This window comes from Anomaloglossus baeobatrachus, chromosome 2 (assembly GCF_048569485.1).
Source record: "Anomaloglossus baeobatrachus isolate aAnoBae1 chromosome 2, aAnoBae1.hap1, whole genome shotgun sequence".
Classification (NCBI taxonomy): Eukaryota; Metazoa; Chordata; class Amphibia; order Anura; family Aromobatidae; genus Anomaloglossus; species Anomaloglossus baeobatrachus.
In genome coordinates, this window is record NC_134354.1 from 697,124,922 (window position 1) to 697,197,010 (window position 72,089).

At 46.1% G+C, this 72,089-nt stretch overlaps 1 protein-coding gene across 1 annotated transcript; it reads left to right on the forward strand.

The window, feature by feature from the left end:
* Positions 1-29,098: 29,098 nt before the first annotated feature.
* Positions 29,099-53,648, forward strand: LOC142290587 (aquaporin-5-like). Its single transcript, XM_075334549.1, has 4 exons — positions 29,099-29,461; positions 40,900-41,064; positions 50,344-50,424; positions 53,155-53,648. The coding sequence occupies exons 1-4, from the start codon at positions 29,099-29,101 to the stop codon at positions 53,356-53,358; spliced, it is 813 nt and encodes a 270-aa protein (XP_075190664.1). The 3' UTR covers positions 53,359-53,648.
* Positions 53,649-72,089: the final 18,441 nt, after the last annotated feature.

A 72,089-nucleotide genomic window follows, 5' to 3' on the forward strand; every position in this document is an offset into this window, starting at 1 on the left:
GGAACATATATAGCAGGAAGGGGACAAATAAACCAGGATGGGGACAAATATACCAGAAGGGGCCAAGGATGGGGACATATATACCAGAAGGGGGACATATATATCCAATATATATATATATATATATATATATATATATATCAGGTGGGGGTCATATATATACCAGGAGGGGCACAGGAGCCATACAAATACACCAGGACGGGGAGATGGGGACATATATACCTGGAGAAGGTATTATAGACCAGGAGAGGGACAGATATACCAGGATGGGCCCAGGAAGGGGACATATATACCAGGATAGGAACAAGGAGGATCCCAGGATGGGGATATATACCGGGATAAGGGGATATATACCAGGATAAGAACATATATACCAAGGGGGGTCCAGGATGGGGACATATATACCAGGATGGGGCCTAGGAAGGGGGACATATATACTAAGATGGGTCATTGGATGGGGAACATACCATAAATTCCAGATGGGGAATATTTACCAGGATGGGAACATATACATAATTGCCCTAAAATGTTAAAAGAAATTAATGTCTGGGGCTGAGTATGTAGTTTACATTTACAATCCAGCATTGTCTGCATGTCAGGCTACATTGTTTTATGTTTGCTGTGAGCTGAGGACTATGGATAAATAGAGATCAGCACTTCTGCTCACAGGTAAACCTTTAATACGCTTGTGAAGTTGCTAGAGAGATTAAACAACAAGTTTAAAAAATGTCTTCAATCTTGAAAAGAAATATTCCATCAACATGTAATTATCATAATAACACTCAGAGACAATCATTCTTGAGCATCAATGATCCATAAAGCCTCGGTGATTACTGAATCATAAACTGGTGAGAGCTCTTACGGATTATTACAATTTCTTGGCAAATTTTATTACCTTTCTCCAGTTTATGCAGCACGTATAAAATGACATGTTTATAAAAAAAAACAACAACCTTCATTCACAGTCAAAGCTACTGCATTTAAATAAATAGAAAAAGTCAATTCAAAAGCTTTCTCCGGAATTGCAGAAGCTAAGCTTTGCTGGTGCCCAGTGCAAAAAAAATATTTACATCAGTAGGATCACTTGGTGTATAGTAAAGGTGGAATTGGAAAAGAGGTCTCATTGAAAAGACCACTCCTTTGAAGAATTACTTTTTATCTAGAACAGATTTTTGGTAAAGGATTTTCAGTTCCTTCATGTTCTACATAAACAATGCAGTGTTGTCAATCTTCACTAAAAATCTCAAAGATCCGCAAACATGCCCAGGCTGCTAGTGATGGACGAGGGCTGCACTTCGCTTGCCCTGACATGCTACAGAAAATTGGGTTGAGTGATTGGAGGTGTGTGATTGCTGCATTGGTACCTCTGGGCCCGTGATCTTCGCCTTCTCCGAGATTGCACATTGTATGGGACCATTTTCCCTTCATCCTCGCAATAAAGAACACAGCAAAGGTCTTAAAAACAACGTCTCTTATATTCGGGTACATTCACACACATGGAATAACAAGTAATAGAATCACCAACTTGTGTCTCTCCATATACCTGGTCCTTTTGCAACAATATGAATTAGTTCTTAGGCGGGCTTTGCACACTACGACATCGCAGGTGCGATATCGGTGGGGTCAAATCGAAAGTGACGCACATCCGGCGTCACTTGCGATGTCGTAGTGTGTAAATCCTAGATGATACGATGAACGAGCGCAAAATCGTCGTCATCGTATCATCGCTGCAGCCTCCGACATTTCCATAATGCCGGGGGAGCGACAGGTACGATGTAGTTCTTCGTTCCTGCGGCCGCACACATCGCTGTGTGTGAAGCCGCAGGAGCGAGGAACTTCACCTTACCTGCCTCCCGGCTGCAATGAGAAGGATGGAGGTGGGCGGGATGTTTACATCCTGCTCATCTCCGCCTCTCCACTTCAATTGGCCGCCTGCCGTGTGACGTCACTGTGACGCCGCACGACCCGCCCCCTAAGGAAGGAGGCAGGTCGCCGGCCAGAGGGACGTCGCACGGCAGGTATGTGCGTGTAAAGCTGCCGTAGCGATAATAATCGCTATGGCAGCTTTCACTATATATCGAACGTGCGACGGGGGCGGGACTATCGCTGCAGCGTCGGTAACACATTGTTACCGATTTTGCAACGTGCAAAGCCCGCCTTAGACCAAGGACAACAAACAAGTTGCAGGGCACAGTTGTGGCATATGCACACTTCACTAATATAAAACCACACTTTTTCCAGAGCAGCTCCTGGAGCCGATGTCCTGTGCCAGTGTCCTTCAACCCGGCACCCCTTCTCTCTCAAGGTCCCCACTATCAGCTGGCCAACACTGTGTCCAGACTTTTCCCAAGCTTGCTTATAGGGGTTCACCCACTATCTAAAGTCCTTTGCCGCCTCTGTATTGTTACAGCTTCCCCTTTAGCTGTATTCCTCTCCACCGCTATTCCAATCCTTTCACTTTTGGTTTCACTACTCAACTGCATTACAACCAGGAGATCCCTCACTATCTCTAACACTCCTCCACTAGTGGGCTAATCCCAGCATTCACTCTGTCTGCCCCTGCAGCCTGTTGCTAGGTAAACTTAACTTTTCACCTACATTTATTTCTACACAGCTTCCATTACTTTCCTAGATAAACATTCCGGTGCACTATAATACCGTACCTTATATATTACCAACACTGCTACAGCTATGCATTACACTAAACCTTATTATACCTGAAAACAATACCATACATTATACCTAACATTAGCAGTGCTTATCCTACATAGCATTCCTATATATTTTATTTTATCTCCTACATATCAATCCTATACCTTATCGCTATGCAAGAAACAATGCACATCACAGTCTGTCCACCTCCTTACAAATGTATATACGATCAAAACTTTTTTCATGCTCAGCAGTTAGAGTTCCACAAGAGAAAGCACCACTCCAGATTCTTGGTTTCTTTCACCAATAGAGTGATGCACAAATGTAAGTCCCCTGCCCCTGTCTTATACTCCCCTTCCACCGTCTTCATCTATTATTGCCGCAACTCCGGTTGGTCTAGGGCAGTTTGTCATGTTCCGGCTTCTCTGTTTTATGGAGCATGCAGGAGATCACAACTCAATACAAGTCTATGAGAGCTTCATTTTGGCCTCTTTCTGGCTCTCATAGACTAAAGGCCCCGTCACACACAGAGATAAATCTTTGGCAGTTCTGTGGTTGCAGTGAAATCCATTTGTACACAGCCACAAACCTGGCACTGATTGTCCACAATTTCACTGCAACCACAGATCTGCCGCAGATTTATGTCTGTGTGTGACAGGGCCTTTACAGTAAGATCTTGTTACGTTACTTTTGACTTTTGGCCGGCCACAAGATGGCGCTGCCAGACCGGAGCTGTGCCTGTAAAGGTGAAGATACTGGATGGCTAGTATAAGACAGGGGTCAGGGACCTTAGGATAAAAGCACCACTCCAGCAACAAGAAAAAAAAAAAGCTGGATTGGTGCTTTATCTGAATAACCTGGGATTTAGGATGGTTTACCTAAGAGCATTTGTGGGGGCGCATGTTACCCAAAATCCAACAATGGAGATTGATTTATAATAGTAACATAATAACAGCAGACACTAAAAAGAGGTTTTGTGGAATTAAAAATGAATGGAAATTTCTGGGTTGTGTCATTAATATTAGGGGTACTTTGCACGTTGCGACATCACTACTGCGATCTCGTTGGGGTCAAATTAAAAGTGACGCAAATCCGGCGCCGGTAACGACGTCGCAACGTGTAAAGCCTAGAAGCACCGATACACGATCGCAAAAGCGCCGAAAATCGGTGATCTGTGTAGTGTCGGTCATTTCCATAATTTTGCTGCAGTGACAGGTACGATGTTGTTCCTCGTTCCTGCGGCAGCACACATCGCTGTGTATGAAGCCGCAGGAGCAAGGAACATTTCCTTACCTGCGTTCCACCTGCAATGAGGAACGAAGGAGGTGGGCAGGATGTTTATGCTTCTGTTGGCCGCCTGCCGTGTGACGTCGCTGAGACGCTACACGACCTGCCCCATTAGGAAGGAGGCAGGTCGCCGGCCAGAGCGACGTCGCAGGGCAGATATGTGCGTGTGAAGCTGCCGTAGCGATAATGTTCGCTACGGCAGCTATCACAAAATATCGCATCTGCGACGAGGGTGGGGACTATCGCGCTCGGCATCGCTACAATCGGCTAGCGATGTCGCAGCGTGCAAAGTATCCCTTAGTCTTGACTCTCCTTCAATCGCAAAAATGAATTTGGCTGGTTACAACAAAAACCCCGCCTATGGATGTACAGTACATACTGTATATAAGCACATATGGCCCCTTTATTCTTTTGACCGGTGTAGCTCACAGGGACCACACACTACAATTACTTGTACATAGCTATCATGACAACTCCTCTCCAGACCTCTTACAAAAGACCCAATTGCAAAGAGAAAAAAAAAAGAAAAAAACATACATATATATAAATATATATATATATATATATATATATATATATATATATATATACATATATATATATACGGTATTTATATATATATCTCAAACAGAAGCAGTTTCTGCATCAAACCGTGCTCTACCTTATAACCGGATTAACATGTCAGCTTAAATCCTTCTTATGGAAACAGAAGTGATGGGTGCACGGGGCATAGGAAAAGGAAATCCAGACCAATGTCCAAGGAGTAGAAGGCCACGGCATACACCATCCAGTATTCCAAAGTGCTTTATTTTACGGTAAAGTGCAGATAAAAGTAGCGGGGAGAGAGCTAAGTGCAGGCCACCTAAAGACGGACGACGGTCGTTTCGCACCTCTTAGTGCTTCAACGTGGACCCGTTGAAGCACTAAGAGGTGCGAAACGGCCGTCGTCCATCTTTAGGGGGCCTGCACTTATCTCTCATCCCGCTACTTTTATCTGCACTTTACCATGAAATAAAGCACTTTGGAATACTGGATGGTGTATGCCGTGGCCTTCTATTCCTTGGACATATATATACAGTCAGGGCCAGAAATATTTGGACAGTGACACAAGTTTTGTTATTTTAGCTGTTTACAAAAACATGTTCAGAAATACAATTATATATATAATATGGGCTGAAAGTGCACACTCCCAGCTGCAATATGAGAGTTTTCACATCCAAATCGGAGAAAGGGTTTAGGAATCATAGCTCTGTAATGAATAGCCTCCTCTTTTTCAAGGGACCAAAAGTAATTGGACAAGGGACTCTAAGGGCTGCAATTAACTCTGAAGGCGTCTCCCTCGTTAACCTGTAATCAATGAAGTAGTTAAAAGGTCTGGGGTTGATTACAGGTGTGTGGTTTTGCATTTGGAAGCTGTTGCTGTGACCAGACAACATGCGGTCTAAGGAACTCTCAATTGAGGTGAAGCAGAACATCCTGAGGCTGAAAAAAAAGAAAAAATCCATCAGAGAGATAGCAGACATGCTTGGAGTAGCAAAATCAACAGTCGGGTACATTCTGAGAAAAAAGGAATTGACTGGTGAGCTTGGGAACTCAAAAAGGCCTGGGCGTCCACGGATGACAACAGTGGTGGATGATCGCCGCATACTTTCTTTGGTGAAGAAGAACCCGTTCACAACATCAACTGAAGTCCAGAACACTCTCAGTGAAGTAGGTGTATCTGTCTCTAAGTCAACAGTAAAGAGAAGACTCCATGAAAGTAAATACAAAGGGTTCACATCTAGATGCAAACCATTCATCAATTCCAAAAATAGACAGGCCAGAGTTAAATTTCCTGAAAAACACCTCATAAAGCCAGCTCAGTTCTGGAAAAGTATTCTATGGACAGATGAGACAAAGATCAACCTGTACCAGAATGATGGGAAGAAAAAAGTTTGGAGAAGAAAGGGAACGGCACATGATCCAAGGCACACCACATCCTCTGTAAAACATGGTGGAGGCAACGTGATGGCATGGGCATGCATGGCTTTCAATGGCACTGGGTCACTTGTGTTTATTGATGACATAACAGCAGACAAGAGTAGCCGGATGAATTCTGAAGTGTACCGGGATATACTTTCAGCCCAGATTCAGCCAAATGCCGCAAAGTTGATCGGACGGCGCTTCATAGTACAGATGGACAATGACCCCAAGCAGACAGCCAAAGCTACCCAGGAGTTCATGAGTGCAAAAAAGTGGAACATTCTGCAATGGCCAAGTCAATCACCAGATCTTAACCCAATTGAGCATGCATTTCACTTGCTCAAATCCAGACTTAAGACGGAAAGACCCACAAACAAGCAAGACCTGAAGGCTGCGGCTATAAAGGCCTGGCAAAGCATTAAGAAGGAGGAAACCCAGCGTTTGGTGATGTCCATGGGTTCCAGACTTAAGGCAGTGATTGCCTCCAAAGGATTCGCAACAAAATATTGAAAAAAAAAATATTTTGTTTGAGTTTCGTTTATTTGTCCAATTACTTTTGACCTCCTAAAATGTGGAGTGTTTGTAAAGAAATGTGTACAATTCCTACAATTTCTATCAGATATTTTTGTTCAAACCTTCAAATTAAACGTTACAATCTGCAGTTGAATTCTGTTGTAGAGGTTTCATTTCAAATCCAATGTGGTGGCATGCAGAGCCCAACTCGCGAAAATTGTGTCACTGTCCAAATATTTCTGGACCTAACTGTATATATATATATATATATATATATATATATATATACTGTATATATATATACTGTATATACAGTACAGACTAAAAGTTTGGACACACCTTCTCATCTCTAGAGCAAGTATTAAGAGACTTTGTGCAGCAGGCCTTCGTGGTAAAATAGCTGCTAGGAAACCACTGCTAAGGACAGGCAACAAGCAGAACAGACTTGTTTGGGCTAAAGAACACAAGGAATGGACATTAGACCAGTGGAAATCTGTGCTTTGCTCTGATGAGTCCAAATTTGAGATCTTTCGATCCAACCACCATGTCTTTGTAGAAAAGGTGAACGGATGGACTCTACATGGCTGGTTCCCACCGTGAAGCATGGAGGAGGAGGTGTGATGGTGTGTGGGTGCTTTGCTGGTGACACTGTTGGGGATTTATTCAAAATTGAAGGCATACAGAACCAGCATGGCTACCACAGCCTCTTGTAGCGGTGTGCTATTCCATCCGGTTTGCGTTTAATTGGACCAGCATTTATTTTTCAACAGGACAATGACCCCAAACACACCTCCAGGCTGTGTAAGGGCTATTTCACTAAGAAGGAGAGTGATGGGATGCTACGCCAGATGACCTGGCCTCCACAGTCACCAGACCTGAACCCAATCGAGATGGTTTGGGGTGAGCTGGACCGCAGAGTGAAGGCAAAAGGGCCAACAAGTGCTAAGCATTTCTGGGAACTCCTTCAAGACTGTTGGAAGACCATTTCCAGTGACAACCTCTTGAAGCTCATCAAGAGAATGCCAAGAGTGTGCAAAGCAGTAATCAAAGCAAAAGGTGGCTACTTTGAAGAACCTACAATATAAGACATATTTACAGTTGTTTCACACTTTTTTAAGTATTTCATTCCACATATTTTCATTCATAGTTTTGATGTCTTCAATGTGAATCTACAATTTTTAGAGTCATGAAAATAAAGAAAACTCTTTAAATGAGAAGGTGTGTCCAAACTTTTGGTGTATATATATATATATATATATATATATATATATATATACCCCATAAATATAGAAAAAGAGATGGGACATACAGTGCCTACAAGTAGTATTCAACCCCCTGCAGATTTAGCAGGTTTGATAAGATGCAAATAAGTTAGAGCCTGCAAACTTCAAACAAGAGCAGGATTTATTAACAGATGCATAAATCTTACAAACCAACAAGTTATGTTGCTCAGTTAAATTTTAACAAATTTTCAACATAAAAGTGTGGGTCAATTATCATTCAACCCCTAGGTTTAATATTTTGTGGAATAACCCTTGTTTGCAATTACAGCTAATAATCGTCTTTTATAAGACCTGATCAGGCCGGCACAGGTCTCTGGAGTTATCTTGGCCCACTCCTCCATGCAGATCTTCTCCAAGTTATCTAGGTTCTTTGGGTGTCTCATGTGGACTTTAATCTTGAGCTCCTTCCACAAGTTTTCAATTGGGTTAAGGTCAGGAGACTGACTAGGCCACTGCAACACCTTGATTTTTTCCCTCTTGAACCAGGCCTTGGTTTTCTTGGCTGTGTGCTTTGGGTCGTTGTCTTGTTGGAAGATGAAATGACGACCCATCTTAAGATCCTTGATGGAGGAGCGGAGGTTCTTGGCCAAAATCTCCAGGTAGGCCGTGCTATCCATCTTCCCATGGATGCGGACCAGATGGCCAGGCCCCTTGGCTGAGAAACAGCCCCACAGCATGATGCTGCCACCACCATGCTTGACTGTAGGGATGGTATTCTTGGGGTCGTATGCAGTGCCATCCAGTCTCCAAACGTCACGTGTGTGGTTGGCACCAAAGATCTCGATCTTGGTCTCATCAGACCAGAGAACCTTGAACCAGTCTGTCTCAGAGTCCTCCAAGTGATCATGAGCAAACTGTAGATGAGCCTTGACATGACGCTTTGAAAGTAAAGGTACCTTACGGGCTCATCTGGAACGGAGACCATTGCGGTGGAGTACGTTACTTATGGTATTGACTGAAACCAATGTCCCCACTCCCATGAGATCTTCCCGGAGCTCCTTCCTTGTTGTCCTTGGGTTAGCCTTGACTCTTCGGACAAGCCTGGCCTCGGCACGGGAGGAAACTTTCAAAGGCTGTCCAGGCCGTGGAAGGCTAACAGTAGTTCCATAAGCCTTCCACTTCCGGATGATGCTCCCAACAGTGGAGACAGGTAGGCCCAACTCCTTGGAAAGGGTTTTGTACCCCTTGCCAGCCTTGTGACCCTCCACGATCTTGTCTCTGATGGCCTTGGAATGCTCCTTTGTCTTTCCCATGTTGACCAAGTATGAGTGCTGTTCACAAGTTTGGGGAGGGTCTTAATTAGTCAGAAAAGGCTGGAAAAAGAGATAATTAATCCAAACATGTGAAGCTCATTGTTCTTTGTGCCTGAAATACTTCTTAATACTTTAGGGGAACCAAACAGAATTCTGGTGGTTTTAGGCGTTGAATAATAAATGACCCTCTGAATAAACTTTTCACAATTTAAAAAAAAAAATAAAAAAAGAAATAACATTCTTTTTTGCTGCAGTGCATTTCACACTTCCAGGCTGATCTACAGTCCAAATGTCACAATGCCAAGTTAATTCCGAATGTATAAACCTGCTAAATCTGCAGGGGGTTGAATACTACTTGTAGGCACTGTATATCCAGAGTGTATATATTGATCTGTAGCAGGTATGTAAAAATTTGTAAAACTGAGAGGTTTACCAGAGGTTTTTAGCCTCACTTTCTGAACTTCATGCAATCTGATCAGAATGTGAACAGAGAACTTTGTGTTCAGTTTTGTAAATTTTTTTCTCATCTACAATAGATCAATGTATGAGTTTTGGATTTGCAGTCCATGTGTTTGTTCTACAGAAAAAAAAAATGCATTATCAGATGTGCACTAATAGTGGCGACCAGTGGCCATTTTCTACTCATGGCCACCAAGATCTAGAAGTGTTGGAGGCACGTACATTGGCAATACCTGAAACCATAGATTAAATAAATAAATCTTTATTTTTATACAGCGCTAACATATTCTGCAGCACTTTACATACATCAGTAAAACTGTCCCAATGGGGCCCACAATCTAAATTCCTTATCTGTATGTCTTTGGAGTGTGGGAGGAAAATGGAGGAAAATCAGAGAACATACAAGCTCCTTGAAGATGTTCTTGGTGGGATTCAAACCGAGGACCCCAGTGCTGCAAGACTGCAGTGCTAACCACTGAGCCACCATGCCACTAGATTAAGAACACAAGTATCAAATTTTTAACCTTGGTTTATTTTTAATATGGAGCAGATTTTAGATAGGATAAAAATATGTATAGGAAATCTAATCGATACTTTTTATAACTGGAATCTATTTTATTTATATAGAACTGACCTCAACTTGGTGGACACATAATAGTATTCCTAAAAGACCATGGGTTTACATTGGTAAATCAATATCTCGGATCACCTTTCATCAGCATTTTATTGTCACTTAGATTGATTTTTTTATCATTTGCAAACCTCAAAAGTGGCATAATCACATTGTGTGCATTAGGAGAAGCTGTTAATTTGTACTGGTGAGGGAGACTATCCTCCAGACTCAAAGTAATATGGTTGAATTGTTGTCCTTCTATATAGCCATGAGATTATAACTCACACAGAAAATAATGTCAGTTTCCATCAATTTTTTAATGGTGTTTGGGACTGGTTGTAATAGGCACAAATACGTAGCATGGGCATGGTCTCCTTGCTACATCTCGTTACCCTCATCCCTCACTATCAGTCTAATATGATTAGGAATAGTCCAGATTCTCATGCATTGTAACTTGCCACCACTCTTTTTGAGTGGATGGTTACATTTCATCAGCATCCTTCCTGCACCATATGCGCTGGAACTTCCCACCATGAATTTCAAATGCAATTGTTCAGTGTCTTGCTTATCCCAAAATTACACTTAGTAGAGATTTTTTTTATTGGGGGGAGTGGGAATTTTTGTAAACAGACATTCTGTGCTTTTTATATGCTATAAAATAATATCTGTAGCAGTTGTAGCTCTGCATGGTGCCTTACGGTATGCCAAAGGCCATTTACCAACATGAAAACATACCTATACTATAAATTGCACATAGTTTAATGGCCTTGTTATTGTGACGGCTGTCACGGACAGATTGGGCGCAAGCCGCCCACAAGCAGCATCCTGAGGTACCCTGAAACCTTTTAACCCCTATACACGGATCTGGATTTATTACAAGGTCTAGGAGATCGTTGCCTGTGAAAAGGCTGTAGTCCAAGGATGGGCATAGTCGCTAGGCAGGGTCAAAACCAAGATGTCTGCAAATCAGCAGGCATATGAAACGTCAGGAAAACAGGCCAAGTTCAAAACTGGTACTGACTCCCCCTCTATCATGGCCACCTCCTACAATGGGAATGTGGCGGCACCTGATGGTCAGAGCAGAAGTTGCAGGAGCCATTTCCGGAGGAGTACTGACTCCTCCTCTACCACCCACAGTGCCCACCGTGAGAACAAAGCGACGCAGATGTCACAGCTGCAGACTCTGGTGGAGACGTGACAATTATAGATTTTTGATTGGATATGCATAACATTCATTTATGTCTCAACACCCCACAGCAATACATTGGATTGCTCTTTCATCTTCTTTTAACGGTCTTCAGCTCCATCTCGAGCCATGGCGACTTGGTGGATGAACGCTCTGTAGGAATATCAATCTTGTGCAGCCTAGATAGGTCCACCAGGGACTTCTCTGCCGTTTTCTTGATAGGATTAAGCCATCAGGTTGCTGGTCTTCCTCTTCGCCTTGTTCCTTCTATTTTTCAGACCACAATGTCCTTCTCCAGTGATTGCTCTGTTCACCTGATGTGTCCAAAGTAGCTTAGTGTTACTCCACCATTAATTCCTTTCTTCCTTCTCTGACAAGATGTTACAAAAACAGAAAAAAAACACAGAAAGGTGGGATGGGCAAGATCTCGGAGAGAAGAGCACAACCAGGGTGGCTGGCAGGTTTATTAAGACACCCAGTTTGAACACAGGTTGCAAAACACGTGTCTGATAAAATACTCTACGAAAAGTAATAATTTCATCAATGTCAAGCTTGTCATTAAATGATTATAAAACTATCATGAAACAAGTCCACTTCCACTCATTTAACCTTGCAATTAATAAAGAAAGAAAGATACTTTCTGGAGGTAACTAAGCTCAGCTGATCGTGCCTCACATATTGCAGCATGGTGTATTTTAATGAAATATTCAGGATTATTAACCACACTTTTCTTGCAATCTGTAATGGGTTCAAACAGCTCTTTATTTAGGTCTTCCTTGTGAACTAATAGAATTTCTGCAAACTTTGAGAGATGCTTTATGGAGAAGAAGTTGATGGGAAGGTACTGAATACCCATGCCCCTTTCCAAGAGGCACTTTTCCATCCACCCCCTATGGGTAGCCAACTTGACTATTAATTTTTTCCTGGACAGCTTATCAAAAAATCATGGACAGACAAAAAAATGTACAGACACATTGTAAAATCATAATAAATAATTATGATTATATGTAGCGATAGGTGGACCCAGACTATACAATTCCGGATCCATGCGGAACCGTAGCACTGACCCCAGACCTGGAGTTCGCATGGAACTCCGAGTAACAATCTGGGTCCTGCCACCCAGGTAATAAAAGAAAAAAAAAACAAAAAAAAATAAAACAGGCACTTGATACTTACGGGTCTCCACACGGCTGTACACTGTATCCAGGAGGCCACTTACTCTACTTCCGGGGCCGCTCATTAACTTCAGGCATATGCACTGCTTCCCCGCCCACCAGCAGTCCCCGCATCTCTGATTAGTTAAAGTTAGACATCGCCCCCAGTCTGTGTCACAGCATGTCTGACTGCAACCAATTAGAGGCATCTGCATCTAGATTGATGTAAAAATAAATAAATAGGTATAAGGTCCCCCCATATTATGATACGCGGCACAGATAAAGCATATGGCTACAGGCTGCAGCCCCCAGCCGTGCATTTATCTTGGCTGTGTATCAAAATAATAATTAAACAATAATAATTTTAAAAAAGCGGTTCACATGCACCTTTTTTTTAATTATTTAAATAAATAATTTTAAAAAAGGTGTGCGGTTCCCCCCAATTATGATACCCAGCCATGATAAAGCTGACCGATTGAGGCTGGTATTCTCAGGCTGGGGAAGCCCATGCTTATTGGGCCCCCCCCCCCCAGTCTAAAATAGCAGCTTGCAGCCGTCCAGGATTGTTGCATCCATTAGATGTGACAATCCTAGGTTTTTATCTGTATTGGTTTTATTTTTCTATGTATATATTTTTTCAGATATTTTTGCTATATGCTGTTATAAAATCATTTGTCTCTCAGAATGAAATCTGTGAAAGTCGTGACGTCCTCTTCAAAAAAATCTTCAAAAAAATCTCATAATGCCAATATCTGTTTGTAATATGTTTTTTGTAATCACAGTTTGTAAACTAGTTTATATGCTCGCATTTTATTACTGCATGTGTATGATGACCATATATATATCATATTTTCTAAATGTCTTTCTAATATACCTGCAGTTTTCCTTTAAATTAACTATATTTCTTGCCACCTTGATAAATGCTTGCTTTTAGCTAGTTCCATACTTAGATATTCATTGATTTATCATTACATATGTCGATATCTAATTAGCACTATTTGAGATCCATTGTGAGTGAGGAGCGCATCCCCTTGAGCCTGTCCTCTGGGAAGGGCCTTTGCTTCGGCATAATAGGAGCGGGTGCGTCTGCCTGGTCGCTAGGTGACGGGAAACGCTTCCCTCCGTCAGTCCGAAGCTTGGCACTTCACTACACGGAGCACGGCTCAACGCGCATGCGCCGTAAAACTCCCTCACATGATCGTCTAGTACCGCTACTGATATACCACGTGTGCGCTCCACTCACTAACGGGGTGGAACGCAAGGTTTATCCGCTAATAGGCTGGAAAGCTGTATCATTAGATATACTAACGTCACGCTGACACATTGTTCCAGCTGCTATGTTTATGAATGCAGCTGATTACATAGACACATGATCTAATCGCATGACAATGAGTGGCTGGTTGCCCTTTATAAACCTCACATGTTAGAACTGAGACCACACCTCCTGACGAAGATACCATTTTTGAAACATATGTTGAGGTGATCAGACGTGGTGGAAGTACTCCTTTTGTAAGTAAAGTAGTCTCTATCTTGGATATTTGCTATCTATGTGCTCAAATTATAATATATTTCTAGTCCTGCTGTGCAGTTTGCACAATGCGTGTTTGCACATTTACAGCAGATTAAAACTTCATTGCATTATATACTATTTAATCTGTGCACATAGTTTTTGAATATAGCTACACATATTCTCTGTTTGTAGCTTGCACAATATATGACTGTTATGTGCAACTGATAATAATTGAAAGGTACAAACTTGCATTTTATCCAATATGTATACGTTGTTGTAGGCTACAACTACACATATATATATAAATATAATCTTAACATTTCAATGTACATACTGAGGCCTCTGCCACACTCACGTGCCTCCGGTACGTGTGTGCCTTTATTTCATGTACCGGAGACACGGGCCCACGTGGTCCTACGTATTGTTATTGTTTTGGACACACGTAAGTATTCAGGAACGGAACGTGTGTCCGTTCCGTACTTACGTGTGTCCGTTTTTTAAAAACGCTGACATGTCCGTGTTGCTCCGGCAGCACGGGTGTTACACGGCCCGCACCCGTACCACGCGGATGCAGTGTGGATGCGGGTCCGTGTGACACGTGCCGGAGAAAGACACGCGTCAGTGTAAAAATAATAAAAACACATACTCACCTCCACCATACCTGCAGTCTCTGCTGCGGCTGTCCCCTGCATCCGTCCCCCAGTGAATTTGAACAACGCTTCTTCTTCACTGGGGGCCGGAAGCAGCGTCAGCGGGGCGTGGCTTTAACCGGACGCTGTCATTCAGCACCACAGACAGCGCCGAATGATGCAGGTAAGGCGAAGCTTTCCGTTCTCCATGTGTTATTACTTATAACACACGGAAAACACGTACGTGCCATAAACACGGCACACAGGGACCAAACCACCCCTTTAACACGTACGTGACAAAAACGTTACGTTTTGTCACGTAAGTGTGGCAGAGGCCTGATTCTATGACTAGATCATGCTAATAATAATGAGATGTATTTATTATATTAAATAATCTACCACAGTACTGGTACTAGCAGCTTTTGCATTTGAATTTTATATTGTCTATTTCTATGTTTGTATGTTAATTAACTATTTGTTTAATAAAGTAAACACTTTTTAGCCAAATACTTTGAAAAATTTTTCTTTTTGATTTAATCCTGGAACTTTGCCCGGCTCATTTCAATTGCCCTGGTGCGGTGGCAATCAGGGTAATGAGGGGTTAATAGCAGCTAATAGCTGCCAGTAAGTCTTAGATTAGTAATGGGAGGCGTCTATGTGACCCCCTCTATTAGTAATCAGTAAGTGAAAAGAAATAAACTCAAACACCAAAAAAATTCTTTATTTGAAATAAAATACAAAAAACCCTCTTTCACCAATTTATTAATCCCAAAATACCCAGGTCCAATATAATTCACAATAATAACATCAAAAATAATTCTTATAATACTAGAGGTATCAGAGTAAGACCAAAGACAAAACCTCTAAAACCAATGATTCTTTATTGTATGAAGCTAAAATCCTAAGCAAACAGACCAGGCAAACAACACAGAAACAGTGGTGTGTATAGTCTACACCAGGGTAACTTGTGGGGCATAATGCGGTAGGTGTAAGAGAAAGTGATGACTCTAAAAGGTCAGGGCATGGGTAGCCCAATACTTTAAGGAGGACATGGGCTTTGCCCTAGACTTATCCCCTGCCTGACAATGGAGGCATTATCACCCTAATTTGTACGGTGCCGCCGTTCCTCGGAAGCTGTCCCTGTTACTCCCTACCCTGCCACTAAATATATACCCTCCACCAAACCTCATAAAGTGCAAGTGCAAAATCAATCATGTAGACACATTCAAGGCTAGGAATAAACATAGATATATCTGCCACTAATACCTGTGTGCCATGCTTTACAAATTACAAACTTCCCACCACATCAATTGATCAGGAAATCCTAATCATGTGATGGATAGTGATAGGAAAAGTGACCCTTTTTTGGGGGACCTGTCGCTGTTAATCAGTAGTCAGCTTAGTATCCCTAGAGAAATGTTCTCGGGCCAGAAAATATCACCACAGTTGGTTAATCAACCCACAATCATACCAGGAATTCCCAGGCAATGGTTAGTCAATAGGTAGGAATTAAATGTCCCTTTTCAGGGGATACTTAGTGTGTAGTTGATAGTTCAAGGAGAATATCTACCAAACCAAAAGGATCCCCACTGTCAGTAGAAAATCTCGATGCTTTTCCCCCCTCCTTCAGGGTTCATCAGAGGTCGTGAGACTAATATAGTCCCACAAGAGGGGCCACCTAGGAAAAAGCTTTATCTTTAGCTTCATACAATAAAGAGTCATTGGTTTTAGTTGTCTTTGGTCTAAAGGCCACTTTACACACAGCGACATCGATGTCGCTGGTGAAACCACCCGCCCCCGTCAGTTGTGCGTCACGGGGAAATCGCTGCCCGTAGCACACAACATCGCTAGGACCCGTCACACATACTTACCTGCCTAGCGATGTTGCTGTGGCCAGCGAACCGCCTCCTTTCTAAGGGGGAGGTTCGTTTGGCGTCACAGCGGCGTCATTAAGCATCCGACCAATAGAAGCGGAGGGGAGGAGATGAGCAGTCGGAATATCCCACCTCTTTCCTCATTACTGGCGGCCGAAGGTACGATGTTGTTCCTCGTTCCTGTGGTACCACACATAGCGATGTGTGCTGCCGCAGGAATGGCGAACAACCTGCATCCTGCAGCAGCAACGATATTTGAGATTAGAACGACGTGTCAACGATCAACAATATGGTGAGTATTTTTGATCGTTAGCGGTCGTTCGTATGTGTCACACGCAACAATGTCGCTAACGAGGCCTGATGTGCGTCACCAATTCCATGACCCCAATGACATCTTGTTAGCAATGTCGTTGCGTGTAAAGTGGCCTTTACTCCAGCATAATCCATAGAAAGGTCCCACGACAACTTCAGCTGTATTACATCTGAAGTGACAGCGCGCGGTCATAGAACATGACCGCAGGCTGTGAGTTTCAGGCAGAGAATGAGCCACAGTGGTGAGTGATGACTTCACTCAGGTTATTTACTGTTACAGCTGGAGGTTACCATGGTTCTCCACCTGTGATGGCAGGTATCCTGACCTCAGGTGACCTTATTATAATATCTGTGGAGAACTTAGGAAGCTTCATTCTGTGTGGGGGCACTGTATGACACCATACTGTGATGAGGGCATTACATGCTATGAAAGCCATGGAAGGATATTGAAGTGGGTAAGAACACTAATGGCTTCAATAAGGGCAGACTTACAGTGCATGTGCCACCATACATGTTCCTCTCCCTGTATTTAAAAGCTATTATAAACAATGGCTTCTGTTACTGCACCTACAAACGATGACCCCGCTTGTCCACTACATTTTTTTGGGCATGGGTTTAGGAGAGGAGGCTCAATTAGGACTTTTGCTATGAAACCCATCATTTCTATGTGTGCCCAGGCCAGCCAGACATTTTCTAGGAGATTTGCTAACTTTTCTTGGAAGTACAGAAGTCTCCCTTTTTTCCAGAAAGCCTCCCAGAGTTTCCAGTACATTTAAGACCTAACAAGTGTGAACAGTGAAAACTTACAACACAGATTGGAGGCAATAGGACGGATGCTGGCAGGAAGAATTACCTACACAGTGTCTACTACTACATAACTGAATTGAAAATCAGAATAAAATTCTGTGAGTTTAAAAATCTACAACTCGGCTAAAATCCAAAGCACATTTTTCTATGTGAATACAGTTTCATAAAATCAGATTTATTATGTACTTCGTTATATTGTATTGTTATAAATGTATAAAACAAACGTCCTATAAATGCTTTAGGGTTCAAGCACAAAGGTCTTCTCACTGCAACAGTAAATCAGTTCCCTTCTTCTGAATGGGGTTGGTTTGGTGACAACTACATGAATTATTCACATCCTAATCAGATAATTTGGACAGTTGCAGAAAAATCTTGAATAAATATTCCATGTGTAATAATATTTCCATAAAGCTATCAGATTAAAGTCAATTGAACCCACCAGTTTCAGCAGTCATCCACTATGTATGGGGACAACCTATCTTCCCTAACTGATGATGTTGTGGAAGAAAAGGCATTTTATGAGGGGTTTTTTTTTAGAAACTTTTTAATATCTTCTGAGAGAAATTGGCTTCTTTCTCCTACTGGACTGATCATTCACCCTCAATTTATAGGTAAAATCTATAACATCTTTAGTGAACACAGATTTTCCCATTATTCCCACATGACTGCTGCTGCTCATAAATCTCTATGGAGAGCTGGGACCTGCACAGATATTCTGCTCCTTCTTTCCCCTCCATTCTCCATAGACTCTTATGGGCAACAGCAGTCATCTCCTGTCAAAGTAATGTGATAATGTGTGTGTCACGCTTGCACTGGCGTGACAGATGCACACAGATTAATGACTGATTCAAGACGAAATATACGGGTATCAACAGGGATGGTAAAGGAGTGGAGGACGCTGATGATAGGGAGCGTGTGATAGGCCACCTCCGGATAGTAACTTGTGTCTGGTCCCTGAGCTGCCCTAACGTCCCTATACGAGTACTTCCCCTCATCACTTCAATTGCCTAGTCCCTTACTGTCCCTCCACTTACCCTAGATAATGACAAGGCAGGTGAGTACACTAGACATCACCACTATAGTAAAAACACACATGGGAAGGAGGACAAACAAAGGGCCATAGACAAAAGGATAAACAAACTTCACTGCAGCAGCTAGACACCAAGGCTGCAGGCAACTAGGCTCCAAAATGTGGCACTGCAAAAGCTAAACTCCAACAGCATAATGCCAACAGGTCCAAGAGAGGATCCTCCATCCCTCCACGATGGTCATAAACAGAATTAGATTCTATTGCAAGCATCAGGTGATGGTTCATGTGACTATTTAAGGGAAATTTGAGTGGTCACAAACCGGCTGCACCTGAGGTGATCTAACCAGAAGCTACTAGAAAATGTCATGAACCCTTGCTGCTCCAACAGAAAGCAAAACACATTTAAAATCTCAGAGCAATATGAAGCGTCAGTATCAGAGTTGTCACAAGTCTCAAGCACGAGAAACACTTGTGATAGTGTGTTCACTAAAGACAGATTTTACTCATGAATTGAGAGTTTTGAGAATGCTCAGTCCAGGAGGAGAAATAAACAGATTTCACTAATAAGATATATTACAAAGTTTCTTATTTCTTATGTGTGCTATTGATTTATGGGGGAGGGGGGAATTTAAATGATGGTTACTCTTTAAACACACAATCCTTTTGGGTTTCAGACACATTAACCACTACCACTTAAAGGGGTTATCTGGGTTATTTTACTTATATTTTATTTCACTATTGGGCTACATTGGGGCCCTGCTGTCAGCTCCTCTCCCCCAGCTCAGAGCAATCATGTGATCTCTCCTGCCAGGATTTTGCTGCTTCCTATGATGTCACAGCCACAGGGGCAGGAGCTTATGCTTGCCTTGTAGACAGGCATCACAGGAGACATCATGTTGCCACCCTGCTGGGCAGGTACAGTGCGCCGGAGTCCCCGCCCACCCTCCCCCTGCTCCCTGTGCCCTGCTATCTGTGCCCTGCTATCTGTGCCCTGCTATCTGTGCGCTGTATGTGCCCGGGTCCTGGACAAACAGGGTTGCCCTCTCTGTCTAGGACACCGTCAGCGCTGTTTGCCACAGCTTATTGTGATGTATGGGGCCCGGGTAGCTGTGTCCCCCCTCCTCCTGTATGCTGTCTCTCTCCTCACACTGTGAAGAATGCAGCCAGGAGCAGAGAGCAGGGACATCACCTGACACCAGCGAACAACATCACTGAGCTCTGCATCATCTAGCTGTAATCAAGCTGCACTCATCACAGCACAGAGGAGAAGATAAAGCATGGGTGAGAGGGGGAGCAGAGAAGAGAGGGCAGGGGGAGAGAACAGAGTGCATGGGTGATATACAGAGCGGAGGGCGGCAGAGAAGAGAGTGCAGTGGGAGAGAGTGCACGGGTGAGAGCGCGGGGGAAGGAGGGGCAGCAGAGAAGAGAGTGTAAGGTGAGTGAAGACAGTGAACGAGTGAGAGACAGAGCGGGGGGCAGCAGAGAAGAAAGTGCAGAGGGAGAGAAGACTGTATGGGTGAGAGACAGAGCGGGGCGTGGGCAGCAGAGAAGAGAGTGCGGGGGGAGAAAGAGTGCACGGGTGAGATACAGAGCGGGTGAGAGAGGGGGCGGCAGAGAAGAGGGTGCAGGGGGAGAGAGCGTGCACAGGTGAGAGAGCGGGGGAAGAGTGGGCGGCAGAGAAGAGAGTGTAGGGGGAGAAAAGACAGGGCACAGGTGAGAGACAGAGCAGGGGGTGGCAGAGAAGAGAGTGCAGGGGGAGAAAGAGTGCACGGGTGAGAGACAGAACGGGGCGGCAGGGAAGGGCCACGAGTCTCCTCTGCAAGAGAATGCAGGAGGCAGCAGTTTCTCAGAAAGCACCACAGGTCAGTTTTCACTGTGAGTCATACACGAACAGTGGGCATGAGATTTTTATAAATCCCATCCACTGTTATTCTACTCTACAACACAGCGTTTTGGACGCAGAGAAAACACAGTGCACCCCAAACGCTGCAAACCACTGATCATGGGAAATTTACCGTTAATGTCCCTAAGTAGAAAATATGAGATGTTCTAAAGAATACATATAGAGTGTTTATGAAACCATAGTATGCACAGAAACTTTATGAGCAATGTGCAGCTTTAAGGATCATGCAGTTTTGACATATAAGCTCTGTGAACTGCTTTAAGTGTCCGATTGCATCCACATGTGTGGAGATATTATACTCTAGTAGCAAAGTTTTTAGGGAGACTACCTCTGCATACACAGGGCCAATGGAACAATCCAAAAAACCTACGTGTCTTTGATAATGGAGGTAAAGTCAAAGCCTCATACACCTCCAGGGAAGAAAAATTATAGCTCCTTAAAATCCGTAATAGCCTTATGCTATGACTAGAATTGAGCAAAAAGCCAAAAGCAATAAAATTTCAGTGACTGCCCAGATTGCCCTCCCATAAAAAGAATGGAAAGAATAAATGTCCAATGTCCCCGATATCAGCAAAGAAAATACAGTGGATGGATCTTCCGGTAACAGATCAGCTACCGCTATTAAATTAACTCACATAATTGATGTTCGGTTTGTTCTAGTCATATTTTTTAAATAGCAAATCTTCTTTAAAGCTAAAAGATCAACTCCAAGAATATGAAGAAAAAGTAAAGAACGGCGGGCCACGTTATTACAGATTTATTTATAGCCGAGTACAAAGAACAATTCTGATCATAAGAAAATCATAAATGCAGAAATAATGAAGACAAAACTTTAGGTAGAACAAGCCAGAATGAATAATATCTGCTGCAATCTGTTTAACTTTTTCCGATTGGGTTTATTCTCGCCGTTTTTAATAAATACGCTGCAGATTTCGTCATTGACGTTTGTTGCAAGAAACAGACAGAAGTGAGTTATACGTCTCCATCCAGCATCTGCCGTCTCCATCACTAGTCTCTGCTTTATTCATCCATATATCCTCATTGTAAGAAATTACACAGAATACAAAGAAAACAATAGCTGAATGTCTGCAGGGGCAAACGGGGGAGATGGGAAACATCTGAAAGGGAAATAACCTTAACTTGTAAATGAGTCGTGGGGGTCTAATGTGCAAAGGTGGAATATACTGTATAACAGTACATAGTATCCTGGGCCTGATCAAGGATAGAAGGTGGTGGCGGCCAATGGGCATTCTGAAGGGTCAAAGGGCTTTTACAGCTGGTGGTCTGGACCTGTATATATTTTGTAAGACCCTCATACACATTAAAGAGAACCAATCACCAGGATTTTCGTATATAACCTAAAGCCAGTGCTATACTGGCACTATCAGGCTGATTTTATACATACCTGTAGTGGTCAGCTCGGATGTATAGGTTTTTAAATCTAAGAAAGTAAAGTTTATAAAATTGGCAGCTTCTTGAGTGACAGCAGCTAAGGATCAGATAATATCTGGGGGGGTATTCATAGTTATCCCCTACCCCTGTTAGAATTAGCATAAGTATTAGGTCCCGTGCGCACGCTGCATTTTTTACCATGGTTTTGTTGCAGAAAATGTTCATAACCTTGTTGCAATCCTCCCCCAGCAAAACCTATGGTAAAAAAAATGCTGTGCGCACACTACGGTTTTATTCATCTACAGGTTTTGCTGCATGTTTTCTGCAGCAAAAAGAATGAGCATGTCACGTACCTGCGGTTTTTGCCATATGGAACAACCTACGGAAAATTTGCAGCAAAACCACGGTAAAAACATGGCAAACCATGCGGTTTTCGGGTGCGTTTTACTGCGGTACTCTTTCAGAGGGTGCAGAATTTTCTTAAGAAAATTCCATTTTCTACTGCACACAGGGCCTTATACAAACAATTCACTATTTCACTTGCAGGACCTGTGCGGAGCTCATACCCATGTGACCAGGAGGGGCGGGACCTAAGCCAACAAAGCTGATACCACAAAGCAACATTTTTCTGTTGGCTCGGACCCAGCCCCTTCAAGTCACATGGGTATGACCTCACACAGGTCCTGCAAGGGAAAAAGTGAATCGTTTGCATAATAATTATGCTAATTCTAACAGGGGGAGGGGATAACTATGAATACCCCCCAGATATTATCCGATCCTCAGCTGCTGTCATTCCAGAAGCTACTGATTCTATAAACTTTACTTTCTTGGTTTTCAAAACCTATACATCCGAGCTGACCACTACAGGTATGTATAGAATCAGCCTGATAGTGCCAGTATAGCACTGGCTTTAGGTTATGTATGAAAATCCTGGTGATTGGTTCCCTTTAAATAAATGTTGCACAAAAAGCTGTTGATATCAGAGGTACTGTATGTGTATACTATCCAATGTCTCCCAGCTGACTCCCAATAGATGGGTCAAATAGTTTTGTACCGTAATAAGCAATTATCAGAATTAAAATCAATTACTCTCTAAATTATATTGTTCCATTTTTTCCTCCCCCTCTCCTTTCCTCCCCACCTTTAGTTTTTCCTCCTTGTGGCAACACAGGTGCAAAACACTGATGGAGCAACCACTCACAAACTACCAATCCATGGAGGTGGTGATTGCTTGGCGATAAAATTGCACACAAGAAGGCTTGTATGGGGCATTGTTCAAACATGTAGGTGCACAGTGTCAGGCTTACAGCTTATTGATAACGCCCATACTATTAGACTAGGCGGGCTGCCCAGCACTATATAAGTGCACCACACAGGAACGGAAACCCCAGTTTACAAGGCCTACATTAAAGTGCCTGGCTGCATCCTGTATAAAAATATAATGTGCAGAAATTTTTTTTAAAAAAAATAATATATATATATACTAGCTGTAGTACCCGGGCATTGCCCGGGATAGTAACTGTCTCTCTGTCTCTCCCCCACTCTCTGTCTGTGTGTCGTTGTCTGTCTGTGTCTATCTGTCTCCATCTCTGTGTCTGTCTGTCTCTCTCTATCTCTGTGTCTGTCTCTATGTATGTGTCTGTCTGTTTCTCCCTTTTCTCGTCTGTGTCTTTCCCCGTCTATCTTTGTCTGTCTCTTCCCCCGTCTGTTTCTTTCCCCGTCTCTCTCTTTCCCCATCTGTCTCTTTCCACGTCTTTCTCTTTCCAAGACTTTCTCTTTCCAGGGCTGTCTCTTTCCAGGTCTGTCTCTTTCCCCATCTGTCTCTTTCCCCATCTGTCTCTTTCCCCGTCTGTCTCTTTGCCCGTCTGTCTCTTTGCCCGTCTGTCTCTTTGCCTGTCTGTCTCTTTGCCTGTCTGTCTCTTTCCAGGGCTGTCTCTTTCCAGGACTGTCTTTTTCCAGGGCTGTCTCTTTTCAGGTCTGTCTCTTTGCCTGTCTGTCTCTTTGCCCGTCTGTCTCTTTCCAGGGCTGTCACTTTGTCGGTCTGTCTCTTTGTCCATCTGTCTCTTTGTCCATCTGTCTTTTTGCCCGTCTGTCTCTTTCCTGGGCTGTCTCTTTCCAGGGCTGTCTCTTTATCCAGCTGTCTCTTTCCCCGTCTGTCTCTTTGCCCGACTGTCTCTTTCCAGGGCTGTCTCTTTCCCCGTCTGTCTCTTTACTAGCCGATATTGAGGTCCTTGAGCAGGCGCACTTTGATCTGCCCTGAGTAGTGCGCCTGCGCAGGACCTCAATGTCAGCTAGTGTAGATGACGTAGAACGCGTCATCTACACTAGCTTCAGAAGGAGGACAAAGATGGTCGAAAGAGGAGGCGCAGACCCGGAGAATGGAGACGCCTATCCAACCAGTCTGCTCCGCACCGACCGTTAGGTGAGTATTATAAACATCCAAAGACAGATTCCCTTTAAGTAAACAAAAAGTTAATTGCACCATGCGTCCAATCGTTCTGGCTACTACTCACAGGTGTATGCACTAAGAAACGTATTTTGTTTTCATAATAGAAGTGAATAAATAAATAAGACATATACCGCTGTGTGTGATACAACTACATGTGTCGGAGGATATGCATATACAGGAAATCTTTGCGATGTATACCTTCCACATAGACTGTAAGCACAGCGAAAAGTGATGTGAATGGGAAATTAAAAAATTCTTAATTTATCAGGATATGACTGCAGGATGGTGAGGGACTGGAGACTCATATGCTGTCCCTCACACTAGGGAACCCTAAACTATCACTATAATCTCAGGGTTATCCCAGGGGACATTAGTACAGGATGGGGATCAGTATTAAAAAATGAAGGGGAGGGGGTTACTTATATGTCTTTATAGGATTTAGAACACTACAACTGCCCATACATCTGATCAACATGTGGGGGGGCTTTGCACCGGGGAACATAGGACTGGTTACCCCAAATAGTGGAGATGCCTGTGTGCCGCCCCCGTGCCAGCAGCTGCCGCTGCTCGGATCCGGACCTTCAGGGGTGGTGGCTCGAGGGTCTCCGGACCCGGGGGTCTCGCGGACACGCCGAATAAAATGGGGGACGTAGATGTACGGGCTAGGCCATAATAGGTTTGTGACGCCACCCACGGTGTGCGGTGAGGTGGGACACCACCGCTGCTGTTACGGGGCACCCGGGGGAGATGTTGTGCAGCAAGATGTTAACCCCTCCATGGGCAGGGATGGTGGCCCCGGGACCCGATGGCTCTGGTTCAGGGGGAATATCGACCGCAGGGAGTGTTGGTGTACTCACTCTGAAGGAAACAGACAAGTCTCTGGTAAACCAAGATGGTGGTGGCCGGTGCCGCGGTCGGCTGCGTTTGGGATCCCCCACCTGGCTGGTGGTCTCTATCCTTGTCCTGCACCTTTTTAGTAGAAAAGACTTCCTTGCATGAAACGTAGGAGTCCGCTCCCGGCTGGATGTGGCCTAAGGAGCCATGCCCGCAGACGCTGGCCCGTGTGATCTATGGTCCTTGGAGGTGACCTCTTATCCCTAATCGGGGGGCTGTTGTCTTCTATGAGGGACTTTGGGTGGGACAGGACCTCTAGTTCTGGCCTCAATCGGTTAATTAACCAGTTCCAATAGGTTCTGGTTCCTGGGTTCAGGGTCCGAGTACCCCCCTTTGTGCTACAGTTTCCGGGTCGGTTCCCCATGTCGGTACCGGCGGGCTACAACCCTGGCCAGGTCCACCTCGGTTCCACCGAGCCGTCTTCCCGTCTCCTGTCGACGGAGACCACCGTCTGTCTCCTAGCCAGTGGCACCATGGCTCCTACCCTGGTACCTGTCAGTTTACTTCAGGCCTGACACACAGGCCTGACCTCCACTACTGAAATCTCAAACTGAACTGAACCTTTTCCCGCCCCGGGTAGTCTAAACCCCTGGGTGGGCAAGCACCAACCGCCTGGCCACGCCTACTGGTGTGTCTATCTGTCCCTAAGGGGGTTGACTAGGGTTTAATGGTTGGCTGTGTGTTTCCTAGTGTGGGAAAGGTGTAAAGCGGGGGCCTAACTGTGACTACCTGGTTTTTCCAGGGCATCACACCTGAGCAGGGCCGGCGTCACCACGCGGCATACCCGGGCAAGTGCCGGGGCCCTGGACTGACAGGGGGGCCCACTCACGCTATCTAGGACACCTGCAGTACGTCGCGCCGTTCATTTTCCCTGTCGGCCTTCGTACTGCCTGCTATTTGCGTTCCACTGTGGAACGCAAGACGGGTGGGGGGGGGGCACATCTCTCCTCCCTCCTCCCCTACTTGATTACTAGTGCGTAACGCATGCTGGGATGGGACCACCTCCTCTCACCTCTTTGATACGAGTGGAATGTATTGGAGCTGTGCGTCTCATTCCTGCTGCTGTCAGAACGCCCCCGTACGTCGTTTCCTCTTACGACAGCACAGTGGGCGGGCCTTCAAAGAATGATTGTCGTCATCAGCAGCAGCAGCACACACACAGATGCACTTCCTGCTACCACAGTGGAACGCACACCGGCAGCGCCTCGTTCAGGACCTTGTTGTCACTGACGACCGGCCGACTCAGTCACGGCAGACGCAGTACAGTACGGAAGCAGGTCCAAACCGTCCGGGACCGGTTCATTGGAGTACAAGAAGCCCAGGTTAGAAGAGCTACTCTTGGAGGCCAGAAGTGCATTGCCATTGTTTTTTTTTCCTTTTATTTTGATTTATATTGTACCTATGTGTGTTTGCCAGCTTTTTTTTTTTTTTAAATAAACCTGACATTTCATATCTGTATGTAGCAGAGTTGTATGTGTTTGTCTGAATGTAGCAGAGTTGTATGTGTTTGTCTGTATGTAGCAGAGTTGTATGTGTTTGTATGTAGCAGAGTTGTATGTGTTTGTATGTAGCAGAGTTGTATGTGTTTGTCTGTATGTAGCAGAGTTGTATGTGTTTGTCTGTATGTAGCAGAGTTGTATGTGTTTGTCTGAATGTAGCAGAGTTGTATGTGTTTGTCTGAATGTAGCAGAGTTGTATGTGTTTGTCTGAATGTAGCAGAGTTGTATGTGTTTGTCTGTATGTAGCAGAGTTGTATGTGTTTGTCTGAATGTAGCAGAGTTGTATGTGTTTGTCTGAATGTAGCAGAGTTGTATGTGTTTGTCTGTATGTAGCAGAGTTGTATGTGTTTGTCTGTATGTAGCAGAGTTGTATGTGTTTGTCTGTATGTAGCAGAGTTGTGTGTGTTTGTCTGTATGTAGCAGAGTTGTGTGTGTTTGTCTGAATGTAGCAGAGTTGTATGTGTTTGTCTGAATGTAGCAGAGTTGTATGTGTTTGTCTGTATGTAGCAGAGTTGTATGTGTTTGTCTGTATGTAGCAGAGTTGTGTGTGTTCGTCTGTATGTAGCAGAGTTGTGTGTGTTCGTCTGTATGTAGCAGAGTTGTGTGTGTTTGTCTGTATGTAGCAGAGTTGTGTGTGTTTGTCTGTATGTAGCAGAGTTGTGTGCGTTTGTCTGTATGTAGCAGAGTTGTGTGCGTTTGTCTGTATGTAGCAGAGTTGTGTGCGTTTGTCTGAATGTAGCAGAGTTGTGTGCGTTTGTCTGAATGTAGCAGAGTTGTGTGCGTTTGTCTGAATGTAGCAGAGTTGTGTGCGTTTGTCTGAATGTAGCAGAGTTGTGTGCGTTTGTCTGAATGTAGCAGAGTTGTGTGCATTTGTCTGAATGTAGCAGAGTTGTGTGCATTTGTCTGAATGTAGCAGAGTTGTATGCGTTTGTCTGTATGTAGCAGAGTTGTGTGTGTCTGTATGTAGCAGAGTTGTGTGTGTGTGTGTGTTTGTCTGTATGTAGCAGAGTTGTGTGTGTGTGTTTGTCTGTATGTAGCAGAGTTGTGTGTGTGTGTTTGTCTGTATGTAGCAGAGTTGTGTGTGTGTCTGTATGTAGCAGACTTGTGTGTGTGTGTGTGTGTGTCTGTCTGTATGCAGCAGACTTGTGTGTGTGTGTCTGTATGTAGCAGACTTGTGTGTGTGTGTGTCTGTCTGTATGCAGCAGACTTGTGTGTGTGTGTGTGTGTCTGTCTGTAAGTGTATATGACTGTATAGATTTGTCTGTTTATATGTATTTTTGTGAGTTTGTCTTTAAATATGTATATGTACATGTTCGTATCGGTGTCTGTGTGTGGATGGGGCCCACTGGGACTCTTCCGCCCGGGGCCCACAAAAACCTGGAGCCGGCCCTGCACCTGAGTCTCATGCCTAGCTATTTTCCGGACCAGATCTAATCTGTTACACTCCACACCCCCACCAGGAAGGAAGGCGCAGGAATGTAATTATAACACAGATTAAGACAGACAGGGGAAAACTAAAACTCAGACACACTGCAAACTCACAGGAACAAACAGTAAGAGACAAAGGAGAAAAGCAAGGACAGGAAGGAGGGAACAAAATGACAACAAAGGTTAACACCACAACTGCTCACAGCAATAATGCACAACAACCACCAGTAAGTCTGGATCACAGCACCTCACCAGACCAGAATAGGTAAACTATAGTTGGCAAATAGCCCAGCTAGCATATATAGAAGGGGAATGAACATGACTGGCCTCATCACAGCATGTTATCAAGAGACTAATAAGCAGAGAATAACTCTTGCTAGCTTTCCTAAGTCTGTGGGTCAACGACCTTGTCTCCCTGCACTTATCACAGACTTTAGAGAAGTTATCAGGCAGAGTGCCAGAATCTGTATTTTCCACAGATCCTGATGCCACCATGACAGTTGGCGATGCCTGCAAAAGTCTTCTTGTGACAGCATCGGATGTTAGTGCAAAGCACATTTTTGAAAATGCATTGAAATACATTGCAATTGAAATAGTGCTTATCTCTCCATAGTCAGATTTTTAAAAATCGGGTTTAAAAATATTTGAAAAAAAAGTTTAGGTGGGCAGATTCCCTATGACTGGTATCAGTATGGTATTAGGAGTAAGGGTGGCTTCATCATTTCCAGGAAAAATATTATCCATTTATTGGCTGTTTTATGCAGGTGCTTTCATCTGCTATAACCTAGTGTTACGGAAATGTACCAAAACATATAATTATTTACTTGATTAGTCCAGTATGGGAAAATTTCTAATTGATATAAATAGCTTATTGCCACACCTGCACGTGGAATTCTTCCCTCCACCCTGAAGAGATATATACCTGTAAGAAGTCCGTGAATTGTCTTCATTTAGCAGAACACTAAAATCCACAGTAAGGTCTATGGGAGTTGGCATATAGACATAAACCATGTTCAAAAACCTGTGCTCAGGGGCCTTCTCACGGGCTATCCTAGCTGAATTTTTAGGCACACTTATATTTGTATTCTTTGGTCTTGGCTGTGCATTACCTTGGCCATCTGCACTCCCGAGTATTCTGCAAATTTCTCTAGCCTTTGGTTTAGCTATAGGAACCCTTGTCCAGGTGATAGGGCATGTTAGTGGAGCTCACCTGAACCCTGCAGTGACGCTGGCATTCCTGGTGGCATCACAGATCTCCTTCTTGAAATGTATATTCTACATCCTGGCTCAGATGTTGGGAGCTGTGGCCGGAGCGGGGTTACTTTATGAGTTCACCCCAGCCAAAGTGCGAGGGAACCTCTCCATTAATGCGGTGAGTGAAACATGGATGAAAAAGTGGGAACAATTTAAAATGTAATTGTACTTGTAAAATATCTTTTGGATATGTCATAGAAATGTCAGATGTTTTTCACCAGGACGGGTGGTAGGTGGTGGTGTCATGCGGTGTTCTGCGTTGCACTCATTGGGTGTGATGGCAGCGTTGGACTCTGTTCACTTTGCAGAGTCTGACAAACAGCCTAAGATCATTTAGTTGCACAGTCTGTATTGGGTGTTGGCTGGTTCTGGTTTCACGCTCTCCAGTACAGCGGGAGTTAATCCCTGCTGGCTTGTGATCATCTGCTTGGAGCTCAGGCTGCTGACCACCACCAGCTGCCCTCACCATTTATAAGCTTCTGGATACTGGGTATGAGTGCCAGATATAGCATTTTGCTTCCTCGGTTCCTGTGGTTATCCAGTTGTATGATGATCTACAAGTTGTGGTTCAGCGTGTGTGAGTTCTCTAGTTGTGTGTTTATTTCCTACCCATTTTGTGTTACTCCCCAGTTCACATATTGTCAATCCTTTGTGTTTGAGTGCAGTGTGCACGAGTTTTCATTTACCCTTGTCAGTGATTATTTGTGGGGTTTTGGTTATTGGGTATCCGGCCCGCTCCATGGGTGGGGGGATGTATCAGGTCTTGGACAGGAGACAGGGCCACACTGGGGGCTCGAACCTGGCTACCATCAAGTCTACCTTTGAGATAAGGGACAGTGCAGGGACAGTGCAGGGGCTCCAGTCTTAAAGTCAGCCTAGAAGCCCCTGTTCCATCTGTACGCCCCTGTAACAGGTAGGTTCCAGTTCAGAAACCCCCAAAAATCTCTAAAACAGAGAAGCAGACGCGCTCAACTTCATTGCTTCATTTGAGAGAATAGTGGGGTAAGCACTAATCTAAATTTATGACATGTCTCATGACATATGAAATGTTTTTTAAAAGTACTTGTTTGACATTTCAACTGATTTTTAGTATCTTATTATTTTCTAATATAAATAAATTTGCTACTTTGTGGAAACTAACAGCAATAAGGCTAACCGCTGCTAATGGGTGTCATTATGGCTGATTTATAATGTAACTATTGTTTATATACCATAACTTAGCCCATAAATCAGCTCATACATAATTTGAATAACATACAATCTAGATACTTTATTTTCCCATGCCTGTGCCACTTTTCAGTTCTTTCCTGGATACTTATTCCAGCTTGATAAAAGCAGTATGTATGTATGTATATTGTCAGGCATGTTGACTACTATGGAAATAATAGTGAAATACACAGTGGCACAGGGCTGAAACACTGCATGGACAATTGGACATATGCCAGTAAAGATGTCCAACAGTTTCAGGCTTGTTCACAAAAGTTTTGGAAGAGTTGTAATAAATTTATGTGCACAATAGCAGGGGGTGTCAGGACATTTGCTAAAGAAGACCTGGACCCGAAGAATTGAACACCATCATGTATAAAAGCACTAAGAAAACACATTTTAAGACAGTATGATATGTAATATTATAACAGATCCATCAATAGCAGCTTGTTGACAGTTTCCATGAAGCAGTAGAAGGTTATTTTCTATACTGCACAGGGTAAAGTGAGTACAGCAGAAATACAGTCATGTCTAAAGTGTTGGCATTACTGAAATTGTTCCAAAAAAATGAAGTTTTCTCTCAGAAAATGAATGCAATTACATATGTTTTGTTATACAACTGTTTATTTCCTTTGTATGTGTTGAAAAACACAAAAAAACGGACGGGAAAAAAAGCAAATTGGACATCATTTCAAACAAAACTGTAACAATGGGCTGGATAAAATTGTTGGCACTTTTCCAAACTTATGGTTAAACAACTTTGTTTCAAGCATGTGATGCTCGTTCACACTCACCTGTGGCAAATATCAGGTGTGAGCAATATGAAAATCACACCTGAAACCAGATAAAAATGGGAGAAGTTACCTCAATTTTTTGCATTGTGTGTCTGTGTGTGCCATACTAATCATGGAGAACAGAAAGAGAAGAAAACTATCTGATGATTTGAGAATCAAAATTGTTGAAAGATATCAACAGTCTCAAAGTTACAAGTCCATTTCCAGTGATCTTGATGTTCATTTGTTTATGGTGTCCAACATAATCGAGCAGTTTACAACCCATGGCACTGTAGATAGTCTCCCTGGACATGGATGGCAGAGAAAAATTGATTAAAGTTTGTAACGCAGGATAGTCTGGATGGTGGATAAGCAGCACCAATCAAGTTCCAAAGAAATTCAAGATTTTCTGCAGGCTCAGGGTGCCTCAGTGTAAGTGCGAAGTATCCACCCACATTTGAATGAAATTAAACGCTACAGCAGGAGACCCAGGAGGACCCTACTGCTGATACAGAAACATAAAAAGTTAGACTGCAGTTTGCAAAATCTATGCAAGCCAAAATCCTTCTGGGAAAGTGTGTTTTGGACAGATGAGATCAAGATAGAGCTTTTTTGTAAAGCACAACATTCTACTGTTTACTGAAAACAGAATTAGGCTTACAAACAAAAGAACACAGTACCTACAGTCAGACATGGTGGAGGTTCAAACATGTTTTAGGATTGTTTTTCTGCCTCTGGCATTGGGTGCCTTGACTGTGTGCATCCTAAAATCTGAAGGGTATCAAAGGATTTTGGGTTGCAACGTAGTGCCCAGTATCAGAAAGCTGGGTTTCCGTCCTAGGCCATAAGTCTTTCAGCAGGACAATAACCCCAAACATACTTCTGGAAGCCCCCAGAAATGGAAAAAAGCAATGAGAATTCTGAAGTGTCAGCAATGAGTCCGGATCTAACTCCCATTGGTGAGATGTTAAAATTGCTGTTAAGAGAAGGCGCCTTCAAATATAAGAAACCGGGAGCAGTTGGCAAAAGAAAAGTGGTCTAAAATTCCAGTTTAGAGGTGTAAGAAGCTTGTTAATGGTTATAGGAAGTGATTGATTACTGTTGTTTATTCTAAAGTGTGTGCAACCAAATATTCATTTGAGGGTGCCCACAATTTTGTCCGGCATATTTTTAAATTTTTGTATGAAATAATGTCCAATTTGCCTTTTGTTCTCTGCTTTTTTTGTGTTGGTTCAATACATATAAAGGAAATAAACATCTGTATAAGAAAACATCTGTAATGCAATAATGTTCTGGGGAAATTACTTTATTTTCAGGAGCAGATTCAAGGGTGCCAATGTGGCGCCCTGGAAAAGCCAGGGGCCACAGAGCACAACACCCACACACCCCACACTCCCAGCAGGCACACCGAAGTCAGACACAAAACCCTTGTTGCCTTCCGCCAGGGGCTGATGATCACACCAGGGGGTGGGCCAGGCGGTTGGTCCCGCCCATCGAGGAGTTCACAGTCCTGGAGGCGGGAAAACCAGGCAGATTAGTTGTGGAGGTTGAAGTGGAAGGAGGAAAGTAGTAAGAGAGCAGCCTGAAGTTGGTCCGGGTGTGTGGCCCGGACAGATCAGCAAGGTTGGCAGACAGTGGTGACCGTCTGCAGGAGTGGCCTATCCGAGTTACCATAAGGACCGTGGACGGGCGGTGGCCCGGCGGTACCGGACCGGTACACAAAGAGAAGCCAGCACCATCTGGCAGGGGCTTTTCGGACCCCGGCAAGGCGAGGAGTCGCCGTGAATTTGCCGAATCCGTTAGTGAAGGGGACCTCCTGGGTTTCCAAACAGTCAAGTCCTGACAGAAGGCAACAGTTCAACCAACAGAGGGAGACACCGCCACCGCCAAGGCAACCGTTTCTCAGGGCCAGCGCCTGCGGGCAAAGAGGGGCTCCTCCAGCCCATATCCAAGCTGGGGAGCGGGTTACCGGTGGGAACCCATCGGAACCATCAACCGTACTTAGGTGCAGGGAAAGGCAGTCACCATCAACCTGCCGGGAGAAACAACACCGCAGCCGTCTGTGGGACCCGTCGATCCAGCCAAGTGTTTTACCGAGAACTGTGTCTTCATCATTGGGCTGAGTGAGTACCACCGTGCCGTGCGGCACAGCGCTGCCCCTGCGACCCTGCACCTCGCCAGGCCCCGTAACCCGCCTTCCATCCTTTCCTACCCCATCACCGGGCCCCGGGACAACCAACCCCCTAGAAATAACAACCAAGCTGCTCCCTGTCACCGCTCCCGGGATCCCCGTCCAGAGCAGCGGTGGTGTCACCATTATCACCACAACCGTGGGTGGCGTCACGGACAATAAATCCCCACAATCAAATCCCCTTTTCACTCACGGGCGAGGAGCGCCGCTCAAGTCCCCGAGATCCGGCCCACCGCTCGAGCCACCACCGAGCAGCAGCACCAGCGGCCGGACCCGAGCAGTGGGAGAGTGCAGCGTCCCCTCCTCCGCCCGCGACAACTTGGCGTCACGAACAGGATCCTACCGTTCTACCGACTGGTGGAGGTGCGCCTTGTGTGACTGCCGGAGGTGTCCGGCTAAAAATTTGCCGAAGCTGCCATCTTGGGCGCGAAGAGTTCCCGCTCGAGCGTCTCCTCCAGTAGTAGAGGCGCGAAGGCCAAAACCCCGCCCCAATAGAGGAGGAGCCGGAAAGAAACTAAGGGGGGACAAAATGGCGGCCGGTCGCATGTTAGCGCGGCTATAAAAGCAGGGACGCCAGGACTTTGCAGCGATATTGGGTTCCTGGAAGACCTCATTACCAAGATGCATAACCCAACTCCCAACGAGGAAGCCCCCGCGCCCGGCACGGCGACGTGGCTGAGTGACCAGACCGTCCCGCTGAGTAACCGTCTGCAGGCCCACATGCAGCTCCTCCTGGAGGAGTGGGAGACCGACATGGCGGACGTGGTGGCCGCTATGCGGAGACGTGAGGTGGAAGAGGATTTGAAGGAGCGGGTAAGAGACCCACGCCCCTGTATTCCCGAGGGATCCGCCCCTGCGGCTGAGGAGCCCGGCCTGCACCCGCTCACCCTGCCCCCCTCCCCGCTACCCGTGTTAGCTGCTGCCGCCACGCCACTAGGCCCGCTACCGGTCCAACCGGTGGCGGTACCCTGCCAACCCGCCCCGGCGGACCAACCGGCTGGAGACGCTCAGGGCCCCCCTGAACCGCTCCCATGGGAGCCGCTGGGACCGCGACCCCTTGATGAGGATGTGTCAGAAGTCCCGGCAGTGATTGCGCCAGACCCCGAGCCCGGGACCGTGGCATGGATGAAGGCCCGAGTGATGGAGTTCCACCAATGCCAGCAAAGTCAGATATATCTCATGATAGAGCAGTGGGCCCATGAGGTGGAAACGCTGGTTGCAGTTGCCCTAATGTATGGGATGGGCGCAGATGTGACGGAGCCAACGGGTAACCCACGTCCCCATGTCCTACCAAGACCGGCCACTGCGGCTGGGGGGCCCGGTCCTATCACGGCCCTCATTTCGTCCCTACCATTATCCTTGGGACGCCTCAGTGTTAGCCAACCTGACCTACTGCCCCACGCTACCGTGGAGGGATCTGATGTGCTGGATACTGGAAGCCAGGAGGCTGCGGCAGCTGGCGGCAACCCGCCTGACGCAGAGACAAGCGATAGTGACTCCAGTGACTCCAGCTCCGGTGCTGAGCCCACCCCTGGAAGTGAAGAGGCAAGTGAGCGTCTCTGTTACGTGGGAGAATCGGTAGTCTATTACACCGCGCGAAATGGTGGGAACGGATACCGGGCACCCCTGTCCCAGCAGGCATGTCACTGCATGTTTGATATGCTGGTGGCGGAGGATGGGGCCGCCTCATCTGAGGACTCAGAATAAAGGCAGCGGAATGCCGTTGTCAATGTCCCCGTTGGGACCACTACTGTTTAAAGTTTTGAAAGTTTTGCAAAAATGATAAGGATAATCTACCGATGAAGTCACCTGATTGCCATCTGATTTACTGCTGATTGAAACCGGTTGTTGCCGGCACCGTTGTCCCCGTGGGGACCGTTCAAAAAGTTGCATAAAGAACTCTTTATGAACAAGCCCGAGAACTTGCAGGGCAACCACAAACTTAGTGGCATGTTAATAGAAATGTTTGTTGTGGCTTCCACCGTTACCGCCTCCGGAGAGGCAGATTGGAGGAAGGGCCCGCAGTGGAGCAGGCTGGGGCCCAGCCACCACCGGTGGCAATCCTCTGGGGGTTTCAGGGGTTCCCCATGGACGTGGGTCCCCTGAAAAGGACAGAACCCGCTCGGGCAACTTGTGCTGGACTGGGGTCAAGGGGTGCTGCCTGTTTGCTTAGGGGCAGCATCAGGGCCAGGTTGCTTGGGTGGGAGAGAGCGGAAGCCGTGACCATTTGCAACCGTAACGTTTTAAGTAAGAGTACCTCCCGATGTGGGAAGAAGTTATTATAATTGTATTGTGTGTTACCGTTTTTCTATCTTTTTCCAGTTGGTGAAAATAAAACCGGTGATGGACGGGCAGCCCGCGGACGGTCTGCATTTAACTAAGGGGGAATCTGGCGCCCTGGTCAAGCCAGGGGCCACAGAGCACAACACCCACACAACCCACACTCCCAGCAGGCACACTGAAGTCAGACACAAAACCCTTGTTGCTTTCCTCCAGGGGCTGATGATCACACCAGGGGGTGGGCCAGGCGGTTGGTCCCGCCCACCGAGGAGTTCACAGCCCTGGAGGCGGGAAAACCAGGCAGATTAGTTGTGGAAGTTGAAGTGGAAGGAAGAAAGTAGTAAGAGAGCAGCCTGAAGTTGGTCCGGGTGTGTGGCCCGGACAGATCAGCAAGGTTGGCAGACGGTGGTGACCGTCTGCAGGAGTGGCCTATCCGAGTTACCGTAAGGACCGTGGACGGGCGGTGGCCCGGCGGTACCGGACTGGTACACAAAGAGAAGCCAGCACCATCTGGCAGGGGCTTTTCGGACCCCGGCAAGGCTAGGAGTCGCCATGAATTTGCCGAATCCGTTAATGAAGGGGACCTCCTGGGTTTCCAAACAGTCAAGTCCCGACAGAAGGCAACAGTCCAACCAACAGAGGGAGACACCACCACCGCCAAGGCAACCGTTTCTCAGGGCCAGCGCCTGCGGGCAAAGAGGGGCTCCTCCAGCCCATATCCAAGCTGGGGAGCGGGTTACCGGTGGGAACCCATCGGAACCATCAACCGTACTTAGGTGCAGGGAAAGGCAGTCACCATCAACCTGCCGGGAGAAACAACACCGCAGCCGTCTGTGGGACCCGTCCATCCAGCCGAGTGTTTTACCGAGAACTGTGTCTTCATCATTGGGCTGAGTGAGTACCACCGTGCCGTGCGGCACAGCGCTGCCCCTGCGACCCTGCACCTCGCCAGGCCCCGTAACCCGCCTGCCATCCTTTCCTACCCCATCACCGGGCCCCGGGACAACCAACCCCCTACCCACGGAGGGGAGAAATAACAACCAAGCTGCTCCCTGTCACCGCTCCCGGGATCCCCGTCCAGAGCAGCGGTGGTGTCACCATTATCACCACAACCGTGGGTGGCGTCACGGACAATAAATCCCCACAATCAAATCCCCTTTTCACTCACGGGCGAGGAGCGCCGCTCGAGTCCCCGGGATCCGGCCCACCGCTCGAGCCACCACCGAGCAGCAGCACCAGCGGCCGGACCCGAGCAGTGGGAGAGCGCAGTGTCCCCTTCTCCGCCCGCGACACCAACACATGACTATAGTAACGAAGTTAGATTTGAAAGATAGTTCTAGAAGCTGAACCCACACATACTGATGTTATGTAAACGTGCGCGAGGTGGTAGCAATTGGCAAAGCACTGCATTTTCTGCGCCCCAGTACGCTACAAAAATGGTGTTGAGTGAGTGTAACGGGCACTTTGCACACTACGACATCGCAGGTGCGATGTCGGTGGGGTCAAATTGAAAGTGACGCACATCCGGCGTCGCAGGCGATATCGTAGTGTGTAAAGCCTTTTTGATACGATTAACGAGCGCAAAATCGTCGTAATCGTATCATCGGTGTAGCGTCGGTCATTTCCATAATTTGGAAATGACCGATCTTACGATGTTGTTCCTCGTTCCATCGGCAGCACACATCGCTGTGTATCAAGCCGCAGGAGCGAGGAACATCTCCTACCTGCGTCCTGCGGCTCACGCCAGCTATGCGGAAGGAAGGAGGTGGGCGGGATGTTTACATCCCGCTCATCTCCGCCCCTCCGCTTCTATGGGCCGCCTGCCGTGTGACGTCGCTATGACGCCGCACGACCCGCCCCCTTAATAAAGAGGCGGGTCGCCGGCCAGAGCGACGTCGCAGGGCAGGTGAGTGCATGTGAAGCTGGCGTAGCGATAATGTTTGCTACGCCAGCTATCACCATGATATTGCAGCTGCGACGGGGCCTATTGCGCTCGGCATCGCAAGCATCGGCTTGCGATGTCGTAGTGTGCAAAGTGCCCCTAAGTGTGGAGTTGTGGTGTTGGTCCCTCTGTGTCCGGGGCCTTCACCTTCTCCGGGATTGCACATTATTATTGTGCAGTACCATCTTTCTTCATAGCTGTAACAAAGAAAACAGTCCAAAGATAAGAACGTCTCTTTTATATTTAGGTAAACCCCACACATGAAATAACAAGTAATACACCTTCCATTGTCCTCTCCAACATAGGCCGGCTGTTCCAGGAGGCTATAGACATGATCTTATTCTCTTCCACAGAGGCAGCCAAGGAGCGAGGAGAAGGCTGGTTCATCTGCATTCTACCGATATAAAACCGGTGCTCAAGGCATTGTGGATGGGTACGCTGCCCAAAGAATCTTATTTTCCACAATTTTTGCTGGCTAGCTCCGTCCCCCGCTTTATTGATTGACAGAACTGGCTTCACTATATATACACAGAACAAAAATATAAATGCAACTCTTTTTTGTTTTTGCTGACATTTTTCATGAGCTGAACTTTAAGATCTAAGACTTTCTATGTACACAAAATGCCTTTTCTCTCAAATATTGTTCACAAATTTGTCTAAATTAGGATTAGGCCTAAGCCACACGGCATGAAAATCGGTGCGAGTGGAATGCGATAAACCATCGCATTCCACTCGGACCAATATTAGCCTATGTCAGCACCCATGAGCGATTATTTTCTCAGCCCTAATCGGACCGAGAAAACAATTGCAGCATGCTGAGACTGTAATGTGATCCTTGTTTCTCTCGCACTCATTCAAGTCTATAGGGTGAGAGAAAAATCGCACTGCACTCGCATTACACCGGTGTACTGCGAGTGCAGGGCGAGAATCGCAATAGCCATCTACGGAGGAGAGAGGGAGATAAATCCCTCCCGCCCCTCCTCAGTGCCGGCCTGCCCCACCACAACTGAGGTCTGATCGCATGATCGGACCTCAGTCGCAGTGACACTCTCATGACACTCTCATGATACTTGGCTCCCGCTGTGCTACCAGCGTGAGCCGAGTGTCATGCGAGAATTGCACTAGTCCCTCGTGTGGCCCCGGCTTCTGCTTTGCTGACATAATCCCTCCACCTCACAGGTGTGGCATATCAGGATGCTGATTAGACAGTGTGACTATTGCACAGGTGTGCCTTAGCCTGGCCACAATAAAAGGCCACATTAAAATGTGCAGTTTTACAGTATTGGAGGTATCCGGGGAGGTTAGATAGGTTAGTCACCTCCTCTTCAATGGCTGCAAAGTTGCTGGATATTGACAGGAACTTGAACATGCTATTCTATATGCCAATACAAAGCACCCAAACATGGGTGACATGTCCGGTGAGTATACTGGCCATGCAAAAACTGGGATATTTTCAGTTTTGGGGAATTGTGTACAGATTATTGCAATATAGGGTCATGTATTATCACACTACAAAATGAGGTGATGGTTGTGGATGAATGGCACAACAATGGGCCTCAGGTATATCTGTGCATTCAAAATTCAAAATGACATCAATAAAATGCACTTGTGTATGGTGCCTATACCATACACCTGCCCATACCATAACCCCACCAACACCATGGGCCACTCAATTCACAACCTTGACATCAGCAAACCACTCACCCACACGCCACCATACATGCAGTCTGCCATCTGCCCTGTACAGTGAAAACCGGGATTCATCAAAGAAGAGAACACCTCTCCAAGGTCCCAGACGCCATCAAATCTGAGTATTTGCTCACTCAAGTCAGTTACGACAACAAACTGCGGTCACATGGAGACACCGATGAGGACGACGAGCAGCAGATGAGCTTCCCTGAGATGGTTTCTGACAGTTTGTGTGGAAATTCTTTGGTTATGCACTGATTGTTGCAGCTGCTGTCCGGGTGTCCGGTCTCGGACAATCTTGGAGGTGAAGGTGCTGGATGTGGAGGACCTGGGCTGATGTGGTTACATGTGGTCTGCGGTTCTGTGGCCGGGTGGATGTACTACCAAATTCTCTGAAACACCTTTGGAGATGGCTTATGGTAGGTAAATGAGCAACATCTCTGGAGAACATTCCTGCAGTCAGCATTGCCACGCTCCCTGAAAACTTGTGACATCTGTGGCATTGTGCTGTGTGATAAAACTGCACATTTTAGAGTGGCTTTTTATTGTGACCAGCCTAAAGACCACTTTACATGCAGTGACATCGCTAGTGATGTCGCAGCCGATTGAACCCGCCCCCGTCTGTTGTGTGTCACGGGGAAATCGCTGCCTGTGGTGCACAATATCATTAGTCCCCATCACACGCACTTACCTGCCTAGCGACGTCGCTGTGGCCGGCGAACCACCTCCTTTCTAAGGGGGCGGTTCGTGCGGCGTCACAGCGACATCACACGGCAGCCGTCCAATAGAAGCAGAGAGGCGGAGAGCAGCTGAAAGAAAGACACGCCCACCTCGTTGCCGGCGGACGAAGTTGTTCCTCGTTCCTGGGGTGTCACACGTAGCGATGTGTGCTGCCTCAGGAATGACGAACAACCTGCGTCCTGCAACAGCAACGATATTTGGGATTAGAACGACGTGTCAACGATCAATGATTAGGTGAGTAATTTTGATCATTAGCGGTCGCTCGTACATTTCACACGCAACAACATCGCTAACGAGGCCGGATGTGCGTCACGAATTCGTGACCCCAACGACATCTCGTTAGCGATGTCGTTGCGTGTAAAGTCCCCTTTAGGCACACCTGTGCAATAATCTTGCTGTCTAATCAGCACCTTGAGATGCCACACCTGTGACGTGGATGGATTATATCGGCAAAGGAGACGCACTCACTCACAGATTTAGGTAAATTTGTGAACAATATTTGAGAGAAAAAGGCCTTTTGTTTATATAGAAAAGTCTTAGATCTTAGACTACGGCTCATGAAAATCGGAGCAAAAACAAATGTGTTGCATATTTACTTTTGTTCATTGTGGAATAAAATATGCCCAAAAACCATAATACCACTAATATGCCGTTTGTTTCTTCTCCGAGAAATAACCAAAGCAGATAGAAGTTTGGCAGCTGTTCACATTCATTTCAATATTGTGTCTTTTCAGATTAATGAGGACACCACTCCTGGGCAGGCGGTGGCAGTGGAGCTGTTCCTCACCATGCAGCTTGTCTTGTGTGTTTTTGGTACAACAGACAGCAGAAGATCAGACAACACTGGATCACCAGCTTTATCCATTGGTCTTTCTGTTACTCTAGGACATCTACTTGGGGTATGTAAGAAAGTAATGGATCTAATATAATTGCACTGCTTTAAATGTGGACATGAGTATGACTGCACCCACCAGAAAATCTATCGGAGAATGATTGTGAATAAAGCTCACACGTCCTTTACTGGTCTCTCTTGGTCATTTATCATTGATGGACAGCTCTGACTTTACAGGAACTAGAGGAGATATAGAGAAGACATATAGAGAGGAGAAATATAGAGGTGATATATAGAGGAGATATAGAGAGGAGATATAGAGAGGAGATATAGAGAGGAGATATAGAGAGGAGATATAGAGAGGAGATATATAGAGGAGATATATAGAGAAGATATATAGAGGAGATATATAGAGGAGATATATAGAGGAGATATATAGAGGAGGTATATAGAGGAGATATATAGAGGAGATATACAGAGGAGGTATATAGAGAAGATATATAGAGGAGATATATAGAGGAGATATATAGAGGAGGTATATAGAGAAGATATATAGAGGAGATATATAGAGGAGATATATAGAGGAGGTATATAGAGGCGATATAGAGAGGCGATATAGAGAGGCGATCTAGAGAGGAGATAGAGAGGAGATATAGAGAGGAGATAAACAGAGGAGAAATATAGAGGTGATATATAGAGAGGAGATATAGAGAGGAAATATAGAGAGGAGATATATAGAGGAGATATATAGAGGAGATATATAGAGGCGATATAGAGAGGCGATATAGAGAGGCGATATAGAGAGGAGATAAACAGAGGAGAAATATAGAGGTGATATATAGAGGAGATATACAAAGGAGATATCTAGAGGAGATATATAGAGGAGATATACAGAGGAGCTATATAGAGGAGACATAGAGAGGAGATAAACAGAGGAGAAATATAGAGGTGATATATAGAGAGGAGATATAGAGAGGAGAAATATAGAGGTGATATATAGAGAGGAGATATATAGAGGAGATATATAGAGGAGATATATAGAGGAGATATATAGAGGAGATATAGAGAGGAGATAAACAGAGGAGAAATATAGAGGTGATATATAGAGGAGATATACAGAGGAGATATACAGAGGAGATATACAGAGGAGCTATATAGAGGAGCTATATAGAGGAGATATATAGAGAAGATATAGAGAGGCGATATAGAGAGGAGATATAGAGGAGACATAGAGAGGAGATAAACAGAGGAGAAATATATTGGTGATATATAGAGGAGATATACAGAGGAGATATACAGAGGAGATATACAGAGGAGCTATATAGAGGAGCTATATAGAGGAGATATAGAGAGGCGATATAGAGAGGAGATATAGAGGAGACATAGAGAGGAGATAAACAGAGGAGAAATATATTGGTGATATATAGAGAGGAGATATAGAGAGGAGAAATATAGAGGTGATATATAGAGAGGAGATATAGAGAGGAGATATATAGAGGAGATATATAGAGGAGATATATAGAGAAGATATATAGAGGAGATATATAGAGGAGATATATAGAGGAGATATATAGAGGAGATATATAGAGGAGGTATATAGAGGCGATATAGAGAGGCGATATAGAAAGGCGATATAGAGAGGAGATATAGAGGAGATATAGAGGAGATATAGAGAGGAGATAAACAGAGGAGAAATATAGAGGTGATATATAGAGGAGATATACAGAGGAGATATACAGAGGAAATATACAGAGGAGCTATATAGAGGAGCTATATAGAGGAGATATAGAGAGGAGATATATAGAGAAGATATAGAGAGGAGATATAGAGAGGAGATATAGAGAGGAGATATACAGAGGCGATATAGAGATGCGATATAGAGAGGCGATATAGAGAGGAGATATAGAGGAGATATAGAGAGGAGATAAACAGAGGAGAAATATAGAGGTGATATATAGAGGAGATATACAAAGGAGATATCTAGAGGAGATATACAGAGGAGCTATATAGAGGAGACATAGAGAGGAGATAAACAGAGGAGAAATATATTGGTGATATATAGAGAGGAGATATAGAGAGGAGAAATATATAGGTGATATATAGAGAGGAGATATAGAGAGGAGATATATAGAGGAGATATATAGAGGAGATATATAGAGGAGATATATAGAGGAGATATATAGAGGAGATATATAGAGGAGATATATAGAGGAGGTATATAGAGGAGGTATATAGAGGCGATATAGAGAGGCGATATAGAGAGGCGATATAGAAAAGCGATTTAGAGAGGAGATATAGAGGAGATATAGAGGAGATATAGAGAGGAGATAAACAGAGGAGAAATATAGAGGTGATATATAGAGGAGATATACAGAGGAGATATACAGAGGAGCTATATAGAGGAGCTATATAGAGGAGATATAGAGAGGAGATATATAGAGAAGATATAGAGAGGAGATATAGAGAGGAGATATAGAGAGGAGATATACAGAGGAGATATAGAGAGGAGATATAGAGAGGAGATATACAGAGGAGATATACAGAGGAGATATAGAGAGGAGATATAGAGAGGAGATATAGAGAGGAGATATAAAGAGGAGATATAGAGAGGAGAAATATAGAGGAGATAAACAGAGGAGAAATATAGAGGAGATATAAAGAGGAGATATAAAGAGGAGATATAAAGAGGAGATATAGAGAGGATGTCAGGGCCAGGTGGACGGGCAGACCCAGGAGGTGGATCCACTGGGCCGAACTCCTAGATGGTGGTAAGGGGTCCGGTAGCTGGAGCACTATAGGCAGCAGAACAGTCCGTGCATACGAGTATAACGGAGAAGTCCCTGGGACCACGGAGTCACTGATGGTAGTCCGGGTGACGCAGCTCAGGTTCGGAAGCCGAGAAGATGTCAGGCGGGGTCCGGAACCTTTGGAGCGAGATGACGGGTCACCGCAGGGATCCGAGATGGTACGGACTGTCAGGATGGCAGATGGACAGCGTTCGGGGGTTCGGGATTCGGCAGGATCGGATGGCAAGGCAGGCACGGCTCTACAAGAGAGATAGGTGAGTATATCATAGAGACACCAGGAGACCTGACTCCTAGCTTAAAAAACACGAAGATCAGGCCCCGCCCCCTTGGACATCAAACCCCTTTATACCCTGTACCTGTTTGCATCATTTCCTGTTAATGGACGCTGGCCCTTTAAGAAAGGGTCAATGACCGCGCGCGCGCCCTAATGCGCATGCGCGCGGCCCGAGTGCCAGAAGCCAGGGCAGGAAGCTGCGAGGAGGAAGCAGCAGGGCCGGGCTGGGGCTGGGAAGCCGACGGGCGCCGGGAGCGGGGACCAGGACGCCGGGGACGCGCCGGCAATGGATGCTGGAGAGCGGGGAGCGGCGGTGACCGGACCAAGGAACCGGGAAGCGAGGCAGGGGAGCCGGGGAGCGTGACAGGTGAGCCGGAGGGCAGCTCAGGGGACCCAGGGAGCGTGACAGTACCCCCCCCCCACGCCCCCCTCCCCGCAACCGGGACAGGAAGGCACGGATCAGCGGAGTACCCACATTCTCCCGGGGCTCCCAGGACCTATCCTCAGGACAATACCCAGCCCAGTCCACCAGGAAAAACTGTCGACCCCGTACGGTCTTCATGGCCACGATATCCCTTACCGCATAGATGTCGTCATCGGCAATAGGAGGAGGAGCCGAACTGGCCGCAGCGGAGAAGGGACCAAGGACAACCGGCTTGAGCAGGGAGACGTGGAAGGAATTGGGTATCCTCATCGTGGCCGGGAGCTTTAGCTTGTAGGAGACCTCATTGATCTTGTTGAGGACTTTAAACGGCCCGATGTAGCGAGGACCCAGCTTGTAGGATGGTATCTTCAATCGGACGTACTTGGAAGCAAGCCAGACTAGATCTCTAGGAGAGAAACACGGAGGGTCCAGACGTCTCTTGTCTGCGTGTCTCTTCATCCGCAGGGAAGCACGCCCAAGGGACGCCTTGACAGAGTCCCAAATGGTTGCAAAGTCACGGGCTACAGTATCAGCAGCAGGGACATCCGAAGAAGGGGATACAGGCAATGGAACGGAGGGCTGAAGTCCGTAAACGACATGGAAGGGAGAGCTGGAGGACGACTCACTGATGTGGTGGTTATGGGAGAATTCAGCCCAAGGAAGAAGCGTGGACCAGTCGTCGTGATGGGCGTTGACATAGTGACGTAAGAAGGAGGTCAGGATTTGATTGACCCTCTCCACTTGGCCATTAGACTGAGGATGGTAGGCAGAAGAAAAGTCCAGAGTCACTCACAGATGTTTGCAGAGCGCCCTCCAGAAGCGGGAGGTGAACTGAGTTCCTCTGTCGGATACGATGTGTGATGGAAAGCCATGCAAGCGGAAGATATGATGTATATAGGCGTCCGCGAGTTCCTGAGCAGAGGGCAGTCCAGCCATAGGGACGAAATGAGCCATTTTAGAGAACCGATCCACCACGACCCATATGACTGTGTGTCCGGAGGACAATGGCAAGTCCGTAATAAAGTCCATCGCTATGTGTTGCCACGGAACTGAGGGTATCGGCAGAGGCAGAAGACGGCCATATGGCAGGTGTTTGGGCGTCTTGTTCCTGGCACAAGAGGAGCAGGCAGAGACAAAAGCAGCGACGTCCATGCGAAGGGATGGCCACCAGTAATGGCGTACAATCGCACCCCATGTTCTCTTCTGGCCAGCATGACCGGCTGTTTTCGAGGCATGACCCCAGTGTAACACTTTTTGCCTGTCAGTATCAGAGACATAGGTCTTCCCGGGCGGTATCTGGGCCAGGGTGACAGGAGCCACCGGAATGATTTTGCTAGGACAGATGATGGGTTGGGTAGTCTCCTCCTCCTGCTCCATGGGCATGAAAGACCTGGACAAGGCATCAGCGCGTACGTTCTTGTCCGCGGGTCGGAAATGGAGCTGGAAATCAAACCTGGCAAAGAATAAGGACCACCTGGCTTGCCGTGGGTTCAGTCGCTGAGCGGACCGCAGGTATTCCAGGTTCTTGTGGTCCGTGTAAATAATCACGGGGTACATTGCTCCTTCCAGAAGGTAGCGCCATTCCTCCAGAGCCAGTTTGACTGCCAATAGCTCTCGGTCACCGATGGTGTAGTTGCGCTCAGGCGCTGAGAAGCTCTTGGAGAAGAATCCGCAAGTTACCATCTTCCCGGAGGAGGACTTCTGCATGAGCACTGCTCCGGCTCCCGAGTAGGAGGCATCCACCTCCAAGGTGAACTGGCGGTTTAACTCCGGACGGTGGAGTACAGGAGAGGAGGCAAATGCCCGCTTCAGAGAGCCAAACGCGGCGTCGGCCGCAGGTGACCAGTCCTTTGGATTAGCCTCCTTCTTGGTCAAAGCGGAGAGAGGAGCAGTCAGAGCAGAGAAGTGAGGGATAAACTGGCGGTAGTAGTTGGCGAATCCCAGGAAACGTTGGATTGCCTTCAGTCCAGAAGGAGGAGGCCAGTTGAGAATGGAGGAGACCTTCTTTGGATCCATCTGCAGTCCGGTATCAGAGATGATGTACCCCAGGAAGGGGAGAGAAGACTGCTCAAAGACACACTTCTCGTACTTGGCGTACAGACGATTCTCTCTCAGTCTTTGTAGAACCAGCTGTACGTTCTCTCTGTGGGTCTGGAGGTCCGGAGAGAAGACAAGGATGTCATCCAGATACACTACCACACAGACGTAGAGCAGGTCCCGGAAAACGTCGTTCACCAGTTCTTGAAAGACGGCTGGGGCGTTACACAGGCCGAAGGGCATCACGCAGTATTCATAGTGCCCATCGCGAGTGTTGAACGCGGTCTTCCATTCGTCCCCAGAGCGGATGCGTACCAGATTGTAAGCACCCCGAAGATCCAGCTTGGTGAACACACGAGCTCCTCTAAGCCGGTCAAACAATTCGGGGATGAGCGGCAGAGGGTACTTGTTTTTTACGGTGATTTGGTTCAATCCCCGGTAATCTATGCATGGGCGTAAGTCGCCCTCTTTCTTCTTGACGAAGAAGAAGCCTGCTCCAGCAGGAGAGGAGGATCTCCGAATGAATCCCCTTGCCAGGCTCTCTGTGATGTAAGTAGACATGGCCCTTGTTTCGGCTGGAGACAATGGATATATCCGTCCTCGAGGAGGTGTAGTTCCTGGGAGCAGGTCGATGGCACAATCGTAAGGACGATGAGGCGGAAGTACCTCAGATTCCTTTTTATCAAAGACGTCCGCGAAGGACCAAAAGGCCGAGGGCAGTCCCGGTAGGTTCTCTGGAACCGGAGGTCGTCGGATGGGTTGTATGGTCTTCAGACACTTCTCATGGCACGAAGAGCCCCATCGGGTGATTTCGCCAGTACCCCAGCTGACTGATGGTTCGTGTGTCCGCAACCAGGGAAGTCCCAGCAGGATTTGATGGGACATGTGTGGAAGGACGTAGAGAGCGATGTTCTCGGTGTGCAGGGCACCGATACGCAGTTCGACCGGCCTGGTGATCCAGGAGATGGTGTCAGAGAGGGGTCTCCCATCCACAGAGGCAATCACTAGGGGCTTGTCGAGTGGAGTAACAGGCACCTGGTACTTGTCTACCGTGGCCTGCTGGATGAAATTGCCTGCTGCCCCGGAATCGAGGTATGCCTCAGCCGTGAACCGCGTCTCTCCCGTTGTCACTTGCACAGTCCACGTAACCGGGTCTGAGAGAGTCCCAGCACCTAGGGTGGCCTCTCCTACCAACCCTAGGCTTTGTAGTTTCCCGGCCTCTCTGGACAGGAGCGTAGCAGGTGTGTGCCCTCTCCGCAGTAAAAGCAGAGACCCTTGGCGAGCCGCTCTGCTCGACGTTGTTCAGACTGCCGCACTCGGTCGATCTGCATGGGCTCGTGGACGGGGGCCCCAGCTGTTGATGACTGAAGTACGGAGGGCTTCTGCGGAGGAGAGGAATGCCGTACCGGACGTCTCTCACGGGACACTTCCTTGGATCGCTCCTGAAAGCGAAGGTCTACTCGAGTCGCTAGGGCAATCAGGGCATCCAGGGTGGTCGGTACGTCACGACCCGCCAGCTCATCTTTAATTCGCCCCGAGAGACCTTCCCAGAAGGCGGCGGTTAGGGCCTCGTTGTTCCAGCCGAGTTCCGCAGCCAGGGTGCGAAACCGGATTGCGTATTGACCCACCGTCAGAGTCCCCTGACGTAACCGGAGAAGAGACGAAGCAGACGCGGAGGCGCGTCCGGGCTCATCAAAGGTGCCACGGAATGCCTGCAGGAACTCTTGGATGTTCGTGGTCACAGGATCCCCCTTCTCCCACAAGGGGTTCATCCACGCCAGTGCCTCACCCTCAAGATGGGACATGATGAAGGCGACCTTGGCTTGGTCGGAGGCAAACAAATGCGGCAGCTGCGTGAAATGGAGGGAGCATTGGTTTAAGAATCCCCTGCAGGTCTTGGGGTCTCCGGCGTACCGGGGTGGTGAGGCCAAACGAAGTCTGGAAGTTTCTGAAGAAGTCGCCACGGGGGCTGGAGCCGTGGCTTGACTAGTGGAAGCCCGGGATGTTGAAGACGTAACTGCTGCTTGTAGCGTGTTCAGGCGGGCGTCCACAGAAGACATGAATTGCAGCATGCGGGTCTGAGTCTCACGCTGGCGTTGGAGTTCCTCCTGTACGGCTGCTAGTGCTGCAGCGGGATCCATGGCCTGATCTTACTGTCAGGGCCAGGTGGACGGGCAGACCCAGGAGGTGGATCCACTGGGCCGAACTCCTAGATGGTGGTAAGGGGTCCGGTAGCTGGAGCACTATAGGCAGCAGAACAGTCCGTGCATACGAGTATAACGGAGAAGTCCCTGGGACCACGGAGTCACTGATGGTAGTCCGGGTGACGCAGCTCACGTTCGGAAGCCGAGAAGATGTCAGGCGGGGTCCGGAACCTTTGGAGCGAGATGACGGGTCACCGCAGGGATCCGAGATGGTACGGACTGTCAGGATGGCAGATGGACAGCGTTCGGGGGTTCGGGATTCGGCAGGACCGGATGGCGAGGCAGGCACGGCTCTACAAGAGAGATAGGTGAGTATATCATAGAGACACCAGGAGACCTGACTCCTAGCTTAAGAAACACGAAGATCAGGCCCCGCCCCCTTGGACATCAAACCCCTTTATACCCTGTACCTGTTTGCATCATTTCCTGTTAATGGACGCTGGCCCTTTAAGAAAGGGTCAATGACCGCGCGCGCGCCCTAATGCGCATGCGCGCGGCCCGAGTGCCAGAAGCCAGGGCAGGAAGCTGCGAGGAGGAAGCAGCAGGGCCGGGCTGGGGCTGGGAAGCCGACGGGCGCCGGGAGCGGGGACCAGGACGCCGGGGACGCGCCGGCAATGGATGCTGGAGAGCGGGGAGCGGCGGTGACCGGACCAAGGAACCGGGAAGCGAGGCAGGGGAGCCGGGGAGCGTGACAGGTGAGCCGGAGGGCAGCGCAGGGGACCCGGGGAGCGTGACAGAGGAGATATAGAGAGGAGATATAAAGAGGAGATATAAAGAGGAGATATAGAGAGGAGATATAGAGAGGAGATATAGAGAGGAGATATAAAGAGTAGATAAACAGAGGAGAAATATAGAGGAGAAATATAGAGGAGATATAAAGAGGAGATATAAAGAGGAGATATAGAGAGGAGATATAGAGAGGAGATATAGAGAGGAGATATAGAGAGGAGATAAACAGAGGAGAAATATAGAGGAGATATACAGAGGAGATATAGAGCTATACATTATAAGGCTATGTGCGCACGTTGCGTAAAAACATGCAGTTACGCTGCGCTTTGTAGCGCAGCGTAACTGCATGCGTCCTGCGGCCCCTGCACAGTCTATGGAGATTGTGCAGGGGCCGTGCGCACGTGGCGTCTAAGAGCGCAGCGCTTCGGCTACTGCCGAAGCGCTGCGCAAAAAGAAGTGACATGTCACTTCTTTCCTGCGCTTTGCCGGCAGTTCCTGCTCTGTCTATGGCAGGAGCTGCAGGCAGAGCGCATGGAATCGGCGCTCACTACGGACATTTCTGCAGCGATCTAAAGCGCACATGTGCTCTTCAGATCGCTGCAGAAATTTCTGCAGGGCTTGTACGCAACGTGCGCACATAGCCTAATGCTGTCAGATTGGGTGGCCTTAGAGGATAGGTACCTGCACTACATGGTACATAGGAGTCGGCTTTCTTCCTGCTGGAGGAGACCTAATTTCTATAGCACAGTTACAAAGTTCTGGAAAGTTCCTTTCAATGTCAGTAAGTTACTTAACGCCTTGTTCTTGCTATGCGCATTGTGTACTTATTCTTCTGTGTCCTGACATGATTCCATCTCTTTCTTGGCTTCAGATCTATTTCACTGGTTGTTCAATGAATCCAGCAAGATCTTTTGGTCCTGCCATGATTATGGGATTGTACAATTCTCATTGGGTAAGAAGAACACAACGAAAGCACAAGACTTGACCCATACGAATCCTGTTTCTTGGACGTGAAGCACATAATACAGTGTTTCTGTTCCTGGCACTTATTTTAAGCCAAAGTCGAAAGTGGATGCAAAAAGAGGAAAAAATATAATGAAACGACTGGTACTTTGCTTTTTTGCATCCACCTGTGTTGGAGGAGACAGTTTGACATTTTTATTTATTTAATTTTTTTCAGAACACGGCATGCTATAGTTATGACTCCTTTTCCAGGCTAGTCTGTAGGACTTAACCCCTTAACAACCAATGATGTATATGGTACGTCATTAGCAGCTGTCAATTCCCGGATCATGATGTACCATGTGCTTCATGATTTTAAACTGTCACTGTGTGAAAGCGCTGAGCCATCATCAGCGGTAACCGAGAACTGAGACCAGTTACATAGGTTGAAAATAGACCACGGTCCATCTAGTACAACCTTCCTCCTCCAGTATATATTTTGTCATTAAATCATTTATACCCGACAATGTTGTGTGTACTGAGGAAATCATCCAGCCCTTTTATAAAAGCTGTTATATTATCTGCCATTACTACCTCTTGTGGTAGGGCATTCCACAGTCTGACTGCTCTAACTGTAAAGAACCCTTTCCTATTTAGCTGCCGGAATCGCTTTTCTTCCACTCGCAGTGAGTGCCCCCTGGTCCTTAGTATTGTCTTTGGAAGGAATAAGTCATGTGCCAGTCCTTTATATTGACCACACATGTATTTATACATATAAATGAGATCTCCTCTGAGACGTCTTTTTTTCTAAGCTAAACAAATCCAACTTTTCCAACCTCTCATCATATGGGAGGCCTTCCATTCCTTGTAGTAGTCTAGGTAGCCACCTTTCAACTGACTTTAAAGGGGGCTTTACACACTACGATATCGTTAATGTTTTATCGTCAGGGTCAAGTTGTTAGTGACGCACATCCGGCGTCATTAATGATATCGCAGCGTGTGACACTGACCAGCGACCTTAAGCGACCTCAAAAATGGTGAAAATCGTTCACCATGGAGAGGTCGTCCCAAACTCAAAAATCGGTAAGGGTTGTTTATCCAGGTGGTTCATCGCTAATGCGGCAGCACACATCGCTATGTGTGACACCGCAGGAGCGAGGAACGTCTCCTTACCTGCCGCCGGCCACAATGCAGAATGAAGGAGGTGAGCGGGATGTTACGTCCTGCTCATCTCCGCCCCTCCACTTTGATTGGCCGGCCGCTTAGTGACGTTGCGGTGACATCGCTGTGATGCCGAACGTCCCTCCCCCTTGAAGGAGGGATTGTTCGGCAGTCACAGCGACGCCGCCGACCAGGTAAGTATGTGTGACGCTGCCGTAGCGATAATGTTCGCTACGGCAGCGATCACAAACAATCGCATGCACGACGGGGGCGGGTACTTACACGCTCGCTATTGCTACAAATTGCTAGCGATATCGCTACCGTGTAAAGCCCCCTTAACTTCTGAATGTCCTTTTTAAAATGTGGAGCCCAAAATTGGATCCCATATTCTATATGTGGCCTTACAAGTGATTTATAGAGGGGTAACAATACGTTGGATTACGGGATCTAATCTCTCTTTTTATACACCCTAAAATCTTGTTTGCTTTAGCAGCTGCTGCCTGACATTGAGTGCTGCTGCTCAGCTTATTTGTAATGAGAATACCCAAGTCTTTCTCCTGTTCTGTAGTCCCGGGTTTTTTACATTTAATGTATATGCAGCTATAGGATTACTCCGTCCTAGGTGCATTACTTTACATTTACCAACATTACATCTCATTTGCCAAGTGTCTAACCATTCCAACATAAGTCCTGCTGCTTAAACAAACATTCCAGGAAAACAACAGATTGAACCCTGACAAGATAGTCATCCCCGAATTCTCCATGTTAACCTTTGCAGAATGCTGTCTTCAGATTATATAGCAAAAACCTGCTGACAGATTCCCTTTAATGCAACAAGTTGACAGACAGTCACAAGCTACACATCACAGGTCTGAGAGCCACATGTGGCTCCCACGTCACAGGTTGGGGTTCCCTGCCATAGCCTTTAAGACCAGCGTTCAAAAGAAAATTGCAATTTGTTGTAATTATAAAGTGAAGACTGATTGTGCATCCTAAAATGTATACCTATATAATGATTATAACTACACATTAGGCCTAAGACGCACGGTGAGAAAAACTGTGCGAGAAGAATGCGATAAAACATCGCACTCCACGAACCAATACTAGCCTATGTAAGCGCACATGAGCGATTATTTTCTTAGCCCTAATCGGACCGAGAAAACAATCGCAGCATGCTGAGACTGTAATGCGAGTCTCTTTCTCTCGCACCCATTCAAGTCTATGGGGCGAGAGAAAAATCGCACTGCTCTCGCATTACACCGGTGTGCCGCGAGTGCAGGGCGAGAATAGCAATAGCCGGCTACGGAGGAGAGAGGGAGATAAATCCCTCCCGTCCCTCCTCAGAGCCAGCCCGCCCCCCGCAGCTGAGGTCCGCTCGCACAGTCCGACCTCAGTCACAGGGACACTCGCATGACACTCGGCTCTGCTGTACTGCCTGCGTGGGTCGAGTGTCATGCGAGGGGATCACAGTAATCCCCATGTGGCCCCGACCTTATATATATAGCGGTTGGACCTACTATGAAATGGACGCTGCTCCATGACTCAAGAAAATTAACCTATTCCTTCTGCTTATTCCCAGGTCTTTTGGGTAGGTCCCATGTGTGGAGGAATTTTTGGATCTTTGATCTACAATTACTTACTGGTCCCACATACAAAGAATTCTTTGGATCGATTGTCTATCCTTCAAGGAACATATGACCCAGAACATGAACAAGAGCGAGAGGAACACCGCAAACATTCTGTGGAGCTGAGCTCTTTTCACAAGAGCATGGATACAGTGTAAAATCACAAAGGAATGATTTGGCATTTTAATGAATACAATGGACTTAGCATTAAGGTGAACTTGCCATCCACCCTTGGTGTATGCCGCCATTTTGCAGCACTGAATATATCAGTATGAGGTCTATTAGACTAATGGGAATATTACTATTATTTTTACTACTATTATTATGAATCTAAGGGGCACTTTGCACACTACGATATCGCAGGTGCGATGTCGGTGGGGTCAAATCGAAAGTGATGCACATCCGCTGTCGCAGTCGACATCGTAGTGTGTAAATCCTTTTTGATACGATTAACGAGCGCAAAAACGTCGTTATTGTATCATCGGTGTAGGGTCCGGCATTTCCATGAATTGGGAAATACCGATGTTACGATGTTGTTCCTCTTTCCTGCGGCAGCACACATCGCTGTGTGTGAAGCCGCAGGAGCGAGGAACATCTCCTACCTGCGTCCTGCGGCTCACGCCGGCTATGCGGAAGGACGGAGGTGGGCGGGATGTTTACGTCCCACTCATCTCCGCCCCTCCGCTTCTATTGGCCGCCTGCCGTGTGACGTCGCTATGACGCCGCACAACCCGCCCCTTAATAAGGAGGCGGTTCGCCGGCCAGATCGACGTCGCAGGGCAGGTGAGTGCATGTGAAGCTGCCGTAGCGATAATGTTCTCTACGGCTGCTATCACCATGATATCGCAGCGGAGGCGGGGACTATCGTGCACGGCATCGCAGCAACGGCTTGCGATGTCGTAGTGTGCAAAGTGCCCCTAAGTTTTACCGTTAGATGTACATTTTAGCACCTGTGTATAACCCATGCACGGCACACCTTCTCTAAATACACGTAAAGTAAAGGAATAGTAATGAGAATGTAATGGAAGAACTGATGATTACGGATTTTGAGTATTTTCAATGTATCGTATATAAACAATGTAATAATGTAGATTTTTTTTATGTGGCGTTTTTATTATTGAACTGATGTTTTGTTAACTGTGATAAGTTATGAGAGTTTTGCTCAAATCAGACTCCACCCATGAAGGTATTTATGTATATTATTATTTTTATAACTGAGTTAGGCCACTTTAGGCTACGTGCGCACTATAACGTTTTTACCACGTTTCGGAGCGGTTTTGGCTGTGTTTTGCCGCATTTTTGATCACTGCGTTTTGCTGCGTGTTTCCAATGCACGGCATGGTTGAAAAACGCAGTAAAACACATAAAAGAATTGACAAAAACGCACCTAAAAAAAAAAAGTTGTGTGCGGACAGCAAAATTGAAAAGTCATAGACTTTGCTGGGGAAGCAAAGTCATGCAGTTTTGAGTCCAAAAACGCACAAAAACGAACCCGAAAAATGTGCAAAAATGCAGCGAAAAACGCTTAGTGCGCGCATAGCCTTAGATGACTTTAAAGAAGCCCTCCAATAAAATATAAAATAAATTAATAAATAAAAATCTTTGTATATGTGTAAGTGAGAATGTATTGATATACTCACCTACCCCCATCTTCTCTGGGATCCAGCACTGTTCTGCTTCTCTTCTCAGTGACGTCAACTCTCTTCAGACTCTACAGGTCACACTGCCTCTGCATGACCCAGAAGTGGCTTTTACAGTCTATGGATCATCAGAATGAAGGTCTATAGACTTGCACTGCAAAAGAGACTTCCAGCTCACGCATCGAGCACAGAGTGAGCCGCAGAATCTGAATAGCGGTGATGTCAATGAGAAGAGGAGCAGAAATGCGATGGATCCCAGAGAAGATGAGAATACTAATACACTTACACTACTTCATATATATATATATATATATATATATATAAAAATTTATTAAAATAATCTTTATAGGAGGGTGTCTTTAAGAGATGCATCTCAAAAATCGTAGTATGACTGCAAGACCTAGATGTTCCTTGGGTTTACGGAACAGAATTTAGATTATCATAGAGAACTATGCTAATCGGAGGTCGGTTCAGTAGACTCAGCGTGATCGGTATTTTGTGGTCTTAATACTGATATTAAAATGCAGCTGCATTACAGAAGTCTGACCTTAGCATAAACTCGTTGGTTTGTGCTAAAGGGATCTGTATATACACAAATAGATGTGAGTAGACTTAAAGTGTGACTATACTGTTTTTTATCATTTTGTACAGCATGGAAAGTATAAAGCTCTTAAAAATCACTTTTACTAGAAGGCTTTGTATTCAATCCTGTAAAAAAAATGCATGTAAGAGGCTTCCAAACCCCGGCTTTTCCCGTCTATCAGCTTGCTTTTAGATGACTTGATATCAGAACATACTTACGGTAGTTGGAGTACAGATGATGGCAGTGATGGGTCAGCTCAGCGTCTGTGTATAACTAAAGCCTGCTTTACACAGGATGACCGATCGTGCGATTTCACGATCGATCGTACCCGCCCCCATCGTTTGTGCGTCACGGGCAATTGATTGCCCATGGCGCATAAAGTCGTAAACCCCCATCAAACATACTTACCTCCCGTGCGACGTCGCTGAGGGCGGCAAACATCCACTTCCTGAAGTGGGAGGGATGTTCCGCGTCACAGCGATGTCACACGGCGGCCGACCAATAGAGGCGGAGGGGCAGAGATGAGCGGGATGTAAACATCCCGCCCACCTCCTTCCTTCCGCATAGCCGGCGGGAGCCACGGGACAGAGGTAAGCTGCTGTTCATCGTTCCCGGGGTGTCACACGGAGTGGCGTGTGCTAACCCGGGAACGATGAGCAACCGGCGCCATTTTAATTAAACGAGATTATAAAACCGAGCGACGAGTACACGACTCATGATTTGTGAGCGATACTGTGTTGCTCGGAGGTGTCACACAGCCCGACGTCGCAAGCGATGCCGGATGTGCATCACAAAAACCGTGACCCCGACGATCTATCGCACGATAGATCGTCTCGTGTAAAGCACCCTTAAGTCTGTGGATGAAGTGCTACAGGAGATTGTTCTGTTCTCCAAATGGGTATGTCCTGATATCAATAAAGCTGACAGGCAAATAAACTGAGAAAAAGAAAACAGAATACTGGAAGCCTCTTGCATGCAATTGTTTCTACAGCTATACAGACAGATCATTAACAAAATGATTTGCACAGTTATGTAACTCTCCATGCTGTTTAAATTATACAGTCATGGGCGAAAGTGTTGGCACTCCTGAAATTGTTCCAGTAAATGAAGTATTTCTCCCAGAAAATTATTGCAATTACACGTTTTGTTATACACGTTATTTCCTTTTTGCGTATTGAAAAAAACACAAAAAAAATAGAAAAAAAAAAGCAAAATGAACAATCCCAAAAATGAGCTAATCAAAATTGTTGGCACCTTTCCAAAATTATGGGGGAGCAACCTTTTTTCAAGCATGTGATGTTCGTTCAGACTCACTGGTGGCAAGAAACAGGTGTGAGCAATATGAAAATCACACCTAAAACCAGATAAAAAACAGGAAAAGCTGGCTCAATCTTTGCACTGCGTGTCTGTGTCTGACAAACAGAGAATGGAAAACAGAAAGAGGAGAAGAAAGCTGTCTGAGGACTACAGGACGTAAATTTTTTAAAAAAATATAAACAATCTCAAGTTTACAAATCCATCTCTAGAGATCTTGATGTTCATTTTTCCACAGTGCACAAGATAATCATTTATGCTAATGATAGCTAATCTACCTGGACATGGACGGTAGAGAAAAAGTGATGAAAAGTTGCAATGCAGGATAGTCCGGATGGTGGATAAGCAGCCCCAATCAAGTTCCAAAGAAATTCAAGCTGTCCTGCAGGCTCAGGGTGCATCAGTGTCAGCACGAACTATCAGTCAATATTTGAATTAATTGAAATGCTATGGAGGAGACCCCGGAGGAACCCACTGATGATACAGATACTGCATTTTGCCAAAATGTATGTGAGTAAGCCAAAGTCATTCCAGGAATGTATCTTATGGACACATGAGACCAAGATAGAGCTTTTTGGTAAAACATATCATTCTAGTGATTAGTTAAAACGGAATAAGGCTTACAAATAAAATAACACAGTACCTACAGCCAAATATGGTAGAGGTTCAAATATGTTTTTAGGGTTGTTTTGCTGTTTCTGTTACTGGGTGCCTAGACTTTGTGCAAGGCACCACGAAATCTGAAGATTACCAAAAGATTTTGGGTCACAATATAATGCCCAGGGTGAGAAAGCTGGGTTTTCGTCCTAGGTCATGGGTCTTCCAGCAGGAATTGGATGGAAACAAAGTTGTGGAAAGTTCTGAGGTGGCCAGCATGGAGTCCGGATCTAGATCCCATTGAACACCTGTGGAGAAATCTTAAAATTGCTGTTTGGAGAAGGCGCCTTGAAATATGAGAGACCAGGAACAGTTTATAAAGGATGAGTGATCCACAATTCCAGGTGAGAGATGTAATAAGCTTGTGGATGGTTATTGGAATAAATAACTGCAATCACTTCCTAACAGTGTGCAACCAAATATTATGCTGAAGGTGCCAACAATTTTGTCAATCCCATTTTTGGAGCTTTGTGTGAAATTATGTCCAATTTACATTCTCTGCTTTTTATGTGATTTTCCAATACACACATATGAAATAAACGTGTATAACAAAATATGCGCAATTGTAATAATTTTCTGAGAGAAATACTTCATTTCTGGAACAATTTCAAGGGTGATAATTAAAATTGAGTGAGTACCTAACTATTCGTACTTGCTATACTCATAATGAATACTGTCTACTACTCACGTATTCATTCCGAATAGCGTGTGCAATGTAAGTAAATGGGGAATTCTCGCAATGTAATGAGTAACCCGAATTCCGCACTATTCGCTACTCACGCGAATAGTACGGCATTCGGGTTACTCATTACTTTGTGAGCATTCCCCATTGACTTACATTACATACGCTATTCGGAATGAATACACGAGTATTAGACAGTATTTATTATGAGTATAGCGAGTACGAATAGTTAGGCACTCGCTCAACTCTACTGCCAATACTTTAGGCCATGACTGTGTACTGTGTATACACAGTGGTACCTCGCTTAACGAGTAACCCACTTAATGAGAATTTCGCTTAACAAGCAAAGCTTTCTGTAAATTTGTAACCCACTTTACGAGAAAGCTTTGCTGTACGAGCGAAATCCTCACCTCACACACTTCCGGTTCCGTCCACCTACCGCGCTCTAACCCGCACTTGCAGTCCACACAAACACACACATGTATGCACAAACACACACAAACATACACGCACTCACACACATACAGTATTATGCTCACCTTACCTTCCGTTCCACCGCCAAGCTCATGGTTCTTGTAGTTCCCGGGTACATCGCGGCGAACTACAAGTACCATGAGGCCGGCGGTGGAATGGAAGGTAAGGTGAGCATATAATATCTGTACCTTCCGTTTCATCGCCGACCTCCTGGGTCCAGTAGTGCGCCGCGCCGCTCCGCTCCAGGCATTGTCATCCATAGCAACGAAGCAGGAACTTCCTGGTTCCTGTCACCGCTTGTCAAAGGCAGCGCGCTGGCCAATCAGAGGCAAGCAGCTCTGCCTTTGACGTCAGCACTCTGGCAGGAAGTTCCGTCCTCGTCGTTATGGTTACCTGATACACGGCCCGCACCGGAGAACAGCAAGTCCCAGGAGACCGGCGATGGAATGGAAGGTAAGGTGAGCATATAATATGTGCATGTGTGTGTTTTTGCATGTGTGGAATGATAAAATAGGGGACCAGGATGGGACATTTAACACACTGTGGAACGAATTGTCAGCATTGCAATGATTTCCTATGGGAAATCTTGCTCTGCTGAACGAGTAACTTGATTAACAAGCACAGTCCCAGAACGGATTGTTCTCGTTAATCAAGCTACCACTGTATGTATATATATATATATATATATATATATATATATATATATATCTGTTACTCTTTAAAAAAAAATTGACCAGATTGGGTCATCAGTATGAGACTGATAGGGGTCTGACCCCCACTGATCAGCTGTCGAAATAAGCAATGTAGAGGTAGAATATACAATATCTAGTGGCTGCTTCCGACTACTGCACGTTGTCTCCCATTTCCATACAAGTGAATGGAGATAAACTGCAGTGCTTGGTCTGTGTTCTGCACACTACATCACTTAGTTTCGGACACTGCCGGAGCAGATTTCGGGCGACAGCTAGAGGTGCTGTGTGCCAGACCCCCATCAATCTCATGGGTTTTCAATCGTTAAGTCCCAGACAAACTTTTATGGCGTCTGCATACCTCGCTGGCATACAGCTATCTTTCCAAAATCCTCCATACACATTCTATGTTCAGGCAACTATGAATGTTTTTTCAATGGAGAGAGAAATCGTCTTTAGAAACCTCTCGCAGCAGATTATGTCCAAGGACAAACAAAGTATTGAGAGTTACATTTCATCATGCCCGATTCTTCATTTCCTCACTTTCGTCCATCAGGAGAGAGTAAGGATGCCATTATACACATTAGATCAGGGGCCGACCAGGTGAAAGTGGTCATTGGAAGTCTTTAGTAGTGTTTGAGCCTTTTGATGATCATCATTGACGCTTCTAAGAAAGCTACAATGTACTCCCTGATGCTAAAATAAAAACAACAAAGACCTTGTGAAAGAGGATCTTGACAAATAAAAAGTAACAATAGTACAAAGGTGGAATTAAAATATTATCCTCAACACTATTTTTGATATGTTGCTTGACCATGGTGTACAGCAGGGGTCCCCAACCTGTGACTCGGGAGCCACATGTTGCTCAAGGGTCTATGATGTGTGGCTCGCGGCCTTCCAGCTAGGTGCATTTGACCGAGGGCTTGCAAGCAGCTAGGAAGATCAGGTCTCCAGATGGTGACATTTGTGAGTAGCCCCGTACAGAACAGATCTGAATGGAGGTAGGAACCCATGAATCTTGGTGTATTGCCTCAGTGTGGTGATTTCTATGGAAATCTTTGGCAGTCATACTGGTAATTGGGGCTCTGGGTGTCAAGCGGTGGGCCGGATCCGGGGACTCGAGCGGTGCTCCTCGCCCGTGACTCTTTGGCAGTCATACTGATAATTGGGGCTCTGGGTGTCACTACTGTGAGGGGCAGGAGTTAAATGTGGCTCGTGACCCTCTTGCAACCCTAAATGTGGCTCGTGAACCTCTCGCAGACCTGAACGTAGCTTGTGACCCTCACGCAGACCTGAATGTGGCTCGTGACCCTCTTACGGACCTGAATGGGGCTCTTGACCCTCTAATGGAGCAGAATGTGGCTCGTGACCCTCTTGAGAACCTGAATGTGGCTCATGACCCTCTCGCAGACCTGAATGTGGCTCTCAAGGTCAGAAAGCTTGGGAACCATAGGTGTACTGCATGAAAGCCATTAAGTCCAAGATGTCACCACTATTTTACATAATATGCCCTAAATGTAATAATCAATATGTTCCCAGATAGAAATATATGTCAATGTTATTATGTCTCTTACATCTCCATCATGTCTTGAAATGTGCTTCTTCTATCTCTGGCAAGAACGGGTTCATCTTCCGCCCTGTCATCTCTGACATCCCAGCAATTCTCCATTATAGGATGAATGTATAAAAGACTTGTCTGAATAACAATGAACAATAAAATGTTCTAATTTTACCACTTAATTCCGTGTGCTGTCTAGTTTTTGCTTCATTTTTATTCGGCACCTTTGTAAAATTGCTGCACCTGAAACATTTGATTAATGACTGCTCTGACAAGCCGAGAACATTATTTCCAAATTTGCTTTATTTAGAACACTTACTTGTCAATCAAACAAACGATGTAAAATTATACCCCAATATTTCATCAAGGATAATGCTCAGCCTGTATAAAACATAAATGGATTTTACTAAACCAATGAGATTAACTACTAATGTCGTAGAAATGTGCACCCAACATTTATATTCCTATTATTTTATGTCTACCACTTTTCTCCTAAAGAACCAAACTATAGTGTGTGGCCCCACAGCAATCTCTTGTGATTGGTGGCCATGTACCTTCATTGTATATGTCTTCTAGTTTCCCCATACACATGCCTGCCAGGTCATTTGATGAGAGTGAGGAAGAAGCTGCTGGTAGACATATTCCATGGCGGCTTATCTGTCTTGAGAATAAAGGATCAGTCATGTTGGAATATAATAGACCCGATTCTTCTCCTTGCCCAACATTTGCCAAATGAACATCAGAAAAACATGTAAAACACAACAGATGAGCAGTAGTTTTGTCCAATATTGTACATGTCCTGAATTATGGCAGTGGACAGGGTCTCTGTCTATATTAAGTCTCTTTGATACCAATTGATCTGATAAAGAAGGTAGTAAACCTTATTCCTTAACAAAGGAATATGTAGTACCCCTGAATATATCAGGGTGCTACAGGGAACTGCATCTTGTTCCCAGGGTGCAGGACCCAACCCCCATAGTTCCAGGTTCTCGATAACCGGTGTCACACCATCAGCACTACAAATCCCAACCACACCTCACATCAAACCTGTCAGACACACCAGTGGGATGGTTAAGCTGGGGTAAGGCCACCCACCTAGGGGTCAGGCAGACTGGTGGGAGGGAGGAAGTAGAGGAAGTGAAGAGTCAGTGGAGTGGTAGCCCTCAAAGAGTGAGGAGCTGGGAGTAGTAGCTCCCAGGGAGCGAGACCAAGGTTGGGTCACAGACGGTGGTTCAGGACCACAGGAGTCGGGGACCGGTGGCAGTGACATTGGAAAGGGTGCGACGGACATAGTCTAAGAGGACTGTCGGCATCAGAACCGCAAAAGAACTGACTGGTACCGAGCATGGCGGGGTACAGGATCCTAGGTTAGGAGTAGGTTCAGCCGTCCTGATAATTAAAATGGGAGGGAGAGTATCTTCATGAACTTCCCTAAGAGCTCAGAGATTGAAGGCATCAGCACACCGCGTGGAATAGGGTTTCCCATAAAAAGCAGCCCAACTGAAATCCCAAGTGCCAGCCATCAAGAGCACAGCGGCCCTACACACAGGTAGCGGGGTCCCAACAGCTTCTTGCCAAGGGGCCACAACAGACAACTAAAATTATGCATGGAAGCAAAGTACGGACTATCAGGTGACACCGGTGGGAGCGGACACCTGGACGGACTCCCTTGTAGAGACTGATGCACAGAGCCTTTGGTTTATCATCAGTGTGAGCGGCGGTACTCCCATTACCGCAACCCGCAGGTGGCGTCATGAACTTCTCCCCTGTAAATATCCCCTTTCAAGGATCGGAGTGTTAGCCGAGCCAGGTTCTGGACCCCTCGAGCCATGACCACCCCGGATCCGAGCACCCCGGTCTGCGCCGGGGCGGCACAAATACATTCTAGTTTACTGCACATATGTGTAGGAGGTAGCAGTGCCACGTCCGCCCGTACGGAGAAGAGAAACTCCCATAGAAGTGTACAGAGTAGTATATTAAATGTAAATTGTTGGGCAAGTACATTGCTGTGCCAGTGATGTAGCAGAGCTGGATGGGCGTGTTAGCCGGTGCCCTCTAATGTCTGTGTATTTGTGTTTTATTACAGGGTATTATTACAGAGAACAGACACCTCCAATTTGTAAGTGTATTCCCCTTGTGTATGTTATGTGTATATTATAATGCAAACTATGTGTAATGTAAATAGGAAATAGGGATTTACCCTTGCGCTGTGTCAGCCGGGAGCATTATAGATAAGGACTAATAGGTAAGATACAGTATTAATATGATAGAACTGCTGATAGGATGTTTATTGTAGGCAATTAGGGAAACAAATGTGCTGTAGTGGATGATAGGAGTAGTTAGCAAGTTACTTAAGGTACCGTCACACATAACGAGATTGCTAGCGAGATCACAGCTGAGTCACGGGTTTTGGTGACGCAGTAGCGATCCCGTTAGCGATCTCGTTATGTGTGACACCTACCAGCGATCAGGCCCCTGCTGTGAGATCTCTAGTCCTTGCAGAATGGTCCAGGCCATTTTCTTCAAAGGCGATGTCCTGCTGGGCAGGACACATGGCTGTGTGTGACACTATGTGACAGGGTCACAGTGACTGCTGAGATCGTTATATAGGTCGCTACTGCGACCTGTATTGTTCCTGCATCGCTGGTAAGGTCTGACTTTGTGACATCTCACCTGCGACCTCCCAGCGATCCTTATCAGGTCGCATCATTTTCGGGATCGCTGATAAGTCGTTGTGTGTGACTGGGCCTTTAGATTAGTGTAGGACAGGTGCAGACAGTTCAGTGGTAGATAGTGTGTTCATTGAGTGTTAGCAATAGGATGTGCAGGATGATAGCAGACCAGCTGGATATCGATACAATAGCAACCTGCTATGGAGCACAGTGGTGGGAGAAAAGAGTGAGTTGTTGAGGCAGACAGGCCAGATGACTCAGTTCAGGACAGATTAGTGAAGATGCAGTATTGTGTTGCACAGGAGGTCCTGGGACCATGAGCTCTATTCCAGAGTTTGCCCAGGCCTCAGGAGGAATCCTCCATTGTGTCCGACGGGCACGGCTGCAAGAGATGGGGATCATAGAAGTCAGACTCGGCTGCTAGAAAAATAGTGCCCAGAGCGAGGGCTGGACAGAAGGTCAGTCCTTTGAGCAGGGGCAGCAGAACAGTAACACAAGAGAAAGTGGCATGTCTGTCCTAGGAAGATTATTATGAACATTGAAACGTGTGTTATGAAGATGTCTCCCAGAAAGCTTGTATGCTGAATAAAGCAGTAAAAGTTTGAGTTCAAGGAAAACTGTTTCTGTGATGTGTTGCCCAAGTATGATATCTATGACCGTGACTGGCGACAGGGTGGCGGACGAGCCGTTGAAGATTCAAGTAAGTGTTGCACCTCCCAGCCGGGGCGGAAAACATGCACAACACTGCAGTGAGTAAAGGGAGTGGAGCATTGCCGCCATCACATGGCTCCCCCCTTCATATGCATACACAGTCATGGCCGAAAGTGTTGAAACTCTTTAAATTGTACCAGAAAATGAAGTACTTCTCTCATAAAATTATTAATAATAATAATAATACAGCCCCTACATTGCCCCTCTCCATAATATCTCTACCACACTGCCCCTCTGTATACTACACCCCCACAGTGCCTCTGTATAATACACCCCACACACTGTCCATTTGTATAAAATACCTCCACACACTGACCCTCTGTATAATATACCCCCACACACTGCCTCTCTGTAAAATAGCCCCCACACACAGCCCCTCTAGAGGTAAAATAGCCCCCCACACACTGCCCCTCTGTATAATATCTGCCCACACACTTACCCTCTGAATAATATCCCTCACATACACACTGCCCTTCTGTATGCTACACCCCCACACTGCTCCTCTGCAAAATATCACACCACACACACTCCTCTGTATAACATACCCCACACACTGCTCCCTGTATAATATACCCCCACACACTGCCACTCTGTATGTTAGCCCTCACACACTTCCCTCTGTATAATAGCCCCCACACACTCCCCTCTGTATAATAGCCACCACACACTGCCCCTTGGTATAATAACAACCCTCACACATACTGCTCTTCTGTATAATATACCGCCACACACTGCCCCTCTCTATAATAGCCCCCGCACATTGCCACACTGTATAATATCCCCACACACACTGACCCAGTAATGAGCGAGCACTACATGCTCAGGTGCTCAGTACTTGTAACGACCATTTGGATGTTAGAATGGGAGCGACTCGAGCACCCCAGTATAATGGAAGTCAATGGGGGACTCAAGTATTTCCCGGAAAATGCTCGAGTCCCCCATTGACTTTCATTATACTCGGTACACAAGTGTAGCCCATCCAAGCGTCCAACTGCTTGTTAGGAATACAGAGCACCCAAGCGTGGTAGTGCTTTGCCATCACTACTAACAAACCATCCCCATACCATACATCTTTACCAACTTTTTATGTAAATCCATTATGGAAAGCTGTTTTCCAGTCAGGAGGGTGGTGCCTGATAGCGGATCAGTCAGGCTCCTCCAGTTAGTGGTCACTCCCCTTTGTTTAGTAATCACGCCCACTACAGTTTGAATGATAGGTGGAATTTGATTTCACAATTATTTCTGAGGAATCATGATGGCCTCTTGGTGTAAGCTGCTTCCCGGACCTGCACATTGAAGCTGAGTTACATCAGTACCTTCATTTTCTAGCTGCGTATGCTGTGGAAGCAGCTTGTGCCGATCACATTGCGCCACCCTTCACTTTATAGACACGTTAGTGATGCACATTACATGACCTGTGTGGCACCGGGGCAGTACATTAGCACAAAATGATGTGACAGGTTCTTTTTACATATTACATTTGTAATTACATATAAAAAAGTCACTAAATTACAAAATCCAGTATTGTGATATTCAGCACTTATTTAGAAGAAAATAATAGATAAAACAAATTAGGCAAAGGCAAGGTTTTATGGATCGTACGGGTTGTGCTATTTCTAAGTAGAAATCCGGGAAATTAGATGTAAATGAATATTATTGTCCCTAAATGTTCTTCAGTGTGTGTTTCAATCACATTTTATTATCCATGGAGAGGTTCAGAGGGCAGACATTTCTTTTAGTTTAGTCATTTGTTACAGTCTGACAATTATTTTTGGTCAGCTGCACAGTCACGGTCACCCAGTCATTACATGTCTTATACCAGCAAAGAGATTTCTGCATAAGAAATAGAAAAAGAAAAGTTAATTATTATTCATTGACTTTATTGTGGCTGACAAGATTTAATTAAAATCAGTTTAATGTAATATTTCCATGGATCCAGCTAGTTTTTCATGGAGCTATGCTAGGTATATATAGTGGCATGCAAACATTTTTGACCAGGGGTGCCCAATTACTGATAATATGAACAGTCAAGCAAGTTGAAGAGGAAATGATCTCTAAATGGCATAAAGTTAAAGATGACACATTTCCTTTGTATTTTAGCAAAAAAAATATTTTCATCTTTTATATTTTAAAAATTACAAAAAGGAAAATGGCCAGATGGAAAAGTTTGGGCACCCTTGGAGATTTATGTGCTCAGGTAACTTTGACCAAGGTTTCAGACCTTAACTAGCCTGTTAGGGTTATGGTTTGTTCACTATAATTAGCCTCCTTTAACCTTGTGCCAAAAAACAACCGCCATGGGTTCGTCCAAGCAGCTGCCTAGCACTCTGAAAATGGTGGAGGCCCACAAAGCAGGAGAATGCTATAAGTAGATAGCAAAGCGATTTAAAATTGCCCTTTCCTCAGTTCAAAATGTAATTAAGAAATGGCAGCAGTGGAGGTCAAAAGAAGGTCTGGAAAACCAAGCAAAATTTCTGTGAGAGCTGGTTGTAGGATTGGTAGAGAGGCAATCAGAAGCCCCGCATGACTGCAAAAGACCTTCAGGAAGATTTATGAGACTCTGGAGATGTGGTACATTGTTCTACTGTTCGGAGTCACTTGCACAAATGAGGAAGAGTCCTTAGAAGAAAACCTTGCCTGCGTCCTCACCATTAAAATCAGGGTCAGAATTATGCAAAGAACATCTAAATAAGCCTGATGCATTTTAGAAACAAGTCTTGTGGACCGATGAGGTTAAAATAGAACTGTTTGGTCACAATGATCAAAGGTACAGTTGAAAGCAGAAGTTTACATACACTATCTAAAAAGACACATCTGCATGTTTTTCTCACTATCTGACATGAAATAAGAATACTGTAGATGGGAGAGAAAGGCGCAATAGGGACTTACCCGGTATGAGGGTAGAAAGGGATAAAGAGTATTACACTCATCTGATGATGTTGTGCCAGTTACAACCCCTTATGAACGTTTGTGAGTGCCCGGGTGGTCCAGCAGAAGTATATGGTATATAGCAGTGATGGCGAACCTATGGCACACGTGCCAGACTGGGCACGCAGAGCCCTTTTTGCTGGCACGCGCGCTGTCACCACACTGCGCCACTTTGATCAGCTGGTGTGATCGCGCCAGCAGATCAAAGTGGTGTTGAGCAGAGGAGACATTTCTTTTCGCTCTGACACTCATCCTCTCCCACGTTGCAGGCCTGTTGCCTAGGAGACGGAGGAGCGTCAGTAGGCGGTGCCGGCGTCTTGTGGCCGCGCGGGAACTGAAGGACCCAGCGGCACGCAGCGGAGGAGCGAGTGCTGGAAGGTAAGTTTTTTTTTTATTTTTAAAAGCTGTGTGCGGCTGTGCCAAGGTGTGGGGGAAAGTGCCAGCACAGGGCATGGAGAGCACGGGGCAAATATGGAGAGCACGGGGCATGGAGCGAACAGAGCAAACAAACAGAGCACGGGGCATACATACAGAGCACGGGGCAAACATACAGAGCACGGGGCATACATACAGAGCACTCGGCAAACATACAGAGCACGGGGCATACATACAGAGCACGGGGCATACATACAGAGCACGGGGCATACATACAGAGCACGGGGCATACATATAGAGCACGGGGCAAACATACAGAGCATGGAGCAAGCAAATAGAGCACGGGGCAAACATACAGAGCACGGGGCAAACATACAGAGCACGGGGCGTACATACAGAGCACGGGGCAAACATACAGAGCACGGAGCAAGCAAACAGAGCACGGAGCAAGCAAACAGAGCACGGGGCAAACATACAGAGCACGGGGCATACATACAGAGCACGGGGCATGGAGAGCACGGGGCATACATACAGAGCACGGGGCATACATATAGAGCATGGGGCATACATATAGAGCACGGGGCAAACATGGAGAGCACGGGGCAAACATGGAGAGCACGGGGCATACATGGAGAGCACGGGGCATACATGGAGAGCACGGGGCATACATGGAGAGCACGGGGCATACATGGAGAGCACGGGGCAAACATAGAGAGCACGGGGCAAACATAGAGAGCACGGGGCATACAGAGCATGGGGCATACAGAGCACGGGGCAAACATGGCTGCAAGGATGGAGGAAACGTGCAAAGATGGAGAGAAATGTGCAAAGATGGGAAACGTGCAAAGATGGAGGGAAACATGGCTGCAAGGATGGGAGAAACATGGCTGCAAGGATGGGGGGAAACATGACTGCAAGGATGGGGGGAAACATGCAAGGATGGGGGGAAACATGGCTGCAAGCATGGGGGGAAACATGCCAGGATGGGGTACATTTAGCAGGAAGGGGTACCTTTACCAGGATGGGGGGAAACATGAAAGGATGGGGGAAAATATGCCAGGATGAGGAAAAATGCCAGGATGAGGAACATTTAGCTGGAAGGGTGACCTTGCCAGGATGGGATACATTTACAATGATGGGGTACATTTACCAGGATGGGGTACATTTACCAGGAATGGGGCCATGATGGGGACAAATATACCAGATTGTAGGAAATATATATCAAGATGGGGGACATGTTTACCAGGAAGTGGCCAGGAAGGGGGACAGAACTACACAATGAAGGGGGAGGGGAGCAACTCGTACGTCTTTATGGGATTTCAGGATGTTCAGACTTTGCAATGTAGATGTGGATTACAGGGTGAAATCTCTGTCTAATATGCTGCAATTTTTTCCAGAAAGATCAATCCAACTGCTGTGTCTGGAAAGGGCAGGGGCTCAGCTTCAATGTGTGGTAAGCATGCATGAGCGTGATGCCCCCTGCTGAAGAGAAGAGAAGACTGCAAAGGTATGGTTAAAATCAGTTATTTACATAATAGGATTGGTTGGCACTTCGGAAAAAAAAAATGGGTTTAGGGCTACAGTTTGGGCACTCTGCCTGTAAAAGGTTCGCCATGACTGGTATATAGTTAAAACGGGTTTCATTCAGCGCTAAAAACCACAGATGCTGGTATATTAAAAATTTCTCTTTTATTTCACAGTTCTACGCGTTTCAGAGACATGTCCGTCTCCTTCTTCAGGAAAAAAGAAATCATACTGACACAGAAGGGACTGGTCCTATAAAGGCATCCATACTGCCACATATACATCCATGACCTCATCTGCTTATATGGTTCAGAGTGGTGACTCATAACCACGTGGAGAGAAACAACGTCATAAAGAAAAAAATTCTACAAACTTCACAACACAAAATACATCGAAGAATCAAAGCTGAGATGAACAGACAATGAATGAATAATAAAGCATATTTGTAAAGAATAAAATGTGCATATATTTTTACAAAAATTACGGGTTTTCAGAAAAAAGGGGAAAAAAGGGGGCGGGGAAGGGGGGTGACAAGAAACAAAGGAGGAAAGTCCAGATACGAACCCAGGGGGTTTGTGATAGAGTGAAATGGGTGAAAGTCCCGGGACCTATACCTATCCATTACTCTATCCAGGATATTGGTAGAGACGAAGTAACTCGAAAGGGACACTGAAGTCACACAAGCGGTATTTCCCCCTCTGGGACTAGATCTCCAAATCGAGATTCATTAAAAATAAAGGGAAAAGAATATATAATTTAATAAAGGGAAAGAAATTCTTTATAAAAATGTTTGATATCAGTGTGATTTTAACAATGAAAAGCTTCAAAGGACGATTACTATTGAAGAAACGACATAGGACACAGTGGAACATAGCAGAATCAGAATACACCTTTCCCGTTTTAGGTCAGAATAATGAGAGAGGAATGTTTTAAAGCATAAAATAAATTGGGGGGAAAAAAGCACGTTTTTTCTATTTATTTTTTTGTTGTTTTTTTATGTAAAGGGTTTTTCTCTGCGTTTTGTGATTATTTCTTTTTACTTACATGATTAGTACTGGGAGGAGACTCTTAGATCCCTTCCAATTACTAACCTCGGGCTTGATGTCAGCTGTGATTTTTTTTATAAAAATCACTTTTGTATTTTGTACATCATTTATAATGCAAAAAATGTTTTATATTACCCCGATTGCCACCGCACCAGGGCAATCGGGATGTGTCGGATAAACACAAGGATTGCACATCTAATGGATGCGCAAATTCAGGGGCAGGTGCAGGCTGCTATTTTAAGGCTGACAAGGGCCCAATAACCATGCCAACCACATCATCTGCGGCACATGGGAGGGATACCTATCTTTCTCCTCAGACTTGGTCTGGATGCTTAGACCATGAGCTGGTTTTTCCACATTCTTTGGGACGCATTCTGCCTACCGAAAAACCGCTCACAGTGGATCTTTTTTGTGCCAATGGGCCTGGATTAGGTATCTCCTCGGTTCGTCCGGTCCTTGCTTCCCTGGGCCCTGGGGCTGAGTCAGAAAAGGACAGGACTATTTCTCCTATGCCCTGGTCTAATCACAAGTCTCAGTGTTCCCGCCAAACAGGTGGTAGGAGGATGGCGACTGCGGTATCTGGGAGTATTTTCCATTACAGCTCTTGGTGTTCCCCCCGAGCTGCTGGTATGAGAAGGGTGGCTGCTGTGTCTGGGTGCATGTATAGACATTCTGAATTGCATGTATGTGAACATGCTGAAAATAAACTTGTAGGTCCAGACCTGTGGGAAAATGATCTTACATGAGTGCCCCCTAATCACATCAAACGGGGAAGGGGGGGTGTCTGGTGATCTGAGTGTGGATGGTAGTGACCCTATGGCAATCCCAGTACTTAACACCCGCAACATTGTATCCAGGTCGCCACCTGAAAGGTATGATTGCAGGTGATCCTAGGTTACGGTTCACATTTTTTCTGTTTGGTGGTTGAGAGTGCATGGTCTTTAGAGTCCTGATGTCTCTTCTTATAGGAGGGGGTACTGTCATGTGTATAGACACAGGTTCAGGGATAATTCTCACCTTACCATCTAGAACATGTAATTTAAACGGGTTTTTTCCTTTTGGTGGGGTTAATGCACGTTCTTTTGCAGCAGCAGACTGGTTCAGCTGCCGGCAGTTAACCAATTGCTGGCTGGGAAATAAGCCCTCTGCTTCCTGGACTTGTTGCTAGTTATTCATTCAGTTGGAGATAGCCAAGGAGCAGAGTGAACGTGTATAACGGCTGTTGCTATTCTGTGATTATTATAAGTGGTTACTTCTACCTCCTATTTGTTGTTCCCTTACCCTTAGGGGTACTTTGCATGCTGCGACATTGCTAGCCGATGCTAGCGATGCCGAGCGCAATAGCACCCACCCCCATCGCACATGCGATATCTTGTGATAGCTGCCGTAGCGAACATTGTCGCTACGGCAGCTTCACATGCACTTACCTGCCCTGCGACATCGCTCTGGCCGGCGAGCCGCCTCCTTCCTAAGGGGGCGGGTCGTGCAGCATCACAGCGACGTCACGCGGCAGGCGGCCAATAGAAGCGGAGAGGCGGAGATTAGCGGGACGTAAACATCCCGCCCACCTCTTTCCTTCCGCATTGCCGGTGGACGCCGGGTGCAGGTAAGGAGATGTTACTTGCTCCTGCGGTGTCACACACAGCGATGTGTGCTGCCGCAGGAACGAGGAACAACATCGCACCTGCAGACGCACCGACATTATGAAAATGAACGACGTGACACAGATCACCGATTTTTGACTGTTTCACGCTCGTTCATCTTCTCTCCTAGGCTTTACACGTTGCAACATCGTTACCGGCGCCAGATGTGCGTCACTTTTGATTTGACCCTGACGATATCGCAGGTGCGATGTCGCAACGTGCAAAGTACCCCTTACTCCTTGGTCATCCTCTGGTGCAGGTTATTGGTGTGTATAGGTTTTTATTTACCCTTATCTCTTTCTGTGTTGGTGGATTGTTGGGGCCAGTCCAGATCAATTCTCTGGGTGGTGGGGACTTAGTTGTTAGGGCCTGGACAGGAGACAGGGCTACGTT

What these genes read in the sequence shown, in the direction of transcription:
- LOC142290587 (XM_075334549.1), top strand. Translation starts at nt 29,099, where the DNA reads ATGTTCAAAAACCTGTGCTCAGGGGCCTTCTCACGGGCTATCCTAGCT. An exon ending in CTCTAGGACATCTACTTGGG is followed by an intron (nt 41,065 to 50,343) that starts GTATGTAAGAAA and finishes TCTTGGCTTCAG; the next exon opens with ATCTATTTCACTGGTTGTTC. An exon ending in GATTGTACAATTCTCATTGG is followed by an intron (nt 50,425 to 53,154) that starts GTAAGAAGAACA and finishes GCTTATTCCCAG; the next exon opens with GTCTTTTGGGTAGGTCCCAT.